The following is a 67,865-nucleotide window of genomic DNA, read 5'->3' on the forward strand; positions in this document are numbered from 1 at the left end:
ACATTTATCACAAAACCAAACATCTTCAGGTTGTATAACTTAATTTTATTAAATAGCAATGCATTAGTATGATACAGAAATACATCTTGGAGGTGATGGTGTCTGTTTTCCATTAGCATGGACTAATCCTTACCAAATTGTTGCTAACAGTGACCTTTAGAATGGAAGGAGCAGATGTTAATGTACAAGGCAAGGTGCACTTAAAAGAAAACTGCCATTTGTTAACAATCTGAAAGTACTATTTAAACACTAAGTCATAACACAGTATCTGATGACCTGCTGAAATCTGGAAAAAGAAAATACCAAAGAGAATTAACTTTCAATAAAGTAAGTGCTACCATACAGCTTAGCTGTCAAAACAATAAATTCTCTCACTCACAACTGTAAAGACTATTTATTTAGTTGTCCCTTTTTTAATATTTCCTTTTCCAAAAGACTGAATTTGTGGTTTACAAGTTCATTAGACCCTCTGGAAACCACATCACCCAGTTTGCTTTGGGTCTACATCATAGTGACAACACACCAAGCTGACTCTTCCTCCAGGAGTCCTTACAGCCTATGGCTAAAACTTCTTTAGGCTTTTGTGCTCCTCGGGGTGTCCAGCTGCATGTTCTGCTGCACTAAAATAGTGATAATATTACATCACTAAATGTTTTTTATTATGGTTGTTAACTTTTTATCTATTATGCTGCTCTATTTGTACCTCTTAATTTATTTTTTAAAGCTCTCTCTCTGCTATGAAGCCAACAGATTACCATTGCCTCGTCATTTTTCATTCAGCTACCTGGCAAAATTATTTTTGTATATTAACTTCTAAACCAAAAGTATTCTTTCCCAGCTCTGTACTGTGTTTTGCATTCCAAAGCCTGTCTTTGAGAGCAGAGCACATTTGTTCTGTAGATGCATGGGATGTCCTAATGCTGCAGAGAGACTGGAAAAAGTGGTTTTACACTCTTTACAGCATTGTTCTGGGAATTCTGTTAGTTCAGCATCATTTACTGCTGTACACAGTACTACTAATTAATTAATTAATTAATTAATCTATCTCATAATTTTTTAATTTATTACTACTGTTTATTTTTTTAACATGTCTCTATCAAAATACTATTTTTTGCTCCACAATTGACACTCACTCAGTTTACACTTGTTGCTAGTGCTGGCTTTGCCAACCTTTAAGTTTACAACATGCAGGCTTTTCGCTTTTAAAGAGAAATGTAAAATTAATTTATATCTCTCAATATGTGCAGAGGCTTTCCTTACCAAGGGTTACTTTTGGGAAATCAGGCAAAAGGTGCCAGATAGGTCTGCTAAAAAATGAGTTCACAGTTCATTTGACAGTATTATTTTGAGGAGATCCTGAGCTGATGACCTCTTAAGAGAACAGGCAGTATTTTACAGTTCTTACTGACAGCAGTCAAAACATTAAAGTATTTCAATTAAAATAAATAACATGATTTTGGGGGTGGGGGTGATGATAACTCATGGCAACGGGTGTTATTTTGCTACAGCATCCCTAGAAAGCATCTCATATCAATCAACAGAAATTTAAATCTTGCAGGTTGTCAGCATTGGTGATGCACAGCCTCACCTTCAGCCTGCAGGGAGTAAATAAATTGCTGACAAGAAAAGTGTATCAACTTCATGTGTTTGCATTTACCCTTCAATGCACCAGCAGATACAAGTGTATGTGAATGTCATAATCTCATGGTTCATTACCCAATGCAACTTAAACTGGTTCTCCCCAGTCTCTAAGGGAAAGCTGAACTCAGCTTTTAGGTTGAGGAGGGGATAAATTTTTGAGGCCACACATGACCAACTCCCACTAAATATTTATCACTCATGGAATCACAAAATTGCCATCAATGTTCCCAAATACAGGAGCATGTTAGCACTATTCTACACATACAGTAATTTCTATTTCAGTGTAAAACATGCATAAAATTTAATGCACTTGCTTCCTACTTAGCATGTAATCCAAGTCAGTAGACTGACTTTAAAAGTTCTTGCTGGTTAATATCAAGAATATGCTTAGTGATGTGGTGGGAGAGAATCTTTAAGTGAAATGGTCCCCATCCATCCATCATCTACACTCACCTATTTCAGTGCTACAGTGAGGGTGCTTGGAAGGAGCTGAAAATGCAGTGGGCATTGCTCTCCTGAACAGCTTGCTCTTCATCCACTTTCATTGGTCTCAAACATGGTATTTACACTTAAACAGAATTTCATTCACTCTGTCTCTTCTTTTGCTGAGATATATCACCTGGTCTAGCTTGCACTACCTGCAGAGTTTTTAACACTTGGAATCTGAGCAGCTTGAAAAGGGAGTAAATATTTAGTACACTGGATTGGGTTCCCAACTCTAAACATTTATTTAGAATTTAATTTCTTTAAAGGTAGGAATTAGCCTGTGAAGAACAGAGCAAGAGAAATACTATCTGCAAATTCAAAAGTGTACTTCTTAAAGATTTGGGTTAAGGAAGGGTACTTTGGTTTAGGTTGAAATGACAGATGTCATCCAGACTTGTTTCTGGATGCCCTGTTCGGCATTTATCAGCTTTTGCTTGAAGTAAAAACAGCAACATGACTCATTCTTGTCTGCTAGCAGAAAATGTGAAGTTCCTTAAATATAACAGATGCTACGAACCTTTACTTAGCACTCTGCAGCAATACATTCTAAAAATTAAACTTTGTAGTATTTTGCATACTAAAGCAAAGGTTGCAAAATCTCAGGCTGCTTCTGCATATAGAAAACCACATTTTTTCAAACATAAGCTCCACTTTATGTCCCAGGAAAAATCCAACATTGAAAGAGTATAAATTCATCTTAAGGAAGGACAATTAAAAAAATCACTAACTAGCACTAAACAAATTCAGAACCACTTACACTGCCACTGTCAGAAAACTATGACACCAAGAAAATGAGGAGACAGGTCTGAAATCAGCAGCTACAGGTTTTCAGCCACTACCTTACTCATTTCATAGAGACAACCATGGTAGCAAAACAGTGGTTGGATCTTATTGAACCAATAAAATGGTTAGAAACAACCTTCATGAAATCACCAAAGTCATCTCCAGGAAATGGTAACATTCCATAGACTGACTCTCTTTAGTGCCTGATATCACTGTTTCTCTGAGGTGACACTGCCTTTGGTAAAATCATCTTCAGCTGATGTTTCTCACAGGTGCAACCCAGAGCTATTACTCAATAAAGAAGAAGAAAATTTTTCTCTAAGTCATTGTTATGCCTTTGTGTTCCTGGATGGTTCAGTAGCTGAGCTGGTTTCCAGCAGTTTAATAATGTGTGATGGATCATCAAGAATGCAACAGCGTCCTTAAGCTGCTCTATGGATATCAGAGCTACTTGGAATTCCTGCTGTGCCATGTAATTGTAAAGCTTCAGATCCTGGCTAACCTAAACAGCACAGGCTGTAATTTGTAGTAGTCCAGATAGTCTTCTCAAGTCATCTGGCATAGCCCCTTCTATAAGGTGAGCTCAGATACTGTTGGGTATCATCAGTTCCTGTCATTTGGTCTTTTGGATACATTCCCATTTTCTGGACACTGACCACAGTTCTGGCTTAGAGCTTATGGCTCCTAACTTGAGGATCATGTGTCTTTTCCCAAGTGTTGACTGAGTGAAGAGAAAGTATAGATGCACTAGGCATGAATTGCCCATGAGCAATACCAGATGGACACTGCCATCTCAGGGTAGTTGTGATGGTTTTGGTCTAGGCCTTCCTGGTAACCAGCTCATAACCAAGGAAGTGGCCATGTACCCAGTATTCCATATGATTTTTATGTAAACCAGGGTATAAATAAGTTGGAGATCAGAGACCTCGCTCTCTTCTCTCCCAGTGAGGTCCAGGAGCAGTGGGTCCTTGCATTGGTCTCACTTATCTAAGGCTGAGGCTGCAGCGACCGCTCATCTGCCATGCGGAGATCGGAGAGTGCTGGCCGTGTCTGGTGATCTTGCTTTTCTGAGGGATGTGGGGAGATTTCATTTTGATAGTTCTTTATTTTGCTAGTTCTTGGGTTTGATTGTACACATCTATCCTGGTTTTGTCCCTTTTTTTTCCCCTTTCCCTTCGGAGGTGTTTGGATCCTCTTCACTGTGTACATAGTATTTTAATTATATATAACTGTAATATATGTAAATATATATATTTTTATATAATTAAATTGATTTCAGGTTCTTCACTTTTTATAGTTTTTTTTTTCCTTTGCCCTAAGAAAATAAGGGAGGGGGAAGGAGTTGTTACTGTGAGTTCAGGCATTTGGCAGGGAGCCAAGTCCAAACCATCACAGTGTTGGAAACAGGACACAGTCTCAGCCCAAACCTCCCTAGTCTGAACAAGTACAACTCTTCCTGTCTTTTTAAGAGCTTGTCTTTAACCTATACAGGTAAAAAAAAAAAAATAATGGAAGTCAAAATCCTGCAACAGATGGGCATTTGGAATGCTGTCTGAATGCTGTGGGTTGTCAGGTGTGGATTTTCATCCCAAGTAATATCCATGTGAACAGCTCGGGATAACTGAGAAACTCTGTGATATAATGTCCGATAATAATGGGTGAGAACAGTTTTAGCAGAACTGAAAATAAAAAATTCTGGATATAAGTAAGTGATGTTCCTCCTCTAACTCAGACAAAGTATGTGCAACCCCACTTTGACTTCTCAGGAAAACCTTTCACTTTCTAGAAGAAACAAATGGACTATGGCAGTGTGTTCCCTGCTGTGGGTCACACAACTCTCCTGTTTTTCCTCCGTTTCTCTGCTGCAAAAGCCAGCACACGTGTGGCCACTCCCAGGGTGTGTTTGGCAAGCGCAACAGCAGGGATGCCAGGCTCTAGAATCTGTATTTTCCAGCACTGCTGTGCAGGACTGTAGCTGTTGTTTGCCAAAACTATGAAGGAGTTGCCAGCAGAGCTGCTGTGAGGATTAGTCGGTTTTAGCTGTGCTAACCTTCCAGATGCTGTGATCTTTCGATTTCCCTTTCACAAAACCAAATTCTTCTTTTTTGTGTTTCAGAACACGATTACAGACGTGTGGTTTTGGCGGGGAGGGGGGTGGTTCTTAGAGAGCCTTTTTCAAGTGATTTTTGTGGTGGCAGAAGACGAAGTGCCATGTTCATCTGCACTGTTAGAACACATACAGCAAACAACCCTCTGTGCAAATTCTGCCCATATTTTTTGAGCAGGACACGGATTTATCAAGTTCCTTCCCTGACTTGCTCATAGCTAAGTAGGAAAACCATATTTCTTCCTGCGTTTCTTCAAGACTGAGCATCTTGAATATTTTTTAAGTTGTCAATAGGCCAAACAGCTTCTCTGTGTGTCTAAAAACAGCCTGGAAGGACAAGTTACATGTTTCCTTTTTGTATTCATCTTCTAAGATGTGTTTTCAAGAAAGCAAAACCAAAAATGATTGTTGCAACTAAATTTGTATACTGACAATTATATTTCAGTGATTGTAAGAGCTTTCAGTTGGAGCTGCACACAACTCAGTGTGTTTACACAGCAGGTAGCACATTTAAAAATTACTACCAAAAAGAGCCTTCCAAACCTTGCAATATTAAAATCAAGAATGCAGGCAAAAATAATTTCAAAAAGCCCAAATTTCCTCAGTGATTTTCAGCCTCATTCCAAGACATATCTGCCTCCAGAATGAGCAAAGTGTAAAGCTATCTGTGTATTTGTTCTAATTCTTTTTTTGCATCTCTACATTCATTACAGCTTAACTGAGCGAAATACCTCTCCTTCATGGCTAGGTTTTATTGGCAAATTAGGATAAACATCCCTGTAACGATGGGAGAAAAAAGTGGTTACTTATTTTTTTGCCAAAACTTAGACTCTAATATCAAATCCATGCATTATTCAAACCAAAACAATAAAACCAATGCTGCAATTCCTCTTTGAAATAAAATCTATGAAGAAGAAAAAATATACCATGTGAAAGATCTCCTTTTTTTTTTTTTTTAAAGAAAGTCATATTTGCTTATTCATGTACTGACTACCAATCATGATGTGATTGCAGGATTGTTTTCTGTATCCATTCCCAAGATCTTTCTTACAGCATTTTAATGTGCTTAATGTACATGTGCATACATTGTATAAAAATTAGCAATATGCTGCCAGGGCCTGTTAGTCTCTCTGTTTATTTTACATGTGTGTATTTATATGAGAACTATTTTAGTTATTACAATTCAAGTCAATGAAAAATTTACTTCCCAGTACTTTTTTTATACAGTAGAGTTTATATTATTGTTACAGTCAGAAAAGAGACTGTAAAAATGGTTTTACGAGCCTACAAGTTCTTGAGTGTCTTCAAGACGGTGGGAAGATACAGTAATGGCTCTGTATTTAATTCTAAAATTCTAAAATGAAAGAATTCCATCTTAGCATAAACCCATGTTTCAATTTATTAGGAGCATCCTTGTCACCAGTAAAGACAGTTCAGGCTCTGGACATCTTTGATTCAAAGACAGTGAGATTCACTACATCTATTAACTGGCCCAAGGGTTGTAAATAGCCTAGAAGCTTATTTCTCTTCCTATGGAGTAGTCAACAAGGCTCATGTGAAATACACTGGCATTACAGCACACAGAGGGAGAATTTTCCCATTTGCAGACTTCGGTTTGAGGCAAAGAAATTGATAAAGAATTTAAATTAAACCAAACAAACTCGGGTATAAGGAAAAAACGAAAGCCGGTTGGGTGCTCACTGATTGCCAAAGTCTAGCTCCTTCTTGGGTGCAGAGTTTCCAAGGAGTGGATTCTTGTTGCACTCTGGACTAAGCTATAAACTACCCAGAGCAGGTACATTTTTATTTAAGACTTTTTAAAAGCCTTTTGGTTCATTAGAACCTCTAATTAGCATCTGGAGAAAGAGTCACACACTCTTCTCTAAGAGAAATTCTTTTTAATTGAGAAAAATATTTTGGGCAAAGGATTTTAGAGGAGTAAAATACAACTAAGAAAAAAACATTTCATTAAAACATTCAGCAGAAAGATCCATTCCACAGGAAACGCCCACTGAAACAACCCATATACCAGCTTTAGTAAAACGCAGTCCATGGGTTTTAAGTTACCCAGAAGAGAAGAAAAACAAAAGAGATTAAAAGGAATAGAGAAAGAAAGAAGAAAGAGGGAAGGAGAGGAGAACAGTTACCGACAAGATTCAACGATTCACATGGTGCTGGCTGGAGAGGGAGAAGAGAGAGAAGGGAGAGCACATGGAGTCTCATGTATTTATAGAGTTCAGTTTTCCCTCCCAGGCAGGATATCCGGTCAGTGCCTTCCAGGCCAGAGCAACGTGCTCTAACCACTGTGCTATAACCACTCCCAGGCTGCAGGGCTGTGGTGTGGGTGGGCTACCAGGCAGCTCAGCCCTGACTGACAGCCCTGCAGGGCCTGCAGCTCTGCCCTGTGCTCTGCATGGGCAGCAGCCCTTGCCTTCAGCTCTGCCCTGTGCCCTCAGCACAGCCCTGGTGTGCAGCCCTTACCATGGACTGCAGGGACAGGCCCAGCCCTTCCCACATGCACACACACACTCACACACACAGAGTGAGTTGGTTCTGACCCATATCAAAAATTCAGTGTGATTTGGATCCAGAATCTCACAGTTCTGAAGACTGTTATATTTTCTCACATAAATGTCTTTTTCTACCATAGCAGATAAGCAGTCTGGGCACCTGCCTGACTTAAATTGTCTGTTCCCTACAATGGAGCATCTATTGTAGATGTCTCACCCTTTTGCAATTTTTTATTATGGGTTTTGTATTGTCTTTTTTACTGCTCACTTTGGACCCCTTAAGAATGACACAGATTGTTGGGTTTTTTTCTTGTTTAGCTCTTTAATCTTTGCACATTAATTTACTTCTTTTAGAAGTAAAAGAACTAGCATTACATAACTGTTGGACATTGTAAGCAAAAACTTTACATACACCCTTTGTTTGAAGGTGTGGCAGTTTTTGTCCATGTAACAGGAGATGCAGTGTCTTGAAAATGATCACGAGGCACAAGTGACATTTTTTTAATGTACAGATACAGACATACATCTATACAAATATATATGTGCAGCTCTTGCAAAATACTGTATCAGAAATCACAGATAAAGATCTTTTAAGAGATTCTCAGCATCCCGTCCTTTTTTTTGGACTCACCTACTCAAGGACAGATGGGGTCAGTAATCTGATCAGCTCATTGTGTTTCCTGGAGATCACAGTGTGGGCTGAAGTGAAATAGTTGTCTCTGTACCTCATTGTGCCTTTTGTAGCTCTACCTCACTGTCTGTTTCTCATCATGACCCTCGGGGTGAAATAATTTCCTCAGATTTCCCTGAATACCCTTTCAGTCTGTAGAACAGAGATACAAACAGGCTGAAATAGATGCTGAAAAAAAATCAACAGTGGCAAAATTAGAAGTGGCTGATGTTAGTGAGCAGAGAGACTACATAATTAAAAGGAAAAAAAATAAAAAGCCAGTGTGGAGAGATGCTCTTTTGATAAAGGAAAAGATAATGGCTTAATGACTTTGCTTCAGAGAGAGAACTATTGTCTATTAGAAAGGCAGCAGACAGTGTGTACTCCAAATACAGGGGATGAAAAACCTGCTTCAGCACATTTAGAGCCAGCCCACATGTTCTCTGCAGACCAGCCAAGCCGCTGCCTGTGCTTCCACTCCACTGGATGCCAGCCAGCTCTGTTGGAAAGAGCACAGAGCAGTGCCCAGGCTTGTGAGTCTTGCTGAGAGACTGACTTCAGGCTCAGAGCTGTCTGCAAAAGACTGAGCAGACAGAGCTTTCGGGTAAGAGAAATCTGAGATTATATAAAGTCTGTGGATTAGGATTTAGCACAGCACATCTCCCTTTCCATATGTTTTGGGTTTTGGAGAAGGTTCTAATGAAACAAATGGAGATTCCCCAGCTATTGATTAGACTGTGATTAGGTTGTGCTTATTATTAGAAAAGTTACAAGGATAAACACATCTCTTTATCCCATCGCTCTAACTCTCTCAACATCTTATTTATAAAATTCAAACCTCTCCACCACAACACCAGAAACACATCAGCCCTCAGACCTTTTCAGGAGAGACTCTTGTCAACTACAGTCTCTTCTCCTCCCTATGCATCACCAACTCCCTTTCTCCTCGGGGCAGGACTGTGTTCTTCAGTATTTTGAGTTCCTGTAAAAAGCAGAAGCCACTATACTCAATATGGAATTTCCCTTCCATAGATCTTGTTAATCAGTATTTTGATGGCAAAGTAGAAAAGCCTTGTAGAGAATGCTCCCAAATGATCTGATAAGTGACAGAACACTTCCCTGGATACTCTTACCCAGTCAAAGATGCTTATTGTTCTCTGAGTATTTGTGATACCACTTCTCTAGCTGCCTAGTTCATTTCTAGCATGAAATATTTACTACCCTTGGGATACTCTGAGTAGTGTGCTTCTGGGAGGTAGAGAGTGTCCCAATGCCCAGGTTTACAGGTTCCCTGTGCTACTGTCTAAAGAATGTCTTGCTAGACAGTTTACTGTGAAATCATTCTTAACTCAAGCCAAGTCAATGTAAAAATGTAAGTAAAATCATTCACAATATCCAAAATATCAAACATAGTTACAGAGACCCAAGTGAAGAAATGAGGGGAAAAAGCACTTTTTATCCCTTTGCAGTTGAATTACATCAGAAGTGTCCACCCTGTCCTGTCACCAGGACAACTTTAATTTTTCCTGACTAACATATAGTTTTTCAGGGAATCTCTGTTTGACTCTTTAGGAAGAATCTTCAAATGTTAGGGAGTATTAAAATGAAACTCTGTTTGGCACCTTTCATTTGTATCTCCTGTCCCCTGTGCACAACCACAGAATTACTTGGTTCTGTGTTATTTTTATTCTCATGAAAGATCTGAATCTCAGGTGCAATAGAAAACAGTGTTTCTTTGGAAATAAGACACTAGGAAAATTTTCTCCACTGAAAGGGTTGGAACAAGCTCTCCAGGTGGAGTCCCAGTCCCTGGAGGTATTTAAAACATATTGGTGTGGCACTTGGGGACATGGTTTAGTGGTGGACTTGGCAGTGCTGGGTTAACAGTTGGACTTGATTATCTTAAGGGTCTTTTCCAACCTGAACATTTCTGTGATTCTATGATTCTAATTTTAGCTGTAAGAGGAGAAGTGCATTTATCTTGAAAAATTTGTCATCTTTAATGTCCTCAGGGCTTTAGTGTGGCTCAGAGCTTTCTTTCTGTGCCTTTTCCCATATCCCACATCCCATTTTTGAAGAGGATCAGGCTTCCCAGCGCACTCTTTATGACGAAACAGAGGATTGCTAGAGAGGTGATTTGAAGGACTCCAGCATGCTCTTTATAAAGCCCTGCAGTGTAACTGGCATCTTTGTACTCTCACAGCTGCTGTTCAGAACATCGTGATCTACAAGGGGCTTTTGAGAATTCTGGCATAGGTAATTTGAAAAGGGAAAAGTTGAAAACTGAAATTAAAGACTACGAGGAAAAATATATATTTCCAATCCTTAAATTCTGAAGGACTTTTTATCTACTTACATGGTATTGTAAGGTCCCTTATCTACTTACATGGTATTGTCCCCAGACATGATTGAAGTGTGTTCCATCCAGATACAGACCCTAATTCACTCCAGCTCCATGGCCTAACTCCAGATGTGTAAGGAAGGGATTCTTCTAAAGGCACAGCAGTCATGGAAGAGTGAGCTGGAAACAGCTTTTGTTTCTGTCCTGACTTAGCACTTGGAGTTTTGATTTTTTGACAAAGTAAATGGCAAGTCACACTTGTCTGCATTTAAAGAGCATTTGGCCTTTTGGGTGAGCTCACTGTGGGACAAGACCTAGGCATATCTGTCTCAAAGCTGTAGCCAACCTGAAATACCACCACAGATTTTTTTAATCAAATCCTGTTCATCCAGATACCCAAAGCAGAGAAGGAACTGCAGCAAGTTCCTTACAGCGTTTCATCGGTTCTGCTGTTGGCATGTTCAGGGAAATGTTGAAGCAAACATTAATATCCTTTTCTTGGCCTTTGTTTTCAAAAACTGGGTTTCCTCATCTAAATGAAAGCAATGCTATTTACTACTAATACAGGATTTAAAGTGCTCTAGAGGGAGGAAAAGTGGAAATTTCAGTTTTCTGCAAGCTTCTGTGTTGTGGTTTGACATGGCCACTGCTCTCTGGGCAGTCTTTGCCTGCATTTTCCACCAAAAATGTCTTGGGTTTGCTCTGGGTCAATTTTTTCTCACCCGCCACCCCCAGTTGCTATAAGTTGAGAGAAGGTTTATGTAGACAAAAGAGATCTGATTTGGGAGAATAATATTAAGATTTATTACTAGCAAGAGAAAATGAAAGAACTATATCTACAACAATTCTAATTAGTTGAAAATATTATGTATTTACAAAAATACCCCTCCCCCCTTTGTATCAGTTCAGGAGGAGAAGCAGTCTCTTTCTCCATTTCCGGAGCTTCAGGTCTTTTCAGTAACTTTGCAGCACTCTAAAGTTCTTCTATTATTTCTAGGATGACAACTACAATTCATCGCAGCTCGAACTGCTTCTTTTTCTCTCTCTCTTCTATGTTGGCCTCAGGGCTGGGCCTAACCCCTCCCCCCCCCGCCCCTTCCTGGGCTAAGACCGGAGGCTCGGGGGTTACCCAGACCCTGAAGGGTCTTCCATGGACTGCAAGGGGACACTTGCCTACCATGGATCTTCACCACAGAGTCACAGGGGATAATGGCTTTTGAATCCACCCCTGTTTCCTGTAGGGTCCCTTCCCGCAGGAGAACAGTCTTTGATAGACCTCTCTGATATGGGTTCATCAGCTGGGCAACAGGTCTTCCATTCTCTATTGGCCCTCAGTGTTGGAGATGGTCAAGACCGTGAAGGAGGCGAGGATTCATTTGAGGAATGGAAAAGTCGCTTTGAGGATGATTGTGCAACCATTTGAGACTGTTTTTGGTAGCCATGAAGCCTTAAAACCTATTCGTAAGTTGAATTCTCCATTTTGTGTTTTTGCAGTTACCATATGGACATAGCCTGTTAGGCATGGTGACAGTGTTCTATTGGCTGGTTTACCCTGAGGTACCAGCCAATCATTGTTTTCCCCAGTTGAGTTATGGATTGTTCACACCTACCTATGTTTATGCATTTCCCCTAAGCCAACCCTGTGAGGAGGATTTGCATGCTCCTCCCACGTACCATCCTCTTTCTAGATCATTCCTTCCTTATCCTATAAAACCCACCATTTTGTTCAATAAAGTTAGATCAGCCTTGGCTGTTCTTGTACTCACATCGTTGGCTCGTCTCTCCTTTTTTTGGGGTGTGTGGCGTGTGTGAGCCAGGACAGCTGGTGACTTCAGCTGCCTTTAAGATCTACAAGCTTGTCACCGAACCCCAAGCTGGTCCGGCCCTTGTCCCAGCATATCAAAACTGTGACACCTCAGGGTCACAAATTCAGCTGCACTAGAATGGATCCTTCACTCAGGTCCCAAGCCCACCTGAGCTGTCTCCCTCCAGCGTTGGTCTCTCTCAGGGTCACAAATCTCCAGCAGGACTCTGTTTCATTTCAGTCCTTTCATGAAGTCTTAGCTTCCTTGTGCATCTGCTTACTTCAGTGTAATGTAATCTCCTCTGTGAGCTGCGTGGGGGTCTCCTCACCCCAATAATCTTCCCTGAGTGGCAGGGATTTATTTTTCAGTCTTTTCCCTGCTGAAAGGAGAGAAAGCGAGAGTGAGAGAAGGGGGAGAAGCAGTTCCCCCCTTCGAACTTCTCTCTCCTGCTGCTGCCAGCTTTGACTTTGGAGGTCCCTTATCTCTCTGCCGGAATTCCTTCTGCAGTGTTTCTCTTCCGAGCAGTCAGTCCTTCTCTAAAGATTTTTTTCCTACTCTCTCACAGGAAGGAGGGGGGCTTCAGTGCCACACCTGCCCCTGGCCCAGGTCTTGGGGAGGAGGGGGCCCTGGCCCTCCTTGGCTAGCCACCGCTCCTACATGGCTACAGCTACCAATTTCATCTGCGCAACAGGCTTCTCTTCCATTTTCTTAAATGTGTAATTGGCATCTCTTCTCAATCTGAGTTGTGTCCCTACCATGCTGAGGTTAGCTAGGGAAACAGTGAATATCAGCATAATACCCCAATCTATCTCCTACTTTGAGGAATTCAAAAGTTGACTCTACCTTGTACCCTATTTGAGATATTCAAATATCATTGTGTTCCAAAACACAGGGAAGAGAGAACTGAAGGGCACTCATCTGAGCCACCAATTCCAGCTGTTCTTGGTCTGTGCTGATGCAGAAGGTCTCATGGAACAGTATCTACCAAACATGTGGCTGGCAGCAAACTTAGGCTTGTGGAACGTTACCATGGTGAAGGGCCAAGCTCTCACCCAGGATGGTGCAGGACACAGGATGAGAAAGCTTTTGGGATGAGATAATGGCAGGGAGGTTGATTACCTGCTACTGTTGTGGGCCAGACAGACTCCACTTGGGAAAAATTAATTTAATTTACTGCCAAATAAAACAGATGTGGTTGGTAAGAATCCAAGGTGAATATTCCATCACTACTTTAAGAAATTTCCTTTTTCTACCAGGATACCCTTCCCTTCTACAGATTAGCTTCATGATCAACTGCCTTCTGTGGTCATCTTACCTCTCTACATCAGTGTTCATATAAGCTTTGATCCCATGAATACAGATACACTGTGCGTATGCATGTTTCCAGTTTAGAGCTGAAAACTTCAAAGGTTAGCAAAAATATCCATCCAAGCAAACATGTTTCTTGGAGTGACAAATTCCAGGTGTGTAGTTTGATATAAAAATAGAATGACAATGACAAGAAAACCCATGAAAGAAAATCCCACTACTTCACCCAACATCCAAGTGAGGCTTTCAGAAACTGAATCTTTTTCCCTGCAAGCAGACATGGGTATGTCACTGATTGATCGTTTGAACCTGTGTAGCTCCAAATGGACACAGGGCTGTATACACATTTTCAGAGATGTATGCATAAAACAGATATGCATTATTTGGGGTCCAGTCTCGAATGCCATTTTCACACATAGTGGAAGAGACAGCTCCAGGATATGACAATATTTTGCATTTCCCTATGCCTACCTTTGCTGAACTAAAGCTCCTCTTCTTGCAAGTAACTTTTTGCCAAGTAGATCATCAGCTGAGATATTTGACAACCCTAAAAACTGAAGGTTTATAAATAAGGTGTATTTCTGTGAAATTGCAATTGCATAAAATTATGCCATTTCAGGCAATTTTAACTGCATACAGAAAGTGATCTTGTAAAATTCACCTTGGACCAAGTAAAAATCTTCCAGGATATTATTAAATTTGAAGCGATGTGGTTGACATTATTATTTTTAATTAGGTTAAGGGAAAATGTGTTCATTACCTGTAAAACTGCTTGTACCATGCTCTGGAGGTTAAACAGTGAGAAGAGCTGAAAGGCAAATCCTCATCAGAATTTTTTCTCAGGGCCCCACAAGCTGTACCCTCATTTTTGAGTGTGAAATGGTGCAAAACAATTTGTCAAAGTAAGTGAAATGCTGCCCTCTTCTGATTAAATTTGATCTAGCAGTACCTGCACTGCTTGCAGTGAAAGAAGAGATCTGAGAAAAAGATTAAATGGACTAAAAATGGGGGTCCACAAGTGGATGAATGAACCCTCTACTATGTGGCAAATATAGCATCCCACATAAAAGCAAGAGATATGGAGAGCCTGAATAAAAGCAACTTGAATGGTACCTGTGTATTTTAAGGTAATAGTGAAAAAAAGAGTGGCATATAATGCAAGTAGCAGATTTAAAGCATACAGGACATGTTTCTCCTGCAGTTAAGCCATGAAACTTTTTGCTGCCCAGTTTTGTGCCACACTGAGCTTTTCAAACATTGAAAAACAATCTAAGCCCCAGAAAGACAGGTACCTTGGAGAGCTATCAAAACACAAACAAATATTCAGGAATTGTCTCAACTGCAAACTGCTCAGTGAGTGTGCTGCATAAGTATCACATATATGCCTTTGTCTGATGCCCTCTCCTAGGTATTTTTCACTGACAACTACCACTGACTAACTTGTGGCATCTTCAGTGCTCACCTTAGTGAAGGATTTCTCCCCTAAGTGCAAAATAGGAGTGGCACACTAGGTACTGGGTGTTTCTCAGACCGACAAGCAGAAAAAGGTTCAAAAATAAGATTTGGTCATACAGAAATATGTACAGGTTGAGCCATTTGTCTGATTAGTTTGACTATTTTGATCATAACTTTCTTACTGATTATTTCACACCAAACTGACATTAAATGTTGTTCCAGCTGTACATCACCTGTAAATCAGCTGAAAATCTGACTGCTTTTCCGAACTGTCACAAAAAGACCCAACCAACAAACCACTAAGTAAAAAACCCCCCCAAAACAACTAACATCCTTTGCATCCTTTAAAATGTAATTTTTTCAAATGCATTGTAAAATACCCCTGGTGTAGAACATTTTTAAATGCAGTCAGTTTATGAAGACCACATTTGTATTCCTTTAAACACTCATGAATTATACTGAAATTTAAAATTACACAACTTTCATGCCTGTCAAATCAGTGCACTTTTGTACATAATGTATGAAACAAGATGATCTACTATTGATGTTTGTATGCAAACTTCTTCATACCAAAAACAAAAAAAAAGGAAGATTTTTGGCAAGTAATGTTGTGAGCCCAAAGATGGATTTTGATATGCAATATCAAAATTAATGGGAGTTTAGCGGTAAAAGATTTTGAATATTCATGTTAAACACATAATGAAGACTTGACCATTTTTATATAGCTGGCAGTTTTCATTTTAAGCCTGAATTTTTAATACTGTTCTACTGGTCCCATATGACCATTTCTAAACAGCTCCTGTGATGCAATATTTTCCATAACACAGACTACTGTGATGGATTAGGTAACTTAATAATACCCTAAAAAGGAATTGGAGGGCAGCTCTAAATGAAAGAGGAAAGAAGCTATGTTTAATGTGGGCTCAGTAGCTTTTAGCAAAATTCCACTCTCCACCAGTACTGCTGTCCATTATAAGCATATTCTCATTTTCCTCTGGCTGGAACAGCAGAAGCAGCTCTTTTCCAAAAACAGGACTCCAAGGTTTGCACCCACACGTTTTAATATAATTGATATTACATCACTTATAAGCAGATAAAATATTTCTATAGTATTGCTATGGTATTATCTGGAGATCCTAAAGCTCTTTTTTCTAATACAAAAAGAAGATAATATCTAATTTTACAACCCTTCTCTAATAGAGAAATTATCCCTTATGTTACACGTTTGTATGTTTATATTTTGTATGTTTATACATTTGCATGTTTATATATCACTGTATACGTATGTATGCAATGTTTACTTATGTTTCGCTTTACTGGACGCGGCACTCAGTGCCCCGGTCTGGCTGACAGGGTGGTGTAAGATGACAGGCTGGGCTGAATGCCCTCAGAGCTCTTTTCCACCGCAATTGACACCGATTCCCTGGAATCCCACATTTTTCCAGGCTGTCACGTGATGGCGGAGCAGCGGCCATTCCTGGGGCAGGTCCTGGCAGATGCGTGCGCGCCGCACAAACAACTTCCCCCCCGCAGCAGAGAGGGATGGAAGGGAGGAGACGCCGATTTAGGAGCGGCGTCTGGCTCCGTTTCGGCTCCTGGTCGATCCCGGCTCGGTGAGGAGGGAAGAGCACAAAGATCTTGAGCTGATCTGAGCGTGGAGCGCCCACGCAGCTGCCAGGACCCACACGGGGGTCGCTGTGCGCACGCGTCCCGCTCCCTGCCCTCCTGCTCCGCTTCCTCCTCCCTGTTTTCCCTCTTTCTCTTTATTCCTGTTTCTCTTTATTCCTGTTTTTCCTCCTCCTCGCCCCCCGCGCCGTGGCTATGGGGAAGCTGAACGTGGTGATGCTGCGGTATCTGTCCCGGGAGCACTTCAGGGTGCTGACGGCGGTGAGCGAGGCGGGGCCGGGCCGGGCCGGGTGGGACCCGCGCTGTGGTGTCCGCGCAACCCCCCTCTCCCCTCCCCCGGGGCTCCACTCTGGGAATTCCTGAGGGGCAGGGACCTGGTCGGGCCGAAATCTCCTTCGGCCGCCCCGATGGGAGGGAGCGGTGAGGGCAGGGGGGTGCTGGGTGTGCTGAGGGGGTCGCTGGCAGTGCCCAGAGGGTGCCGGGGGATGCTCAGAGGGTCACCGGGGCTGCCCAGGGGGTCCCGCCTGGTCGCTGGGGGTGCCCAGGCGTTGCTGGGGATGCCCAGGGGATGTTCAGGTGGTCACTCGGGATGTCTGAGGGGTCCCTAGTGGTCCCTGGGGATGCCTGGTGGGCCCTGGGTAGTCCGTGGGAATTCTTAGGGAATTCTTACTGGGGATACCCAGGTGATCATGGAAGATGCCCAAGGGGTGGTTGCTGGGGATGCTCAGCGGGTCACTGGGGATGCTCAAGGGGTCACACAGCCCCGGCAAGGTTACATCATCAGCATCTCCATGTCTCTGCTCATGGTGGCTGGGACTAAAATCTAATCAGCCACTCTCATCTTCTGGCTGTAACTGAAGAATTCCCCAGGCTGGATTGGCTGACAGATTATTTTTGTTTATCTCTTTTTAGGTGGAAATGGGCATGAAGAACCATGAAATAGTTCCTGCCAGCTTGATTGCTTCCATTGCCAACCTCAAACACGGAGGCTGCAATAAAATTCTGAGGGAGCTGGTGAAGCACAAACTTCTGGCTTATGAACGAACCAAAAGTGAGTTTGAGTTTTGTGTTGGGACTCCCTCTCTCAGTTCCAAGTGCCTCGCAGTTGTACCTGCACAACAGGTTGGGATATGTGAGCAGTTGTGTTGCCTTCTCTTGGACTTGCCCTGGGAATGCGGGTTTGTGCAGCACCAAGTGCTGTGTCTGCTGAGCTGTGTGTACCTACAGAGATGACAGGCAGGAAAGAGATGGACAGTTCACTTGCTTTTTTGCTCAGAATAAAATAAAAAGAATCATCAGTTAAAGCAATGTTCAAATGCATGTAGGAATCAACCCAAATGAGTTTCATCCTTACAGTTCTTGAACAGACTGCAGAGTCCTTGGACATTTCACCCCCAGGAACAGCTACTGAAGCAGTTTTTATTCCTTGCCATGTGGCAAGTTGTGCAGGCCTTTCCCCATTCCCTTCAGCCTTCTAGTTGCATCTGGCCCTGCAAACATATTGGGGGAGTCTGCAGGAAATACCTGTTCCTTTTGTCCCAGTTCTTCAGAGGATTAAGGGTCTCTGTAGTTTATCACAACAATCCCAGGTCCCTGCTGTGTCTCCTGTATGTGCATCTTCACAAATGCTGACTTTTCTCAGGCTGTTTAAGGTACTGCTATTGCCTCTTTTAGAGAGAGGCAGCACTTCTGTCTATTGCACAGCTGTCATTTTTCACAAGTTGTGGAAATTCAAACATCTTTACCTTTCAGTCAAATTGGACTGATGAGCCAAGGGGTGAAACATTACTTGGGTGTAAGCTGAAGCAAGACTAAAATGAGGCTTATTTTAAATGTGATGTATGCATAATAAGGAATGAACTATTTTGTGGTTTATTTCTACCCAGCTGTCCAGGGTTACCGGTTAACTAATGCAGGATATGATTACCTGGCTCTGAAAACGCTCTCTTCGAGACAAGTCATCACTTCTGTAGGAAACCAGATGGGTGTTGGCAAAGAATCAGGTAAATAAAATAACATTTTTAATAATTTTTTCTTAAGCAGACACAGCTTTAATATTGCAAATATTTTGCTAGAAATTAGGTGAGCTTTCCTCTGGATGGTTGCATCAGTTAATCTGTGAAACACCGAGGTCAGTTGTTGAAATGGTACGTGAGGCTTTTGGCTACATTTGAATATTTCTTAACAAGAACGTTTTTGTTGTTTGCCCATTTTGTCTGGTTCTTAGTTCATAACTTAAAAAGGTGCTTTGCAGGCAGATGCTGCTTGTTTTTTGCTTTGTGAAGAGTTTCAAATCATTTTAGCAAAAACAAAGTTTCAGCTTTTTCATCCCACTTAAAAATAGGGCAGTAAAGTAAAATAGGCTCAAAACCTTTGGAATACTGTCTTGGTTCCTCCTATGTTCGTGTAATTTGACACAGGATGTAACTTCTGTAATTAGAGAAGGGGGTTATTGGGGGACAAATACTTGAAATGAAACATGGGCCATTTGTTAACAGTGTTTAAATTAGGAGTCTGCCCCCTTGGATAGGTTGTCCACTTAGCAGAAAGGAGTGGCTCCTCCAGAGTGTGATTAAGAAGAGCATCTGCCCTGGATTCCCCTCAAGAAGAGCCCTTTGCTATGCAGATATCCAGGAGTGTTACACCTCAATGTAGGAATCTTAAGCTGAAAGATTTTCTCTGAAAAGGTGAACTCTGAAACATGTTCCACATCACATCAGTATTTCTTCTAGTGGAATAACATGAACTCTTCAACAGTAACTTCTTCATGTTCAGATATGTGAGCTGTAAATTCAGCTGCCTTTACTGTAGTAGAACTTGCCATGCCAGAAATGGTGAGAAGTAACAAAGTTGCCGTGGCTTGTTAGATATCACTTGTTCCCTAGATTTGTGCCCTTGTGTGTCTTCTAGACATTTATATTGTTGCAAACGAAGAGGAGCAACAGTTTGCGCTGAAATTACACCGCCTTGGAAGAACCTCCTTCCGCAGTTTGAAGAATAAACGAGACTACCACAAACACAGACACAAAATGTCGTGGCTGTATCTATCTAGGATAGCGGCAATGAAGGAGTTTGCCTACATGAAGGTAGGTGGCTACTCACAGCGTCAGCAGTGGTGTAACAGACTGGAAGGTGCCTTTCAGACTGCCGTTTGATCGGTCTGTGTTTTCAGGACTGGTAGGATTTAGGTTTTATTTTTTTCATGCCCCTGATGGACTTAAAATAAACATTTCAAAGACTTTCAGTACTGTATGTTCAGTATGATTTCCATAAGTTTGCCATGGAAATCACATGGAACAGAACCACAATGTCAGTGAATTTGAGTTTGACATTGTTATTTATGGGTAGATAGTCTATGTTTCACCAGCTCTGCAGTTTTTCATTTAAAATTCATTGCAGAAGCTTGCAAACAGCTGAAGTTTCTTAAAATTCTTTTATCTTTTAATTTACTGTGTTTTCAGCTGTTGCTGTGCTGTTGAGGGAAATCTTTTAGTCCAGACAAGTGTTTTGATCTGAAAAGGCACACTTTGTCCTGCACTGTGGGGAAAGATTTAATTTCCAAGAATATATTGCCACTGTCAGGGTTATGGGTTTTTTGACCTGCTGAAAAAAACACAGTGTACAGGGATTGAAATATGATAGTGGAAACTACTTATTAAAAACTAGTTTTCCTTTCTCTTTTTGTGCTGTTCAAGAATAGTATATATATGAAATATGATTTTCTTTTTTCTCCAAAGAAACCCCTGTGATGGGCCCTACCAGTGGCCTCCACAGAGAGAGAAAGGACTAATACCCTTATTAGGACCTCTTTTTTGGTTTAGATGGTTCAACTGGTAAGGCACTATGTGGTCAGAACTTGTGGGAATATAACTGGGGGGGTCACGTTTCTCTGAACAGAAGGTTGAGGGTGGATTAATGGTGTGCTGAAAAGCAGTAGTAGTATAATACTTAAATAACAAAAAGTGTAATATTATTATTATTTTGACTTGAGACTCTGTCTTAGAAAAAAATTCACTGGTAACAACAGAATGAGTAAAAAGAGAATGAACCCATAAAAAAGTTGAGTGGATCGAGTGAATGGATAAATGTGCATTAGAAAAGGCAAACAGAAGAGCTTCAAAATATTATGACCTACCTTTTGTTAATCTTCAGTGTGGTGTAATGCTGATTATTAATACTTAAAAATGAACTTAGATGTCAATATTTGTGATGTTTCCTTAACTATTTAGTTATTTATTTAATATTTATTTAATATTTCATTGTGTTGCCTCTCTCCAGGCTTTGCATGACAGAAATTTTCCTGTTCCAAGACCCATAGACTACAACAGGCACGCAGTTGTTATGGAACTTGTTGATGGCTATCCTTTGTAAGTAGTGAAGGTTTAATTCGCTGTGTTACAGAGACCCTAACAATGCTAAGTTAAGAAAGGTAACAGGGCTAGGGTTTTTCCTTGTCTTGTGAATGAATTCTGATTTCACCATGCTGAATAATGCCCTCCAGCCCATGCTCACTAGTATTCTATTTGATACGGTTTTGCTTCTCTTAGATTTTTATTCAGGGAAATGCTTTTTTTCTTAGTCCAAGAAAGGAATTTATTCCTTAATTACTTTATTTCTACTGAGACCATAAGATTACCTAGAACAGCAGAGACATAAAAGTTTACTGATCCAATATTTAAACAGTGCATTATGACGGTGGTGCTTGATGGGAGGCAGTGAGTGTGAGTATAAATGAGATTTACCTGAGTATAAGGAGACATTTTTCCCTGTTGAGGACAGAGAGGCAGTGGTTGCTTGGAGAGGTTGCACAGTCTCTCTCCATCCCTCTAATTTTTCTATCCCAACTAGACACAGATCTAAACAATTTGGTCTGGTCTCAGGGCTGACTCAGCTTTGAGGAGGGTATTGGACCTGAGACTTGAGGGCCTTTTTAACTTGAATTACCCTGGCATTCTGTCAGATATATTTCATATAACTTGTCTGTATTTTTAAGTTAAGTCTTCCAAATTTCAGAATATTTTATTTACTTTTCAGGTGCCAGGTGCACCACATGGAAGATCCTGCTGCTGTCTACAGTGAATTAATGGATCTGATTGTAAAACTTGCCAATCATGGTCTGATTCATGGGGACTTCAATGAATTTAATCTCATCTTGGATAATGAGGATCATGCCACTTTGATTGATTTCCCTCAGATGATGTCAACATCACATGCAAATGCCGAGTGGTGGGTTCCAATTTAAAGGTGTTTTCTGAGTAAATGCTGATGACAGCAAACAGTCAACCATGGCTTGTTTCCAAAAGTCTGTTTCTTTTTCTATCACTGTTGTCTTGCAGCACAAGTAACATTCCAAAGAATAGGTAGAAATGTCTCTGTAGAATAAATACATAATTAATTGTTTTTCAGAAATAATAATGTTGTTCAGTTAGGAAACAAATTTAAACTGCATACAGTTTCTTTTCCTAGATTGTTGTCTTGGGGTCACTGATAGAAATAATTAAAGAAAAAAAAAAGCAGTAAAAGACAAGAAATGTAGGGTAAAAGTTTCTCATTGCAGTAGACTTCATTGATTTTTTTGTTTGTTTGTAAATTCTGTGCTTTTTACAGGTATTTTGACAGAGATGTTAACTGTATTAAGGAATTCTTTAAGAAACGTTTCAACTATGAGAGTGAGCTATTCCCAACATTCAAAGACATCAGGTAGAAACAACCAGATGAATTTGAGTTCTGTTATTTATGGCATTAGTGTTGGTTTTGTGGAAAACGAATGGGTGCCTTGAGAGATGCATGTACAAGGATTAAAAAAAAATAGGCCTAACTATGCAATTTTAAAAGTATATTTTTGTCATTCCTATTGTATTTTCTTCAAGCAAAATTACTGTAAGTAGTCTTCAGAAGCTAAAGTGTGCTTTGAAATGCTGTGCTGCCTCCTTTGTCTGTCTTCTTGCAACTAAGGAAGAGAGATCAATCTGAAAGCTTAATCCAAATGATAAATGTCCAACAAATGTTAACAGTGATGCAGAATCAGCCTATTCGACAGTTTTGGTATACTGAGGATTAATCTGGGTTTCAGTTTTAATTCTGTTTTTAAAATGCTCATAAATATGGTGACTGCCTCTTCAAGCATTACATTCAAACTTTTCTTCGTAATATCTTTTTTCCCTTTGGAGAAGTTAAGCAGTGTTTCACTCATTTTAAGATCGAAGCTGTTGCACTGAAAATGGCTTCATTTCATTCTGAGCACTTTTCCAAAGCGGTCCCACACTTGAGTCGCTCTCTGTGCGACTCTTTATTACTCTGTGTGCTTCAGCATACTTTGAACTTAAAATGGTTTTTCTGCTAAAATAAAATAATTTCCTGTAAATAAACATAAATGCAGGTTGTGGAGATGGAATCATCTTCTGTAGAAGTTTTCTTCTCTCATTGTGTTTATACTTTGCGTAAAGTGCAGCGCTATCCTGTGTGTTTCAGCAGAGTATGTGCTCTTTGTTAACAGTATAGGTAATTACAGTCTAACTTGATTAGCATTTTTATCCAAAATGTAGCACTTTGGTAGCTTGATAATTTAGCCTATTAAAAACAAACATTCCTCTTTTACAGGAGAGAGTGTTCTCTTGATAAAGAGATTGCTGCCAGTGGCTACACAAAAGAAATGCAGGAAGATGATGACGACCTGCTTTATCCACCAGATTCTGACAAGGATGACAACACAACAGAGGTACTAGAGCTTGGAGAAGATGCTGAGAATGAGCTCAACTTCTTCAGCAAAGATGGAGAAAATAATGAAGACTTCACGTATGAAGTGGGTGATTTCTCTGAAAGCAGGACCTCTGACAATGCCGTGTGTAGCAGTGAGGAAGAGGCTGATACAGCTGAAAGTAGAGAAAATACACAAAGGCTGAGTATGGCAGAATTGAGTTCAGCCTTGGAGAAAGCTGGAGGGCAAGCTGTGCTTTGGAAGTGCAGTGAAGATGCAGAGAGTTCTGCGTTTACTTCTTTTAAAGGCAAAAGCATAAACAAAAATGCTGCGGAAATGGAAGATCAGAGGGGTCAGAGAGGGTCCTGTAAGGACAAGGAGAACGAATATGAGTGCCCAGAGCTGGTTGACTCGTCAACTTTAAATCAGGAGTTCAGGCATTACAGGTAAAGATTCATAATTACTATCTAGGAGTGGATGTGGTTCCTCCCCTCCTCCCGGTAAACGTGAATTTATCAAGCAGCTCAAGAAGGACTGCTCTTCAGCTGCCCTTGTTTGAACTGAAGACTAAAAATGCAGTTTATTTTGAAAACATTTATGTGAATATCTTTCCTGTTGGTCTCATGATTGTCTAGCTCTGTAATAGTTTCTAATGAGAAAACAGGTGTTACACTTCATAGACCAACTTAATTTTTTATATATATATATACAACATATATATATAACATATATATAAATTTTTCCCCCTTTTTATTTCAGTTAATATTGCTAGTGGAGGAGTTCTTTATGTTAAAATACTACTACTTAATAACTTTTATGAGTAAGTGTATAATTCAGATACTCTGTGTCAAAGTGTTCTGCTGCTTACTCAGCTGAAGTTAGCCAAAACAAGTGGCTTGGACTGTAGTATTAAAATACATTGCACCATGTGTTGTTCTAGCTTTTAATTCCTCTCTCAACATACTTAGAAATTCCTGCTTACCTTCTGACTAGCCTCTTGTATGTGAAATTTAATTCCTGAGTTTGCCAGCCTGCCATGTATCTGGATGCATAGATCAAGCTAACACTCCTCATCTGTTTTTTTGCTTTTCAGTTAAATGACTTGTCAAAACATTGTGCACAATCTAAAACTTTTTTTTTAGTGCTCTGAGGCTTCTCTTTGTTTACTTGATACACATGTGACTGTTGTGCAACAAATTTCTTCCTTTCATGAAGTGCCTGTTTTGGAAAACTAGTGTTAATAATTTAAAATAGAAACGTTTTGTAGCACTAGGCATGTTCTGTTGTGAGTTTTCAGGTTATATGCCAGAAGGTTAAGACTCAAACATAGTGCTCAAAAAGGCAAAGGTCTTGCTAGTGGAATAATACATTGATTTATGTGTTCTGTTAGTGAGGAGTGTGTCGCTCCTGTTGCTGGGCACAGAACAAGGACTAAAAGTATCTCATCAGTGAGAAGTGTTGGGAGCTGCTCCACCATTCCTCCGGTAAATATTGTTGTTTTTCTGCTCTTATTACTCTCAGACCCTGTTACATTGCACACAGCTGCCAGCACCTATTTGTTAAACTGTCCTCTGGCATTTATCATGTTTACAAACACTGTTACCATGTCATCCATAGCAGAATGAAGCACAGGTGCACCTAACATGAAATTTCATAAAACTACTGCAGTTTTGTGTAAATGGCAGTCAGTGTTTTTCAGTGTTTATACTGTGGAGGCAGGAGACAGTCTTGACCTTGTGAATATTTACAGGAAAGAGCCTCACAATGGGAAAACTGGAGCAGGAATTGCAAATCACTCCTGACTGCCCATCTGTCTTAGGAACACTTGTGGCAAGTTGTTGTTTTCCATTAGAAGCACTCAGATCTTTGTAATCTAAACTTTAGAAAAATCAAGGTGCTAAAAAAAATAGGCACAAACTAAATAATTACTGTTGGACCTGAAGTGTTCTAGAATATTATCACCTCTTACATTTTTGTGGAAGTAATGTGTTTTGCATCGAGAGGTGCTGGTCCTTTATCATTTCTGTAACAAAAGACACTTAAAACTCTGTAAGGCAGGACTTAAAGTGCTATTTTTTAGACCTAAGACTGGGAGAAGACCATAGCATAGATAACCCCTTTAGATGCTAGGAGTCCTTGGGGTGTGGCATTTAACACGCAGGCAGCATTCCTTGCAGACTTTGTCCACAGCAGAGAATCTTCCTTTTCTGTCAGCTGATTTGTTTTATGATTTTCTTACAAGGAAGCACCTCTACCCATCCTTTTTGCAGTCCACATCATGTTCATGTTGGTTATGAGAAAGGGCTGTTGTTGTGTTGTGGTGCTAAATGGTCTAAAGAAAGTTCTGATGCTGAATTGTTTGCTTGTAGGAACTGGTGAAGCAGAAGATAAAACGTCAGCTGACCAAGCAGCAAAAGGCTGCTCTGAAGCAACGACTGCAAAAGGGAGAAGCAAATGTTTATACCAAACAACGCAGGGAAAATATGCACAACATCAAGTCAAGCTTGGAAGCAGCCAATTTCTGGGGATAATTTATTAAAGGTCCTGTGGAACATGAGAAATGTATACAGAAAGAATAAAGCTAATTTACCAATTATCGTCTTTAATAATTGAGCAGTCTCTTCTATGCAAACCCAGTGTTTTTCTGGAAATTAATAAACCTCATTCTGGTTCCTGAGATTTTGACTTGGGAGGGATTGTGTTTTGTGTTTCTGGTCAAAACTGTTGACTGTAATTTACATTGTATTAGTGGTACTGGTTAAGATCATGGCAGTGATTTCCAGAAGCATCTCGTTGTAAATCAGTTGTACTTTGTAGTGCAGAGGATTTCTCTTAAAAGGGAAAGAAGGTAAATTTTTAAAACCAATTTCTGCAATTACACAAGATTTAAGTACATGCATATGATGAAGATGCCTTCTTTGAAGCCAACAATTCTCATATTTTCCTTCACTCTGATATCTTACATAAGGATTTCAATAGAGCCTGACCATGGGTTCTCCACTCTGCTTCACCCTCCATTTCACCCCCTTAGAATGTGCTAAAGGCTGCAGATTGTGCATGTGGGGAGTCATCGTGGAATCGGTTCCAGACATGCTCTGCATACCGTCTGACTCCTATCACATTACAATCCATGGAAAAGGATTCAATTCTTGTTCTCATTTGGAATCTGATTATTCAGATACATCTGTTAAGTGAAGGCCACTACACTTTCTGAACACAGAATATGTATATAATGATTTGAAGGAAGTGGCTAGTGAAAATAAACATGCCAAACCTTCCCATCAGAAAACATTTTTCTGTGAGTGTGATTGAAGCATTTGGATGAGATTCTTTTCTCACTTATAGTACCATAAGTCAGTGGCAACTTCACTAAACTCATCAGAGTAAAAAAGTCCAAAATTTAGTTTACTTGTTCATCCCTTACTGTCCACCTTGCAATCAGAAATTATGTAAGGTTTCAGGAAAACTAAGCTCTTTGTTAGTACCAGTCTTGACCTATGACTCAGTTGTCACAGATACTTCCATTTCTTTTGGCTTTACAGTTCTGCGTTTTTATAGTAAGGCTAAAAAGGAATTTAAAAAATTATCCTTAGTACCTATGCAAAGCTTCAGGAAAAGATTAAAGTGGAAAAATGTAACTCCCTCATGATCAGGATATTTCACAATGCTTACATGCTGTATAGAATTGGAGTATTACATTTTTATAGTATTTCAATACCTTTTAGTCTCTGAAAGGCCATCAGATACACTTTTATTCCCAAGGAAAAGCCTTAAACATTTAGTTTGGCTTATAAAGTGAAGTTACTGACATTAAATAATATGAACTTTATCGTGTGTCTTGTTAAACAAGCCCTGTTATTGCTGCCCTAATTGTAGGATGCTCAACCTTTACATTCTATGAAAAGTGTTGTGAACAAATCCTAAAGCTGTGGTGCAGACGTATATGTTGAAATGGAATATATTTAGCATAAGTTAGTAAATGGTAAAGTTGTTCTGTGTTGCTCCCTGCAATGTGGGGAGACCAGATGGCCCAGCCTCCAGCAGCATTTTAAACCCTTATGCAGGCTACTGTGTCCCAAAATTCGATGGCCAACATCTCAGCTCAGGTAAGATGTAACGAAAATAACTTTGGTGGCTTGTAAGGTAAGCAGTTTTTTTTCAGTAGTGAATACTTCAGAAAATAGGCTTTTCTATTTCAGTCTTAAAACCTTTATTGCATTTGCAACTGGCTATTTAAAATGCAGCAGGAGCTGTAAAGATGGATTTTTTTAATTATTATTTTATTGAAGAATCATTGAAGTATAGCCTTTTTCCCTTTTCACCCACAAAATAGGAGTCTCTTGAGTTACATCTCTGGCAGTCTGGTAGTGGTGACCCTCTGAAGAGATGAGAGTTTACACAATTAGCTAGCAGTATGAAAAAAAGAAAAAAGGTAGTAACAGGAAAAAAATCCTTTTAGCAAGCACTGATTTAATGACATAATTAAAACCTAAAGGCTGAATAGTATCAAGAAGTTCAAAGGGCACCATGTTGAAAGTAACAGACACTAATTCTTGAATCCCCCTGACTGAAGGCTGACTCAGTTTAAGCCTGTTCATGGGGCTTTTGTAGTCCAGAGCCTCTAAAACATCATTTCATGAATCTTACCTGCATATAATACCTAGTTCCCACTGACAGTAGTGAAGAATACAATGTAGGCACAATTATCTTAGTTCTGTTCAGGAATACAAATTTTGCAAAAAGTTTTCCATACGTTTTATAAAGGATTTGACAAACAGTTCTTATTTGAAGTCATGTGTTCCAAAAGTCCTTTAACAGCCTGGGGAATGCTTGCACTTTCAACAGCAGTCTGAGGACCTTCAGAATTATTACAAAGCAATATTAGTCTTTCAGAAAATATTACTGATACATTATCTGATCCAATACATCTTTTAGCCAGTTTTATTTCATACAACCCTTTGCCTTTTGTTGGCCACAATACTAAATACATCCAGTATATATATTGGATATATCTGGACAATGGTCAATCCATAGTTGTAGCTTTGAGAAGATTTTAAGCCTTTGACTATGATTAACTTGAAATCATAATTGTTATTTTGTTTTGGGAGCTGTTAAGTTGGTAAATAGTTAACTGGTTACTGAGCTAGTTAGATATGAAAAAAACTAAATGGCATGCAAGAACTATTTAGTTGGAGACACTGGAAGCTGTAGACCGGAGGAGAATAATTGAAATCTCAGTAGTAGAAACAAGCTACTTCACTTTCCTTTAGTTTGCTTTTCTTTCAGCTCCCTGTGAGCAAAAAACTTAAGATCAAGATGTGTGTGTGAAGGCACAAGGGAATGCAGGGATGGACGTCCCATTGTGACACCACTGGTTGGTGGATACATCACTGGGTGGTGGATTATGACATCACCAGGGAATGGATTGTGACCTTGTGTTCCTTGCTATTCATGTTCAGGTGCAAGACTGAGTGGCAGATTGTGACCACTGATCAGCAGATTGTGACATCACGAGGGGACAGATTGTGATGTCATGTCATGTCCCTCGTTTGGGTGCTGCCAGAGCCTGGGTCAGACTGGCTCCAGCTCTACAGTGCCTGTGAGTGGGAGCAGCTCCTGGACCTCTGCTCCCCCCAGCCTGCTGGGACCAGACATGGCCACGGAGACACAGTGGAGCTGCCCCATCTGCCACAGCACTCGGAATGACGTGGCTTCCACTCTGCCCTGCCACCATCAGTTCTGCCTGGGGTGCATCCTGCGGTGGGCAAAGACAAACCCAGCGTGCCCACTTTGCAGCAAGCCAGTGGAAACTGTCAGGTTCTCTGAGCGGGGCGAGCAGGACTACATCCAGTTTGAAATCACAGCCCCCGAGGAGCGATTGGAGACCAACTGCCGGGCAGGGAGATCTCACTTCTGCCTGGCCGAGAACAGCCCCCAGCGCCCTGTGGTGCCCACTCCACCTTCTCCACAGGGAACACTGTCCCCAGCTGGGCAGGAGGATGCAGGGCCAGAGCCCGTGGGTGGCATCCCGCCCGAGGCGTGGGCAGCACTTTTCCGTTGCCAACAGCACCTCCTGGACCCTGCACGATCCTGGCTGCGCCAGAGGCTGGCTGCACTCTACGGGGAGCAGTGGTGGAGGGTAGAGGCTGCAGAGGGATCCATCCTGCATGGTCTCTGCGCCTGTGGGCTGCATGCTGAGGTCCTGGTGGAGGTCCTGGAGCCCCTTCTCAGCAGGCACACAGCACCACTGATCCATGACATCATCAGTGTCATTGTGGGCCAGTGCAGCGAGGAGGCACAGAGACTGCAGGGCTTCCACCAGGCCAGAGATGAGGACAACAGGCCTGCAGCCAGACCCAGCTCCAGCAGCTCCCAGGAGAGAACTCCTACCACCAGCCCTGCAGGCTCCAAGGTAGAGGAGGGAGCTGATACATCACAGACTGGCTTCCAAGGGAGTCCCAGCTGCCCTGGAGCTGTGCCTGACCCTGCAGAGCAGGACCAGCCCCGGGAGGGGCCAGAGCAGCCAGAGGGTCCCTGTGCCCAGGGCAGCAGCCGCAGCCCCTCCGCTCCTTGACTACTCACCCAGGGGATCCCAGCAACCCTCAAAGAGGAGGGTCCCCAGCCCCCAGGATTCTCCTTAGCCCAGCAAGAGGTGGCCTCGCAGGTTGGCAGCAGCAGGGCTCCAGAAATTCTTTAGCTGAGCAGAAGCAAATAAATGACTATTTCCCTGACAAAGTCTTGAGGTGCTGCTTTCTCCCTCTTATGGTGCCTTTCCCTGTCCCTCAGGCCCAACAGTCATCTGAGGGCCCCCAGAGCTCCCAGGGCCATTCCAGAAGCACCTCCTCACACAGGAAATCCCGCTGCAGCTGCTGTGGGGGAAGGGCTTCTAAAACAGTGGTCATCCTGTCAGATGTTTGGGGCTGCCTGCAGACAGGACTCACCCCACAGGAATCTGGGTGGCAAGAACATGCTCCTAGGAGGAGGCCACCTCACCTGGTGGCCTTCTATGATGGCCTGACCCTGTCCCAGTGGACAAGGTTGCAAATGCCACTGGTCTGGAATTCTGTAAGGCTTTTGACACAGCTCCTACAACATCCCTCCCTTCAGTGGAGGAGAGATAGATTAGGACAAAGCATAAAAACCGAGTGTGGGTCAACAGATGTGTAAGCATAAATCCTGCTTAGAATAAGGAATCAGAATGTATCCTGAAAAGAAGGACCAGCACCAGGATGAGCCATCTCTACCCAGCCTGCTAATCATGGAGACACGGACATAGAAAAGAACTAAGGGTTGCCAGAGGCCAGCAGCCAGGCAGAGGCAGATGCCAGCACCCTGAAAACAGTTTTAGATATCAGTGTCTTCAGCTTCTCTGTCTGGGGTTTCTTTGTTTGGTCAGTTTGTTATTTGGTTTTGTCTTGATTGGTTCATTCCAGATGATCTTCATTTTCATTAGGGCTCATTAGATGCTGACACGCTGCTTCAGATAAGGCTAGAATAAACATTTTCATGCATATTTTCCTATCATTTTTATCTTCTTTCTGACAAGAATGTCTAAACATTCTTTTAAAAAGATTTAATCTTGCAACTGCTGTGGGTCAGAGAAGGGGTTTTTCTGCATTAGAAAACCATTGCTTAAATAGTACTAGATGACTAACTAGTTTCCAAATTTTATATACACTCACAGCAGAGAAACCTGTTATTGTAGGGTAACTGGAGAATATTCTTATCATTATTACAGATACTCAGAAATTGAAAAGAAGAACCCAAATTTAATTCTCAGTGACCAACTGGTAACTACAGTTCCCAACATTTAGTGAAGTGTGAGCTAAATGTCGATGGACTGGAAGATACTGTTACTGTAAAATGCTAAAAAGTTGCTGTCACTTCATAAAAAAAATCCAAAAAAACCCCACAGAAACAAACAAACAAGCAAAACCCCCCTTTTTTTTTTTTTTTTTAAATTTAAATCTTGCCTATGGTAATGTATTTTGATTTTTTCTCAATGCCTTCTACCCAGCCAGTGTCCACCACATCCCCACCAAGCTAAGTGTAATCAACTGTAGCAATCAAAGATCAAAGAGTAGACAAGTTTGTCACAAAACTGAGCCTTCTGAAAGAATGATTTCTGTTAGAGACTCCATCAGCTCTTTCTGATTAAATCTCTTTCCTCCATTAATTCCCAGTTCTCATAAATACTACACAAATTCATCCTTAATTAAGGGCCTTTTTTCACGGTGAATGTATTTCTTTATATTTTGATTGATTGAGTTGATTCTGAATTTGACCTATTCTTTTGTTCTACTTTTTTCTTCATTTTCAGATTTCTCAGTCACAACTACAATGCCACAATCAAAAGCTTAGCAGTTCTTAGGGGCTGAGGGCCCATGCTGGAGAGTCATAAGCCATAATAAAAATAAAGGAGCAGTCACTAGGATTTCAGCAGAAAATGTTTTTTGTTCCTAAAGCAGCTGACAAAGGACTGAACTTTCACTGAGTTCATTATGATCCATTGTGGAAGGCATTTTTTTCACTAAATACATGCTTGATTTTATATTTGAAAAACAGTATAAAAAGGAAAGATTACTACAAAATCTGTTTTCAAAAACATGGATACTTGTATAAATAAATACACATACATAAAAGCTGTTGTTCCTTGTATTTCAAAAAATGCTACATACAAATTTATTCCAATTTTGTATTAACGCTTGTCGAGTAGAAAATTAAATACAAGAAATACATGTATTAGTTGTATATATGAACAAGATAGAGATCCAATGGCTCGATCTAAAAGCATGAAGTATAAAAATTGCACAGTAACATCTCAATTACACATTATCATGAAGCAAAGTAATCAGTATTTCAGGAAAGCAGTAAAAAAAGCAGTGATTAGACTCTGGGCAAACAAACATTTGTGCTAATATGTAGATATACTACAGGAAAAATTTACAGATGGTAGAAGTCCGCATTATTTAAACACTTAAATCCCCTTTGTTTTCCCACCTCATAGGTTCACATCCAGAGCCTCCCAAAAATTCCTGAAAACACTAAAGGCAACAGAGTTCAGCTGAACTTTATGTGGGGAGAACTTGTCATTAAGGACTGACCCAACATACAACTCAGAATTATTTCTCATTTAATTTTGTTTATTCAGCCATCTACTCCTCTAATAGATTTTCTTTAACTGATCTGGATTCTATTTGCAAATAATTTTCACGCTCCCTAAACTGTATTGGCTGATCAGTAATGCTGTTATTTTACTGAAAAGGTTATTGCAACAAAAAAGCACAAACAAACTTTAACTAACTTACCATTTAAATTAAAACATTACGTGTGCAAGTTTAAAATCTGACAAGTAAAAAAAGTCCAGAGCCACCCCAGGGCGCACCGCCGGCCGAGTCCCTCCCTCCGGGACGAGGAGCCGCCGCCCAGCTCCGGCCGGGCCGAGCAGCGGCTTCAGCCCCGGCTCCCGGCAGGGTGAAGGAACGTGGGAGCCGCTGAGGAGACGGTGAGGCTGAGGGGGCCCGGGGCGGCTGCGAAGTCGGTGGGGCTGTGAGGGCTGAGAGGGGGAGCGGCGGGGCTGAGAGAGCTGAGGGGGACTGAGAGATGGAGGGAGGTGGTTTAGGCTAAGGGGACTGGGGGACTGGGAGGGGTGTGGCGGCATCGCGGGCACTGAGGGCACCGGAGAGCTGAGAGCTATGGGGGTGGCTCGGGGGTCCGAGGGCGATGGCTCTGGGGTCCGAGGGTGATGGCTCTGGGGGTCCGAGGGCGATGGCTCTGGGGTCCGAGGGCGATGGCTCTGGGGTCCGAGGGCGATGGCTCTGGGGGTCCGAGGGTAGTGGGGGCCTGGGGGCCTGAGGGCAATGGCGGCACTGGGGGTATGAGGGTGATGTTGGTGACGGGGACTGACGGCTATGGCTCTGGGGGTCTGAGGACGATTGGGGGCTCTGTGGGCCTGAGGGCAATGGCAGCACTGGCACACCGGTGGCCGGTGGTGACCATGGTGCCAGTGGAGACCTTGCTGCCATCAGCCTGAGATCAGCAGCTGTTGAAGTTGTGTTGCAGGTGTGTGAGGAGACGCTTTCATCATCCTGCCCTGAAATGGCTGCCTTTTTGGAGGTAACTCTACTTGATAGCAATGCTGGGGTCTGGACTGAAGAGTTTTTTTAGTGTTGTTTTTAATGCTAAGCTTTTTTAATGTTAAGCTTTTAATGGACAGTGAAGCATTTGCTTGGTAAAGCAAGATTTTGAAAGGAAGAGGGAATCAAAAATATCCCACATTAATGAGCATAAGACATGTTAGCCTGCGTTGGCCAAGTTCAGGTGCTCATTTTCATGGGAAAAATACATAGTGCAGGTGTATCTGTGAGGATGAAGTGGAAACCTTTTAGGTTATAACTTAACCAAATCCAAGTCTATTTCTTTTGGTTTTGAACACAAAGGAAAAGCAAGATCTGGACTGCACTTGCTGCTGCTGTGTAAGACCTACCTTTCCTATAGCCACGAACAAAAAGCTGTTTGTGTATGTGCTAGAGGTGCAGTTTTATTGTCCTCTCAGTATCTTGATGCCTTCAGTAAAGTTTCTAGCTGGGAAATCCTTAGCTGATGGCAACTGGCCACTATTGCTCTCAGTGTTCCAATGATTAGTTCATGTTCCTCTTGGATATCTCCCTAGAAAGAGATGTGTATTCTGATCAAGTCCCTGCAAAGCTCTAGGCTGGATAAGATTGTTTTGCTCAGGGCAGTGTGGGGAGGAGCAGGTCACTGTGCCAGCACGGAGTTGGCAGGACTCCTTCCTTAGCGCCCTCTCAGTGTATTGTCTCCTGTTCCTTAAACACTGTCAGCTGTTGAACTGCATTTGGGAAGCTTATCTTTTCCACTGTTGAAGGTTCAGACTTTGGGGCCCAGACTTCCTCGTTAGGAATCAGGGATTAAGTGTGTGAGTCATGGAGTTGGGGTGCAGGTGTTTTGAAGCCTTCTGACCTGTGTGACTAGTGAGAAGGCAGATGTTGATCCCGGATATGAAGTGGTTAAAGAGGTCAAGGTTTTACTCTGTGCTGAAGAACAATTCAGGGACTATTAGGCCTTTTGCTTGACAGATTCCCTCTTTTGATTAGACGTCTGCTTTCTCTTAACTCTTGCCTCTTCCCAGACTCCCCTGGAGTGTTCAGTTCCAGTATTGGCACAAGTCTTTTTTTGCATATTATTATACAACTTTGCCAAAGTTTCTGTATTTCTGTACTTCTATTTGAAGCACACATACTACTTTTCAAAAACTTGTCTTTCCTTACCTGGAGGAAATGTTACAGGCTCTGAACAGCCATTCTTCTTTATCATACTGATGGCTATTCACAGAAGAGATGAATAATCTAGAACAGGTGATAGTGAGAATATCTTTCTGTCTAAAGGTAATTTCCAGGTGCTTAACTTGGGCCTTCACTTCCTCAGTGGAACAGAAACCTAACATGGTTGTCCAGCTTTTGGGTTTGTTTTACCCAACAGATTTTGCTACGTGATCCTGGAAATACATCAGTTTGGTAGATACTTTCCTCCAAAATACATATGGAGGGGCAGCAGAGGACTCCAAAGAGCATGCAACACATTAGGATTTAATGTCTTAGCAAGTGGATGGGGTGTAGGGTGATATTCCCAGCCATAAATCTGTGGTTTGTGTGCAGTTTTGCACCATACAGCCCTGTACAGTGGCTTGAGTGAGGGCTGCCCTTCCTGACACACATGTTGGTGACAAAGAGGGCACTTGGATTTCTGCTGGCTGGTTTCTTACAGTCCATGCGATAAGCAAGGGCAAAGTTCAGACTGTGAGGACACACAACCTTACTTGGTGTATTCTTGTTTTCTGATTTCATGTTTTGCTTAATAGGCCTTTTGTAAGAGCCTGAGTTTCAGTTTTGCAACCTTAATTCTGAGTTTAAAACACTTGTCATGTAAACCATGTGGGTGATGTTCACCTTGTGTTACATATCCTTTTGGAGTGGAGAAGAACAGTTATTATTTTGCCCTTTGAGTGATTACAAGAAAATACTGAGTGATCTTTGATTTTTTTGAGGTTTTTTTGTGTTTGTCTTGTTTTATTTTGTTTTGTTTTTCTTTTGAGGAGAATATTAGTATCCTCTCTGAGTCTTCAGGAAAGGAGTCTGGGAACAAGGCTGCAGCAGAGAGAGCTTCTCCTGGCAATGTGAGCTGTGGGAACAGTTCCCCGGAAGCAGAGGACACTGGTAAGAAGAGAGTCCTGGTGTTCAGACATGTCTGAGCCTGACTGTGACAGAAAGAGAGGTCACAGCAGTTTAGATACTATTCAGTGTCTGTGCTTCCTTGTTCCTTCAGTTCAAATACTGTACTTGTACAGCCTCACAGAACACTCACCAATGCACTTCTCAAGATGTGCTTATACTCAGTGCTCTTCTGTGCAAAAGGGTGTGAATTAGAGCAGTGAATAAAACCTGACAGTCTGGGATTTGTCACCAACCCAGATGTCACCACTTCGAGCTGATGTCCATCAGTGTTTGCTGCAGAGTGATAGTGCTACAGAGGCAACACTGAGTAATGAGGGGACTGTTCGAGCAACAGGGAAAAACCCCACCAAACTGATGAAGTCAGTGCAGAAGTCCAAACTTTCTGTTTCAAATCACTAACTAAATTAAGTTCCAGTCTGATGATACTTATTCTGAGACACATGAGAAAAGAAAGCAACAGAACACCTGAGGTCAAACAATGGACAAATCCAGTAACTAAAGGAAAAACCTAAATGTCCACAAATTAGCGAGACCTAAGAGCACTTTGGATCCATTCTAGAGAAAAGCTGGTACAGCCTGCAGTCCTTGTAGGGAGCTTTTCCCTCCCAGCTGTTCACCCAAGAACTGATGGCAGAGTTGAAGAAGCTGTTGCTCACTTCAGAGGGTAGTGAGCCAGATAATGGTGCAAGATAGTAACTCATATTGCCCATCAGTTTCCATCATTTTAGCAAGGACTGAGGTCTCTCTGCCAGCACAGAGAAAGAACAAGGCCAGGGTGGTGGTTGTGAATGTGACTGTCTCAGTTTAAAGCCCTCGTGGGTGCCATTTGCAGTGCAAGTGCAGAGACTTTATCAGGTACTTCAAAACTTCCCAGTTTTGAAAACTTGGATTCCTATTCTTTAAACAGCAGGACCCGAATTCTCAAGTGAGAGCCTGCCTTCCGGTGATGTTTTATAGTCCCTGACGGAAGTACAACTGCTCCATGGGCTGCCAGGACCCATGTGGACTCAGTATTTCCTTTTTTTGCTTCCCAGATATCCACCTGCTGTACCTCTCCAAAAGGGCTGCTCTGCGTGGGAGGAAGAGGCCGAAGCCCAAGTCAGGGCTGGCCCCATCAGGTGGCGATAGCTGCGGCTCTGCGGGGCCAGGGCACGCTCCCCAGAGCCCTGAGCTCCCTGTGGACACCAAGAGGCTGAAGGAAGCCAACAAGGAGAACCTCGGGACCGGCCTGAAGGTGCCTGAGCGTCCCCCCAGCCGCTCCCAGCAGCGCTTGGATACACTCCCGAGCAGAGATCCGCCCTCGGCCAACAGGAACGGTGAGATGGGGCCGTGGAGAGGGCGGGTCTGACAGGCATGTGGGATTTGGAAACCTCTGGGAGAATGGGTCAGGCATGAGCACTCCGTGGGTTGTGTGCAGAGGGGAAAGACCTGGCACTGAGGTTTCTGGCAGTTGTCTCCTGCCAAAGAAACTGCAAGTGAAGCAGTTTTTCAAGAGGATTGAATGGATAGGTAAGAGCTAAAGACAAGGTATTTGTTGCTGGAAAGCCCCAGAACTTGGTGTTTTGTTTTTTTTTTTTCTGCTTGAGAGGATCAGAGATTTTAGAGTCCCTGATAGAAGTACAATTGCTGCCAAGGGAATCGTACACATGACCAATATTTACTCAATATCCGTTTTTTTGGATCTGCCTCTAGATGCTTCCAGGACAAGTGAAGCTTCTCCTGGGTTGCTTCCAGGGCATGAGGCATCTCCAGCTCTTCCAGAGAAAGTCGTTGCCACTCCAAGAATTTAATTAAGGTCACAGTCCCATCCATGTCCACAGTCCTAGTTGAAACTTATATATTGTCAGGAGTGTTGTAACAATCTGTAGTAAGTTTTTAAACTGAAATTGATATTTGCTTGTATTGGCAGTACAGTTGTAGCCCTTTGCAATAAAATTTTTAAATTGAAATGGGTGTTGATTTGTGTTATTCACAGCAATTAGCAGATGTAAATGTTATGATGCTGGAAGATTTTGGGAATGAGTGAGGGGGACTGGGGCAAAATATCCAGGCATGCCCAGCAGATCTCCCAGTTCCAGTCAAGCTGGGAGTGAAATCACAGATTTTCGATAAGCAGCCCAATCCACTGTGTAAATAATTCTGAAATCCAAAGAAAACTCTCTATAGGAGAGGTAAAAAGGGGAATAACTCCAGAGAAATACTGGCAAATAGATTTCTCTGAACACCCTAAATATGGGTGTTCCAGGTATCTGCTGATATTAGTGGATACATATTCAGGACACCAAATGTGCAAACAGGTCTGCATAGAACCTTATGTACTTCTGTAACACCAACAGAGGTGCAAACCTGGTATAAAATCCTCCACACATCACACAGATTGAGACTGACAAATTTACACTATTTCAGCATGGAGCTTCCTTTACCTGCTACTTCAAATCCCCCTGGATTACCCAAACTGAAAGACATTTCCTCAATGGAAGTGAAATTCATGCTTTACCAATGTTTTACACTTATCTTGCCAGATAAACGAGTAGCAAATTTGTTCATAATCACTACTGCAGTTCAATCTTTGGTTTGACACGAAAAGACAAAAAAGCTCAGCAGGATATAGAACAGATGTAAAGCTAATTAGAAAGAAATACTTCACCAGTGAAGGTTGCAGATCACAGGACAATAGGTTTCTGGTGAGGGAACGCTGGCTCTAAAGGGAAGAGAAGCTAAGCTCTTCAGGTTTGATTTGTTCACTCTTTCAGAGTGCAAAGAAGATACGGTGTTCCAGAGTGGAATCTGGTGCCAGAAGTTTGAGAATAGGGTGCGATAAGAGCACCAGAGAATTATCTCTGTTTATAAGCAGCAGCCCTGCAGAGCTTTGACTTAAACTGAAAATCTTGTTTGACTAAGGAGAACTTTGATCTATTGCTGTTTTGGAGAAAGAAAAAGAAAATAACAAAGCACCTGATGTCTGTATTGAGATCAAGTGTATCACAGAGGGCTAACAGTGCACCAAGGCAAGAGACCTTCCCATAATTTAAGCTGTTGTTTTCCTAATAATAATAATGATTTCCCAGTACACGTTGATTTAAACAACCATCATCACAGTAAGTCAGATCTTTCCTTGCTCTGGCCTTTCACATATCACTAAGGAAAGGTTAGGCCAATTTATTCCCAGCAAGATTTTGAATTCTTCAGAAGTCAGAACTGAATTCAAGTCAGGTTATAAACACTGTGACATCCAGACTTCTAAAACCTTGTATTCTCTTTTATTTGACTGGAGACCAGCTTGTTCCTCTGTCAGAAGAAAAAGCTAGATGTGGGACTAATCCTTTCTTTGATAGGAAACAGTTTTTAACAGTAAAGTGGAAAAAAGGTCTTTGAACAAAGGTTTACTTACAAAAATGCTACTGCTGCAACAACCAGCAGGACACAAAAGCATAGACTGTGTTATTAAGTGTGAAGTAGTGCTACTGAGCCTGTGTTTTCCATACTATGAAAACCCACAGTACTTTGAGAATCCCTGACTGAATATTGTTACTTAACCTCCTTAACTGTGCAAATTATGGTGGGTTCGAAGAACTCAGTTTAATTACTGCAGTGCTTTGATCACTCCTGTGCACATATGTGGTGGTTTTAATCTAGGCCTTCCTTGGTTACCAGTTTGTAACCAAGGAAGAGCTAGTGTTCCCAGTATTCCATATGATTTTTACGTAAATCAGGGTATAAATAAGAAGGGAGGAGAGGCCTTCACTCTCTTCTCTTCCGGCGAGGTTCGGGAACAGTGGGTCCTTGCGTTGGTCTTGCTTATCTAAGGCTGAGGCCTGCAGCGACCGCTGGCCTGCCACATGGAGGATAGCAGAGTGCTGGCCATGTGTGCCAATCCTGCTTTTTTCTAAGGGACGTGGTGAGATTTGTTTTACTAGTTATTTTACTAATTCTCGGGTTTGATTGCATATATCTGCTCCGTGTCCCTTTTTGTTCCCTTTTGTTCCCCTTTCCCTATCCCTTCTGGGGGTGTTTCGATTCCTTTTTGCTGTGTATGTAGCATCTTAACTGTAATATACATCAAATATATATTTTTTTATATAACTAGCTGGATTTTCGGGTTCTTCAATTTACATAGTTTTTTTCCTTTGCTCTGGGGGAAGAAGGAAGGGGGAAGGGGGGGAGGTTGCTACTGGGGTTTGGGCATTTGGCAGGGAGCCAAGTCCAAACCATCACAACATACAACACTCAAAACCCATTAAACAACAATATTTAGTTTTTTGGCAGGTATTTGGTCTTGAAGGAAAACTTTTTGCTAATTTTTCCCTCTCTTTAAAACTCACTGTTGTTGGTTGATATCAGAACCTAGAATGCTAAAGCATGCGGGAAAGGGCTGCAAATGTATTTGCCACCCTTTTATCCAACATCAGCAACAGTGTGGTTTGCATACGGACTTGTAAAACAGCACTGCTGCTGTAGTCAAACTAGTGTTGATTAGTTGAGTTAGATATACTCTGGAGAAGGTGGTTATCTTTAGCCAGTGTAGGAAAGGGGGGTTTGGTTGAGGTTTTTTTCAATAAAACTCAAGGTGAGAAAGACCCACAGTCCTTCACCCTGCCAACACTCATGTTTCCTTGGACATAATCTTTTCAGCAGCTTACTAAGAAAATTATGAGAATATTTAATGTGCTGCTGGATCTCTTAGAATGTTCCTGCAGATGCTTGATTGGATTTACCTAAATCCTCCAATGCATAATTGTGGCAATTGTGATAGGATAAGCAAGTTGAAAGAGTGAACAATAAACAGGATCTTGTCACTTTATAATAAAAGAGTGTTTTGGGGTGAGGGCATGGTTTGGTTTTGTGAGGGCTTGTTTTTTATGGCAAATATGAGAAAGTTTGTAGGTTCTCTCTGATCCACAGTAAAAGAGCTATAAGGAAAAGGTGGTATCTTGAAATCCAGATAAGGAAAGCTGGTTAGAAAGAACTCATAACACTTCTCTCCTTTAGCTGACTACTCACAGACACTTCGGACTGTGAGCAGTATCATCTGACTACTCACAGAGGCTTTGCTGAAATCCTTCTGCTGTAATACAAAACAGACATCAAAGGAAGGTGCCTTGATAAGAGGCAGCATTTCACTGTTTGCCTTGAACTGATTAAGGTATGAGCTCTTTGGAGTTTTTTTAGAGAGGAAAAAAAAAACCCCAAACCTGTTTGTTGAATTCTCTGGAAAATCTGACTTACTGAAGGAAGTAACATTTTGTGATACTTGTGCTTTCAGAATGTGCAAATTTTCTACTTATCATTCATTCAGACGCTTATTAAGTCAATAATGCTCTTATTAATGTTTTAACAAAGCTGATTGAAATAAAATTACTTGGCATTTCAGCTTCAATGTTCAGTGATGTTTTGGATATGAGAATATTCGTCTGGAGGAGGAAAAGAATGTATTTTCACAGATCCATTATGTTTTATTGTTCCAACACACAGATGCTCTCATTTCCTGGGACTGCAAGGAGAGGTGGATGCTGATGTACCAGCTTCCTCCTCCACCTTGGAGCCTGCAGGCCCGCTGGTGGACCAGGAGCTGCTGGAGCTGCCTATGGAGCTTCTGATGCTGCTGGAGCTGGAGCTGCTGGACCTGGATCTGGAGCTGGGCACTGGGCCATTGTTCTCATCCCTGGCAGCAGCAGAGCCCAGCAGCCTCTGTGCCTCCTCACTGCACCGGCCCACAATGACACTGCAGATGCTGTGGATCAGTGGTGCCGCCTGCTCGTTGAGCAGAGGCTCCATGATCTCCACCAAGACTTCTGCATTTGGTCCGTAGAGGCAGAGGCTGTACAGGATGATGCTCTGTACGTCCTCCACAAGCCACCACTGGTCCCAGTATATTCCCTCCAGCCTCTGGCGCAGGCAGGGCCACACTCGGTCCAGGAGATGCTGTTGTTGACGGAACAGTCCTGCCCACACCTCGGGCAGGATGGCACCCGTGGGCTGTGGTCCTGCAGCCCCGTGCCCGCCCGGGGACAGTGTTCCGGGTGGAGGAGGTGGAGTGGGCACCACAGGGCAATGGGGGCTGTTTCCAGGTAGGTGGGAGGGAGCTCTCCCTGCCCAACTGTTGATCTCCGGTGACTCCTCGGGGGCTCTGACGGCCCTTCCTTCTCGCTCCCTCCCGGCCATGGTGCTGTGCAGGGCGGGCGGACACCGCGGGGCGGGCACCTCAGGCCGGTTTTGCAGGGGAGCCGGGGGGAGCCTTTTGTGACGCCAGAGCTTTCTGAGTCACCGTCACCAGCGAGGTCACAGTGGCTGCACCCGATGCGTCACAAAGGGGATCCCCGGCTCCCCTATAAAAGCGGGTGATCCGCACGCCTCGCACACCACCATGGCCCGCTACCGCCGGCGCTCCCGCAGAGCCGCAGCCGCAGCCGGAGCCGCCGCCGCTCCCGCCGCCGGGGCGCGCGGAGGAGGCGCCGGGCTGGATCCCGCCGCTCCAGATATCGCCGGCGCCGCCGCGGCGGCAGGAGGCGCAGACGCCGCTGAGCGGGCAGCGGGCACCGCGGACTCGGCTCCGCACGGACACACGGCGGGCCTGACAATAAATTAGCACGGCAAAGCTCACGTGGGTGTGCGTGTCTCTGCTTCGCCCCGCCACGGCGCCTCATTCCGCGTTTCATCTGCTGCTGCTGCTCCTGTGTCTCCATCTCCGCTGTTCCACAACAGCGCTCCCAAACTCTGCCCGTCCCCGTTTTTCTTTGCCCTGTTCATGTCCATCCCAAAGCTGAATCAAGAAGGAATGTGAATGGCAGACCTTTTCAGAGGCCCCCTACCTGATATTGGTGATTTATAGGAATATATTTACATCAGTTCATCAAATTTATTTACATCAAATGGTGAACCTCTTACATAAACTATTCCTTATTTAAACAAATCCATCAAATGATGAATTTCTTACATAAATGATGCCCCTTATTTACATAAATTCACTTTCACAGCTGGCAAAGGTTCAGTCTGTCACCAGCAATTTTCTGCCGTGGACATGGCTCTGGGGCTCCCCGGCCCATGGCTGTGCCCCCCAGCCCGTGGGCCGATGAGGCAGCCTCTTGGTGGGTGGAGGACAACCCTGCAGGCTGGGGACCCTCCTCTGGGGGGTGCTGGGACACACCGGGCAAGCAGTTCCTGCCCCATCCGGGAGTGGAGGGGCTGTGGCTGCTGCCCTGGGCAGAGGGATCTGCGCCCTCTGCCTGCTGCTCCTGCTCTGCTGAGTTGGGCACAGCTCGTGGGCAGCCGGGACTGCCAGGAGGGGTGGCTGCCGATGTATTGGCTTCTTTCACCTTGGAGCCTGTGGAGCTGCTGTTGGGAGTCCCCTCCTATGAGCTGCTGGACTTGGGGCTGCTGAAGCTCCTGGTGCTGCTGGACCTGGATCTGGAGCTGGGCACTGGGCCATTGTTCTCATCCCTGGCAGCAGCAGAGCCCAGCAGCCTCTGTGCCTTCTCACTGCACAGGCCCACAATGACACTGCAGATGCCGTGGATCAGTGGTGCCGCCTGCTCGTTGAGCAGAGGCTCCATGATCTCCACCAAGACTTCTGCATTCAGTCCGTAGAGGCAGAGGCTGTACAGGATGATGCTCTGTACGTCCTCCACAAGCCACCACTGGTCCCAGTATATTCCCTCCAGCCTCTGGTGCAGGCAGGGCCACACTCGGTCCAGGAGATGCTGTTGTTGACGGAACAGTCCTGCCCACACCTCGGGCAGGATGGCACTCGTGGGCTGTGGCCCTGCAGCCCCCTACCCGCCCGGGGACAGTGTTCCGGGTGGAGGAGGTGGAGTGGGCACCACAGGGCAATGGGGGCTGTTTCCAGGTAGGTGGGAGGGAGCTCTCCCTGCCCAACTGTTGATCTCCGGTGACTCCTCGGGGGCTCTGACGGCCCTTCCTTCTCGCTCCCTCCCGGCCATGGTGCTGTGCAGGGCGGGCGGACACCGCGGGGCGGGCACCTCAGGCCGGTTTTGCAGGGGAGCCGGGGGGAGCCTTTTGTGACGCCAGAGCTTTCTGAGTCACCGTCACCAGCGAGGTCACAGCGGCTGCACCCGATGCGTCACAAAGGGGATCCCCGGCTCCCCTATAAAAGCGGGTGACCCGCACGCCTCGCACACCACCATGGCCCGCTACCGCCGGCGCTCCCGCAGGAGCCGCAGCCGCAGCCGGAGCCGCCGCCGCTCCCGCCGCCGGGCGCGCGGAGGAGGCGCCGGGCTGGATCCCGCCGCTCCAGATATCGCCGGCGCCGCCGCGGCGGCAGGAGGCGCAGACGCCGCTGAGCGGGCAGCGGGCACCGCGGACTCGGCTCCGCACGGACACACGGCGGGCCTGACAATAAATTAGCACGGCAAAGCTCACGTGGGTGTGCGTGTCTCTGCTTCGCCCCGCCACGGCGCCTCATTCCGCGTTTCATCTGCTGCTGCTGCTCCTGTGTCTCCATCTCCGCTGTTCCACAACAGCGCTCCCAAACTCTGCCCGTCCCCGTTTTTCTTTGCCCTGTTCATGTCCATCCCAAAGCTGAATCAAGAAGGAATGTGAATGGCAGACCTTTTCAGAGGCCCCCTACCTGATATTGGTGATTTATAGGAATATATTTACATCAGTTCATCAAATTTATTTACATCAAATGGTGAACCTCTTACATAAACTATTCCTTATTTAAACAAATCCATCAAATGATGAATTTCTTACATAAATGATGCCCCTTATTTACATAAATTCACTTTCACAGCTGGCAAAGGTTCAGTCTGTCACCAGCAATTTTCTGCCGTGGACATGGCTCTGGGGCTCCCCGGCCCATGGCTGTGCCCCCCAGCCCGTGGGCCGATGAGGCAGCCTCTTGGTGGGTGGAGGACAACCCTGCAGGCTGGGGACCCTCCTCTGGGGGGGTGCTGGGACACACCGGGCAAGCAGTTCCTGCCCCATCCGGGAGTGGAGGGGCTGTGGCTGCTGCCCTGGGCAGAGGGATCTGCGCCCTCTGCCTGCTGCTCCTGCTCTGCTGAGTTGGGCACAGCTCGTGGGCAGCCGGGACTGCCAGGAGGGGTGGCTGCCGATGTATTGGCTTCTTTCACCTTGGAGCCTGTGGAGCTGCTGTTGGGAGTCCCCTCCTATGAGCTGCTGGACTTGGGGCTGCTGAAGCTCCTGGTGCTGCTGGACCTGGATCTGGAGCTGGGCACTGGGCCATTGTTCTCATCCCTGGCAGCAGCAGAGCCCAGCAGCCTCTGTGCCTTCTCACTGCACAGGCCCACAATGACACTGCAGATGCCGTGGATCAGTGGTGCCGCCTGCTCGTTGAGCAGAGGCTCCATGATCTCCACCAAGACTTCTGCATTCAGTCCGTAGAGGCAGAGGCTGTACAGGATGATGCTCTGTACGTCCTCCACAAGCCACCACTGGTCCCAGTATATTCCCTCCAGCCTCTGGTGCAGGCAGGGCCACACTCGGTCCAGGAGATGCTGTTGTTGACGGAACAGTCCTGCCCACACCTCGGGCAGGATGGCACCCGTGGGCTGTGGCCCTGCAGCCCCCTACCCGCCCGGGGACAGTGTTCCGGGTGGAGGAGGTGGAGTGGGTACCACAGGGCAATGGGGGCTGTTTCCAGGTAGGTGGGAGGGAGCTCTCCCTGCCCAACTGTTGATCTCCGGTGACTCCTCGGGGGCTCTGACGGCCCTTCCTTCTCGCTCCCTCCCGGCCATGGTGCTGTGCAGGGCGGGCGGACACCGCGGGGCGGGCACCTCAGGCCGGTTTTGCAGGGGAGCCGGGGAGCCTTTTGTGACGCCAGAGCTTTCTGAGTCACCGTCACCAGCGAGGTCACAGCGGCTGCACCCGATGCGTCACAAAGGGGATCCCCGGCTCCCCTATAAAAGCGGGTGACCCGCAGGCCTCGCACACCACCATGGCCCGCTACCGCCGGCGCTCCCGCAGGAGCCGCAGCCGCAGCCGGAGCCGCCGCCGCTCCCGCCGCCGGGGCGCGCGGAGGGAGGCGCCGGGCTGGATCCCGCCGCTCCAGATATCGCCGGCGCCGCCGCGGCGGCAGGAGGCGCAGACGCCGCTGAGCCCAGCTCAGGATCTCGGCCTTACAGAGCCAGAGCGCCCAGAGCGCGGCGCTGACGCGGGCCTGGTCTACCAATAAAGTACAGCAAGCTTCCATCAGATGAGGGTGTCAGTGGTCCCTGGTGTTCCTGTGCGCCGGTAGCGACTCGCTCAGGGTGTGCCCGGGCCCGCATCTCTCTCCTCGCCCGGGCTTTCCTGACTCGGGAGAGCCCCCTGGCCCCCACTCGGCGTGCTCCGCTGAGGATCGGACCTCTCACAACCCGGGTCTTACTCCAGAAGCACGTCCCTTGGGACCCAGACCGCTCCAAAGCTTTGTCCTTGCGTCAGCTGTGCCAAGAGTGACACGCGGGACATGTTTCTGCCAGTTCAGCACGTGCAGAGCTGAACTTCCATCCCTTTCTGTTCAAAGCCTTCTGGAGGCAAAAAGGGGGCTGGGGGGACAGGGAATGTCAGTAAGTGGGAGCTTAAGTATTCAGGAAAAGAAAAGACCAGAAAAAACCAGCTTCAAACATGAGATAGTTAACAAGAAGAACAACAACAAAAGACATTACTGATTCTGGAACTTTTTCAGTGAAAACATGGAATACTAACCTGTAGAATGTTATAGAAAATAACCTCAAGTTTTAAATAAGCAACTGTTCAATACTAACATATATAGTCCTAGAGGAACTAATATTCAATTTTAAATAAATCTGCAGTCAAATCTGTCAATAGTGTTATAAGTAAAATGAAACTGAGTTGAAATATAGTAATAAAAATTTATTGAAGATTTATAGAAAATGCAAATAAGCAAAACAGCATGCTGGTCGTCCGGGGAGTCTCCTGCTCCATTCACGGCACGCAAACGCAGTGAACAAAACCAGTAACTTTTATTCCCTGCTTGGTTTCCCTCCCATTGTCACTTGTTGTTTTTCTATTGGATCTGAGCTTTTCAGGTCTGATTCTGGTAGTCCTCTTTGCATTTTCGCTTCGGTTGCCAGGCGCTTTCTCCTCCCATAGTTCCAGTCAGTCCCTAGACCTTGAGGCCTAGCGTACAGGCATCTCCAGATGTCCCTGACTCTTCAATCCTTGTCCTTTCTTTTGTTACTTTATGCGTGTTGTGAGACAATAAGCTTTTTAGAAAAATAAGATACAAAAATATTTTCTTAACAAGGCACAATGGTTTGTCTTTCTAGCTTTAGAACTGCAAACTTCATGCTTTTTCAGCTTACAATGCTGATAGATTAATGAACCATTCTACAACTTACAGTTTCTTACCCGTAACAGAACAGTGATTATAATGACATATATATATAAGAATATAACATGCAGTACAGTTTAATGAGTAAGCCACTATTACCAATTTGATGAGTAAATTAAACCACTACTACTCATTACAATAGACAACAAAAGGAGCACATGCTCGAAGGCTGTAGTTTGAAGCAGAAAAGGAGAGTGTGGGAACGAAAGGAGCTGAATGTGCTACTAGTTTTGCGTACTGTGTCCTCTTCCATAGTCTGCTATGCCCTCCAAGGGCTGCTTGGAGAAAGGAGCTGTAAAATAAGAAGCTTGGTGGCAACACTGTCCCTCACCCCTTACCTGCAGAGGAAGACAGAGCAGCGTGTGTGCAGAGAGGAGGCAGGGGGGTGTGTGGTAAAACCCAGCTGTGATTCCGAGGTGCGCGGTATGTGCATGTGTTGGAGATGGCTGCAACGGGGAGAAAACCTATGAACTGTGGAAAAGAGATTTTTGTGGAAGAAAAAAAGCACTGAATCCATACCTGTGTAAAAGACTGCTTTCCAGAGACATTAGGCTAAACCTATTGATAGGTTAATGCCTCCATTTAGAGTATTTACACCCTGTTGCTGTGGGCTTTGCTCCTTGGAGCTGCTTGCCGTTTCCCTATTGGGCAGCTTACAAAGCTGTATCTGCCCTACCCAATCCCTTTTCTCTTTGATTATGTCGTTTTGTAACCCTTCCCCTTAATGTTTATGCATGTTCTCCCTACCTATCAAACATCCCAGTTCTGCATAACCCTTCCCAGTTTCTAGAAGCCTCTCCAGCCTACCCTTTAAAAAGCCCTCCATTTTATAATAAACCAGATTAGCCTTAGCAGTGTTCTGGCAAGATGTGCAGTCCTGCTTTTGAATCTTGCTGGTCTCGTGCTCACCATTCCCGAACCGCGGCATGCATGTGTATGCTCACAAAGAGTACCAACAGCCAAAGAGAAATGGCGGGTAACAGCAGACTGTTTTCATTTCTTATATTGTCTTTCCTGTATTTCACTCCAGACTGAAATGAGCAAAATTACTCTGCTGCTTTCAAACCTGTTGCGCTTTCGTCTTCACGCATACACACATACACAATCAAAGAGTTGGTGTTAGAAATGACTGTCAGGCTCATGGGGTGTTGCCTTGCACACTGCTGTTGTCCGAGGTTTAGTTGACAGGGGTTGGGAATCAGGAAGTACTTGGCCTCTCAATGTATTTCAAGTGGCAAAGACTGAAACTTTTTGCACAGTTTGCCTTCACTTTCAAAGCTGCAGCAAAGACAGAAAAAATCTCCTGGACTCCTGGTGCAGAGAGAGGTTTTCATGGAGTCCGCTTCACACATGGTTGCACTAATCTGGCACATTCTTACTTCCAAATTCCTGTCTCCAACTAGGACTACACTTGTTTAAAATTTTGATAGTCATGAGAGAGCTAGTTTGATCTTCACATCCAAAAATGCCCTGGAAAATCCATCCATGACTTTTCAGCTTTGATTTAGCTTTGAAGTACCAATTTTTGATCTAAAGATTGCATTTAGGTGTAATGAACATTTACTTTCTTAACTGTTTGCCTGTAGGTAGCCAACCTGAATCCAAAGGGTATAATTCCTTCAGTCTGAAAGAATATTTCTTCAAAGGCATTCAGAAAGATTGGCCTGTCTACAGTGAAACAGACAGAAGGATTTTATAGGTAATACTTTCTAGGTAAGTTCAGGCTGTAGGAGAGGGACAAGAGCCATTTCAGAAAAATTCTGGGAAATGAAGGTCTCTCTTCTCTCTAAGGAAAGAACTAGGAGAAATAGATGTTTCTGGCTTCTAATAAGAAGTGCTGGGCCATCCTTACAGAAAATCAGCTTCCTCTCAGAATGCCCCCAGCACCAGCCATTTGCAATGTGGCTGATGCCAGTCACGGTTTTAACAGAGAGGGTTGATATTCTGACCCTGTGTGGGCTTGCTTTCAATTTTGCAAATCCCTGCCAAAAAAGTTGTTCAGGCTTCAGACTCCACCTGTTCGAGCTGTTTGGGAAAGCACAGCAGTGTGAGCGATGTCCCAAAGGGAGCCTTCGAGCGCATGGTCCTTTTGTTGCCTATTGACAGGTTTAATTTCAGATCCTGGATGATAGCAAGAGTTGGGGATTTATGTTTGCAAAGTTCCTACAGGAGCGGTGGCTCACAGAGTGGGAAATCTCTTGAGTCTAAGTGAGCATACTACAGAGTGGTGGTTGAATATTTTACGAAAGTTTGCGTTTTGTGATAGTTATCAAATATTCTTATTGTCTTCATGTTTCTTTTTTCTTGTCATCAAGTCGTAGCAGAGGACTGGGAGATACAACATATACGTGTAACACCAGATCTGCAGTAGTTGGTTGTTGGAAGTGGAAATTGTGAGTTTAGTGATAGATGAATTATTTCAGTGGTAGTGAACAGTGTTATTCTTAGTCTGTTTTATTATCTTTTTATGTCTTATTCCCTCTTTCTCATGTGTGTAGACCCTGTTTTCCTATTGGTCAGTATTTGGTGCATTGCAGCAGTTATCCATACATGGTTATGTTTTCCCTTACGCTCATAATTTACATACTCTGCCTTAACTCCTCCTTTTGTTCCAGCACCTTCCCTACTCTACCTTATATAAGGCGGAGGCCCTGTTAAGTGTGAGCTTTTTCCCTTTAAGCCTTTTGCTTGTTCAGTTCAGTTCCTTTGCATTTCACCAAAACAAAGCCTTCTTTCCTTTCTCACCCACGAAGTTGTGGACCAGTTCATTTCCTAATGATTTCTGTAGTTGGTAACTACTAAGTCTGGCTCAAGGCTATTTTAAAGCAAAGGACATGGAATTCGAAACTCTGCAGAAGGGTTTGCATGTCCTAATTTTTTTATTTTCCATTATACTGTAGCCCGTGTTACTCTGAATGGAAAACACATATCTGTATCTGTACAACAAGCTCTCTCATATTAGGAGACTAATCCAAGAACTTGATGAACAGCAAGAGGATTCCTGGCACTAGGTGTCTGCTTTGGCCAGAACACGTTTATGAGCTCTGGTTTATTAATTTTAAACCAAAGATTAGTTCCTCTAATGTCTTAGTATTTCAGTTTGCATTAAACAAGTGTCAGTATTATTAACTCCTTGTGGTGGTTTGCCGCGGTTCGGTTGGGGAAAGAAACACGACAGCACACAGAGGTTCGTACAGAGCAGAAGGTGAAATGCCGTCTCTTTATTGAGGGGAGACAATTGCTTATATAGAGTTAGGTGTAGAAGGTGCTAGAAACTGGGGAGGAGTATGAGATTGATAGGAGGGTTTAACAAATGGGGAGTTCAGGGGGAAACATGACATAACTAGGGGCCAATCATAGGAACAAGGGTCAATTGAAGGACTGCCCACACTGCGGCAATCCCTGACCAATCAGGGATAAGGGAGAACAGTGGGGAAAAGAACATGTTTAGGCTTCCTCAGACATACGAAAAACTGAGGTACAGAATCTCATATAACATGCATTAACAGTTCGTATAACTTTTATCAATAAAGTCCAGTACAACACATGTTGTAAAGCTGTGGCGTATCCACGCTGTCCAAGCTCTCCTTAGCTTGTAAGATGCCTTGTGCCTATTAAAGTCCTTTTATAATGTTCATAGAATGCTGTCCATCTTTTAAATCTCTCACATTCCTCAATATCAGCTGCTGCTGTGGTGGTGTCGGTTAGATCATATTTGAAGCAAGTTTTTCTGGTTTGTCCTTTTCTTCAAGACTCTGGTTGTGCATTGAAAGAATTCTGTCTGTAGATCCTGTACACCCAGAAGCTGTGCATATTTTAAGAAAATATTGTAGCACACTGAAATACTTTAGCATAAGTATAAGCTTTTTTGGCTTTTCTGATTAATGTAAACTCTTTGCCTTAAAGTATAGAAATTTGAGCAACCCCCCAAAAAATCACCTTGTATATATCTCTACGTGCACTGGACAGCAGCATCTTGCAGGACAGGACATCAGGGCAAGGGGAGGTACCACCACAGGTCCAGACCCCTAAAAAGTAGACCAGAGATAGAACAACACCCTACTTCAAAACGGGAAAAACCCCACAACCCTAAACCAGAAAAATCCTCTGAAAAACTCACCAATCTAGTAAGAGTTTCTGGAAAGCTGTTAACATCCTTGTTAACAATGATTGTATGAGCTCAGGAGCCTCTGCATTGGCTTGGATCTAACTGTGCATTGTCATAGCTGGAGAAGAAAGCAGGGGCATTCCTGAAGACTAGAAGGATGCTAGACAACAGGGCACAGTATCCCTGGAAGAGAAAGGTGATGGGGCTTGGCAACCTGCTGGCATTACCAGGAATCTGTCACCACTCCTCTGTTCCATGCCAGCCCACAGGTGGGATAACCTATCGCACGTTGTGATAAAACCCGGCTCACAAAGGGTTCGCTCAAGTGCTGGGTTCGCTGAGTTGAAGCAAAATGAGCCTTTATTGAAGGGAAAGCTTCCTCTTTTATAGAGGATGCTGTGGAACATTCAGGAAAAAGAAGAGGATTTTGCCTTATAAGGAAGAAAGTAGGAGGGGATTATGCAAACTTGGTTATGAGGAGGAGGGCTGAGTTAGGGAAGAAATGAGACCAGTGGGCTCATGACAGGATTGCAGTTGTTCTTCTAAAGGCAGGGCCTGCCAAGGGCTGAAATGCAGTGCACACGCTCTGCCCCACAGGGTCGTGTTAGGTCTCACCTTAAGGGTAAAACCCACTGTACCCAAAACGACACAAGAGTCAATGTAAACAGCGCATCAGCTGAAGCTGATCTGAGTTTATTAGACAAAATGGAGAGTTTTTAAGGGTCTGGCTAGGGAAGGATCTGGAACTTGGGAGGAGCATGCAAAAATAGGGAAGTGATAGGTAAGCAACAGGATGACATAACAAAGGGGTAGAACACGACCATGAGGTAACTGGGGAATAAACTGATTGGCAGCTACCCCACAGTAGACTAGCCAATAGGACAATTGTCACTGTGCCTTGGAAGGCAAAGTCCTTGAAATGAAGAAGAAGAAACACAACATGGTGGCTTCAACTTAACTGTAAGTTTAGCCACATGGTGATACGCAGAAAGTCCATCAAACAGACTGATTGGCAGTAGCAGGGTCCTCAGTGTCATTAAGAAAGTTGTCCCTCCAGAGACTGAACTCTGTCTCACTCTCCAGCTCATCCCCAACACTCTGTCCCATAGCAGCCCACAGGTGGGATAACCTATCGCACGTTGTGATAAAACCGGGCTCACAAAGGGTTCACTCACGTGCTGAGTTGAAGCAAAATGAGCATTTACTGAAGGAAAGCTCCCTCTTTTATAGAGGGAGCTGTGGAAAATTCAGGAAAAAGAAGAGGATTTTGCCTTAAAGGAAGAAAGTAGGAGGGGATTATGCAAACTTGGTTATGAGGAGGAGGGAACAAAACTATGAGGTAATTTGAAGAGATATAACTGGGTAGGACAAAATACATGACTGTAAGTTATCCAGTAGAAGAACGACAAGCAGTCCAAAGGAGAAAGTTCCTCAGCAACACAGGAGAACATGTCTATATATGTCCCCCAAACAAAGGCATCAACCTAGCCATAGGTTTTAGCCAAACAGTCTCTGTGATACAGTCCATAGCCTGGGTCTTGCTGTATTTTCTTGGCCTTAGTTGTTCTTGGGGTAATGACACGGCTTGATATGCTCAGGGAAGGAGTGGACCAGCGTGAGGGATTCTTGACCTAGCCAGGGAGCGACGGTTCAGCAGGTGGAGCGGCGCTGGCTATAGTCTTAGCTGACCTATGCTAAGAGTATCCCAAGCCCTTAAATAAAGAGACAAGAGACACGGATAGTGCAAGCAAAGGAGCAGCTAGGAGTGAGGTGCAGAGCCCTCAGGGTGGTAAGCTGATCCACTTTATTGAGGGGTAACAGGGTTTATATATTCCGGAAAGGGGGAGGAACATGCAAATCCTCTGAACACTATTGGACAGAGGGTAATGCATATGCATAACTGGGTGTTAACATTACAAAACTTCCCGCCAACAGACCAAGGAAAAACCGTTAGACAATTCTATTGGTTGGTACAGCACTGTAGCCAACCTATCACAGGCTGTTGCTGTTCCTCTGGGGCAGCAGCCAAGTCCATGAGGGAGAAGAAGAAGAAAATATGGAGGATTAACCTACTAATAGGTTTACCCCACAAAAGTAAAAACACATATGAAAGCAGTTCATCACACAGTGATTTCCACAACAGGTATTCCTTCCATGCTGCTACCATCCACGTAGCATGCTTTCCACTGTTCAAATGATGTCTCATCTTCCTCATAGTCCTGCTCACTCCCAACATCTCCTCCTTTCTTATCTTTTTAAAATTAAATTTGCTGAAACAGTTTTGATTAGTAATTTCGAGAGCAAAGTAAAAGACATGGAATCATAACTACGAATACAAAAATGGCAACTCCAAGGATAATTAAAAAACCAATTAACTTTCGCAGCCAACCAGGAAGATCAGGCAAATGTATCCAATCGAAAATACTTCCTAGGTTAGGACCATCACTCTTTGAAGGGGGTGCACACATATCATTAACTAAGTTCCTCGATTGATGGATACTTTTATAAATGGATTGGGAATGATCAGAAAAGTTCATGCAACACATCCCTTGAAACTCTTGGCAACCATGTCCATGGGCCAAGAGTAGAAAATCGATGGCTGCTCGGTTTTGAAGAGTGACTGTCTTAAGCTGTTGGGTGTCTAATAATAAGCCTTCAGGTGCTAGGGAGGTGGCATTAGCTTCTTTCGTGAGCCAACATCCTAAGTGCGTAAGGAGAGAAAGTGCATGGTTGGCTCCTATGGCAGGAATAAAGGTTGCTGCGAAAAAATTCCTAATATTGGACCAGACCTCAACTTTGGAATTACAATCTTCTGGGAATGGTAGAGGAGGGGGCATAGTTTGAAAGTGCATGGCCGGTGGTGGAGGGGCATGCCATGTGGGAAGTGGATAACTAACAGGTAGTGGCCAAGGAGCAGGCTGGATGGGAATTTGACTTTTTTGTTTGCTTGCTTTTTGTTTTTGATCTAATGTCCAAAACCAGGGAGGGATACTTTTCGCAGATTTTGAGACATACTCTTGGGGAAGTGATCTTTTTCCACGAATTAATGTCTGATCTAAAATAAAACTACTAGAATTTAGAACTTGTGAGTATTTGGCCAGATTAAAAAATAAAAGTTTACCTACGGTACAGGGCCCACCTATGGGAAAAGGAGGGATACTTTTCCATGCACGGTCCCCACATAGCAGAAAATAGCCAGAAGGCAAGATTTTGACTTGGGGAAAATATTCTGAGACTCCTGCCAACACATGTGTGGAATTGCACCAATCTTTGTAGAGGGGATTACTGGAGGATACACTAAAATAATGCTGGCTAGTATGAAACTTTATAGGATGCCATTTAAAAACATAAAACTGGGGTAATTGAACCTACTAAATCTATCTCTGGAGGAGGTGTGATGTCATACGTGGAATTAAGGTGGTCTTTGAGCATGAGATATAAATTATCGGGATTGAAACTCATATACCTTGATGCAGCTTTCATAATAAAATCAACCCATTCTGTACCCGTTGTTATTGGAATACCAACCAGGCAGGACTTGAGAGGATCATTAGCACTAGCTGTAGAGAGGCAAAGCGAATCAGTGCCAGTTGCTTCTGCCAAGGTGACCCAGATGTTCTTTTTAGGTTGGGTCATCCAGGTGGGGACTGGAAAAGCAGCAGTAACTGTAGTGTGGAAGGTTATCATCCAGATGACTATGACGACGATAAGCATGGCTTGAGCGACGATGGTAGTGGGTCCTGGTGAATTCTGACCCTTCGAGCTGGGACCCATAGTGGACCTGAGTCTGTGGAGAGACAAGCGTGTCCCTTCCCCCATGTTATGACGGGGAAAGGACCCTTCCATTTGTCGGTTAGCAGGTCCTTGTATATGACTTTGGCCTTATTAGCTTGAGAGGAGGAATGTGATGCAAAATGTCTCTGTACAGGAGGATTGTCTTGGTCATCCTGTCTGTTTAAAAAATTTAGGACATACATCGCTTTTGCGAGTTTCTCTTGGGGAGTGAGATCTGTCCCCCCTTCTTCTATTTTATAAGCATATTTTTTAGACTTTGATGGGCCTGTTCCACAATTCCTTGTCCAGTGGGATTGTGAGGAATGCCCGTGATATGTTTGATGCCCCACTGAGATAAAAAGTTTTGGGTGCCTGAGGACACATATGCAGGCCCATTGTCGGTTTTAATTTGGTGTGGCACTCCCATTTGTGCAAATGCCAGTAGCCAGTGTTTTCTGGCGTCTCGACTTTTCTCCCCAGAATGCGCAGTTGCCACTAAATATTTGGAGAAAGTGTCAATTGAAACATGTACAAATTTGAATCTGCCAAATTGTGGCACATGCGTTACATCTGTCTGCCAAATCTGTAGGGGTTCCAATCCTCTAGGGTTCACCCCAACAGGTTGGAGGGGAATAACCTTTTGACAGTCAGGGCAAGCCCTGACAATATCTTCTGCCTGATTTTGGGTCAATTGAAATTGTTTCTGTAACGCTTTGGCATTCTGATGAAAAAAATCATGGGAGATGTGTGCCTGCTCCAATTTCCTTGGGACAACACACATACCTGCAAGAAGGTCAGCTTGGCGATTCCCTTCTGCTACCGGTCCAGGAAGGGTGGAATGAGAACGAAGGTGCGTGATGAAAAAAGGGTGTTCACGCCTATGGATTAGAAATAACAAAGATTTGAATAAGAGAAACAAAGTCTGATTGTTTAAGTGTTTTAAGTAGGAGTTCTCAGCATGCTGCACCACGCCCACGACATAGGCCGAATCACTGACCAAATTAAGAGGTTCCTGATTGAAAATTGTGAAAGCTCTAACAACTGCTGATAACTCTACCAGCTGGGAAGATCCCTGCACTTGATGGATGTCTTGTTCCCATCTTCCGTCAGCATGCCAGACTATCACTGCATTTCCAGTACTGCCTGAGCCATCAGTGAAGACTGTGCGTGCTCCTGGAAGTGGTACAGAAGACTGTATGAATTTAGGTTCCAATGGAATTAATTTGAGTTTTTGCAGAATTTTTGAATTGGGCGGATGGAATTTAATGCTCCCTATGAAGTTTGCAATTGCCAATTGAAAGTCTAGGCAGGTTATCAGCATTTGTTGGAGTTGATCAGATGTTAAGGGAAGGTAGATGACACTTGGCTCTTCACCTGACATCTCCCAACATCTAATTCGTCCTTTGTAACACACCTTAGAAATGAGTTCTGGCAATGTTACAAGGGTTTTTCCAAATTGATGGGGGAGAAATACCCACTCCCACAAGAGAAAGTCGTCCTTTGAAGATGGCAGTTGTCCAATCAACCCAAAGGGTTGGCATGGTCCTAAAAGAATAATTAGAACAGGAGAAAGGTTAGGAAGTCTGCGGTAGGTCTGCATAGTATCGATTTTACGCTCTACCAGTTGTAATGCTTCCAGGGCTTCTGGTGTGAGCTCCCTGAGGGACCTCAAGTCAGGATCTCCAGTTAGCAGTGAAAACAGAGGATAGAGTTCGTCCATGGAAATACCTAACTGAGGTCTCACCCAGTTGATATTGCCCAGGAGTTTTTGAAGGTCACTTGAGTGTATGAATATTACGAGAAATTTGGACTTTTTGTGGCATGATTTCTTTCAGACTCACCTTCCATCCTAGATAGTACCAGAGAGAGGTCCACTGGATCTTCTCATCAGAGATTCGTAACTGGAAGGTTTTAAATTGAGTAACAATTGCTTCAAGTGTTTGTTTGACTGCCAATTTTGATTCTGCACAGATTAAAACATCATCTGTATAGTGGTAAATTATAGAATTTGGATTTTGGAGTCTAATTGGTGCCAATGCTCTGGAGACATAAAGCTGGCACAGAGTGGGGGAATTTTTCATCCCCTGTGGAAGGACCTTCCAGGTGAAGGAACTGTAAAGGCAAATTTATCAACATCCTGAGGATGGAGATGAATCTGAAAAAAGCAATCTTTTATGTCAATTACGGCGATGGGCCACCCCTCTGGCAACATAGACAGTGATAGCATGCCAGGCTGGAGTGAACCCATAGGTTCAATGACATCAGTTGATTTTCCGTAAATCGTGAAGCAACCGCCACTTGCCTGATGTTTTTCGTATGACAAATACAGGGGAATTCCATGGGCTTACAGTGGGGACTATGTGGCCTAACTCTAATTGCTCTTGGACCAGATCTTTTTAAGATGAGCAGCTTTTTTGCTGGCAGCGGCCACTGGTCTACCCACACTGGAGTGGACGATTTCCACCTCAGTGGAGGTAGCAGCTGCTCTCCAGTGGCCGGTTAAAAATTTGTTTGAATTTGGGTCCCCCACTGCGCCATGACATCTCTTCCCCAAAGAGTTGTAGGCAAGGGCAGCACAAGTGGCTTACAGGCAGCAGTCTGTCCTTCGGGGTCTGTAAAACAAACAAGTAGTTTACTTTTTTGAGGTCTGAGCGAACCTCCCACTCCTGAGACACTAAGCATAGTATTTTCAACAGGCCAAGCTAGCGGCCAGTCCCGCTGAGCTATTATAGTCACATCCGCGCCCGTATCCAACAAGCCAGAGATGGTGGTTTCTCCTACTGGAGAGGTGACTGTGACTGTTAAAGTCGGCTGTGAGGTGGTGACGGTGTGGGCCCAGTTGGCAGAGACATCCTTCTCCTTTTCAGGTGATAGACAAAGTTGACTGAGGGGTATGAGAGTAACCAGAGGGTCTTCAGGCAGTACCTCAGTAGGTGGAAAAGGTACACGCACAAAAATATTTAAAGTATTAACATTAGAGTCTATTTCAGTTATAATCTCAGTTCCCACTATGATTCCCTTTTGAACCGCTTCATCATGAGGCAGAAGTAGATACTGTTCATCGTGACATAGAGGTGTAGAAGGTTTGACTGAAACGACTGTCTCCTCAGCATTGAAGTATTGAGGTGCATTACATGCAAACACTTGTATTTGGGGAATGTCTTTTAGCTGAGGTGCAGGTTGGGATCCAATTGCACTCGATGGAGATGGGGCTGGCAGTGGCAAAGGTGCTGGGGGGAGGCATTTGATGTCAGAGCGCCCCTCATGGGGCTCGCATTGGAGTTTCCCTGAGAAGTGCTGTTAAAATTTCCACATTGTTGTGGGGGAGGCAAAGGTCACTCGCTTTTTATTAAAATTTGGGGATTTGGGTGGCAAAGGTTCATTATTAATATCTGTTAATTAACGACACTGGGAAGTCCAATGTCGCCCTTTGCCACAGCGCTGGCAATTAAACTTGGGCAATTTAGGTTTTGGTTTTGGTGATTTAGGACAGTTGTCCTGAAAATGTCCAGACTGACCACATTGGAAACATTTGCCCTGCGCAGCACACATCATTAATCGAATTTTTTCTTTTGTTGATCCCACATTCCGACATACCTCAATTATCTCGAGTAATGTGGGATTACGAAGGGGTCTGAGGAGTTTTCGGCATTCCTCATTTGCATGTTCCACAACTAGAGATTTAAAGAGCACTTCTTGAGATTGTGTATCAGCAATTTGTTTTTGTATCGCTTCTTTTAGTCTAGTTGCAAAATCTAAGAACGGTTCTTTGACACCTTGGAATATGAGTGCATAAGAAGGAGTTGAGGTTGTTACATTAGCCACCTTCTTTATTGCCTTAAAAGCCAAATCAGCATTTGCCTTTAATACATCTCTGGGAATGCGAGCCTGATCAGTGTTGGATGTGTATCGGCCTTCCCCAAACATCCTGTCCACTGCCTCAGCTGGTGACAGCCCTCTTAACAGCCCTCTTTCTTTAACATATTTCCTGATCCGCGCACGCCATTTGGATTCAAAAGCAGAATATTGAATTACAGGTAACCATGCGCGCGCAATGAGTTTTATGTCGTTTGGAGTGAGGGTGAAGGCTTGGAAAAAAGAATCCATTAAGCCCATCGTGAAAGGTGAATTAAGTCCATAGTCCACAATAGCTTTTTTGACGTCCTTCATGACAGGATAACTGAAAGGTTGCCATTCAGGGGGTCTCGAGTTAGAAGCATATACAGGAAATGCTTGTAGCATTTCGAGGTCATCAGCAAGTATCGCTTGATCTCGAAATGAACACCATGCCTTCTCATGGGATTCAACTATGTGATCTGTGATATCAATCCAGGGACCAGGGGTGAACTGGTCCTGGACTTGTGGGGAGACAGTGGTGGTAGCTATGTCATCAGCAGCATTAACAGGTGGTGAAATAACTGCTGCTGAGGCATTATCAGCTTGGGATTTGACTGGGATAAATGCTGAACTCTGTGTTGATGTTTGCAGTTTTTTATTGGGTACATGTGTTAAAGTCTGTATTCCTGAATCACACGTTTGTGTTAATGCTTGCATGTCTGCATTAGAAATCTGTATTGCTGTCTGTACGCTTGCATCAGATGTTTGTGTTAATGCTTGCATATCTGCATTAGAAATCTGTGTTGCTGTCTGTATGCCTGCATCAGATGTTTGTGTTATTGTTTGTATCTGTGTATTAGATGTCTGCGATGCTGTTTGTATTTTATCATTAAATGTTTTGTGATAACTAAGTGATCTAGTGGGTGAAAGAAGCCTCCCCTTGTGAGCCCCAGCAATAATATCAGTCATTGGAGGAGGACGAGGCTCATTAATTATAGCCTCATCTTGATCAGACTGTTCATCATTATCAGAAGTCTGAGTTTGAGTGGAGGTATGTATAGCTTTAAAGGAAGGCTTAGGGGCTAACGGTTTAAATGCAGCGAAGCTATGTGCTGGATGTGAGGAGGTAGATGCTAGATGCAAGGGAACAAGGGCCTCGCCTCTGGTCTCCCCTCCCGCGCGGGCAGCTGTCTGCGCGATGCGGTGGTCGAGGAGAGAGAGGACGCGCTGAAAGGGCGGCAGCGGCGGCGCTGGTGTGAGGGGCGTGGGTAAACTGCTGAAAAGCAGCTGGAGGTATGAGGCCTAGAGGTGAGGGTGACACAGCAGGCTTTAATGTTGGGATAGCAGAGGGATTGAGAGTTGCAGCCTCCGGTATCTGCAGGCCAGGGCCTGCAGCCGGTGGCACCGGTAGGCCAGGACCGGCCACGGACCTCGGCCCATGGGCACTGCCATACTGGCGGATGTTTATATCCGGCAGGCCGGAAAGGCCAGGGGCGACTTCCGGCATGAGGTCATGCTGAGGGGAGGGGTATAGTGATGTCATGCTAAGGGGAGTGTATGTGGGTGGAGACACCAACTCGCGCGCAGTAAAGTGCCCACCCTCATTACTGCCCCCGGCTCCTCCCTCATTACCGCCCCTCTTCACCGAAGGGGAAGAATGGAGATTCCCGCCGGTTACAGAATCGATGCAAGATGCATGGTGTGAGGGGGTCCTGCCGCCATTACGCGCACCGCTTTCTCCCACTCCCTCCCCTGCCATCTCAGATGCTGACAAGGAGGGGGGGGAAGTGTCCCTCACGACTCCATCTTGGGGTTTTTGCTGTGGCGCAGTTTGAGGTGTTGTAAAAGCCGCAGCTTGTGGCGCTGCAAAAGCTGTAGCTCTATCTTTTTGTTGCAGTAAGAGCAGTACGAGTCTCCAGGCAATAAGTGCTTTTCCAGCGTCCTTGTCCCCTTTCTTTTCAGCCCTCCAAAGCTTCTCGCCAATACGGTCCCACTCCACAGCCGTTAGGTTTTGCGGGATGGTTGCTTTATGCTTATGGAGCCACGCGGCGAGCAGTTTAAGTGAAATCTTATCATATTTGTGGCCTTGGAGTTCAATAACAGCCCGAAGACGGATGTAAATGTCTCTTTCAGGCTTTTTTAAAGCGGCTCCCATGTTTGTAATGAAATTAATAAAGCTGTTATGGCCAGATGTAAAAAAAGAGTAGGGGTGGAGACGGGTAAGGGGGGGGAGGGAATCCCCTGGGCGCTCACCTCTCCCGTAGATCATCCAGCGATAACGGTGAGGGGACACAGCGGACAGTCTCGCCCAGGGAAGCCGCCGGTGCCGAGGGGTCTCCTATACACCCCCTCGGTTGTTGCTCGTTGAGGACTAGGTGAAGTCCTGCTGGAACGCAGAACTCCCTCGCTAGTCTCAGACGTTGGGCGCCATTTCACACGGCTTGGCTGCACTCGGGGAAGGAGCGGACCAGTCATGCTGTTTGGGGAAAGCCATCAGAAGGAGGATTAAACAGCAAAAAGACCAGTTTTCAAATGATCAGTAGAAGGCTGGTGCTTAAGATCACTTCAACTGTCACATCTATTCTGTCTTGTGCAGCATTCAGCAAGTGCACGAGGAGCACCAGCTGTACTTCCAGTTCTGCTTTGTGCCTTTTGACAATTTGAGTAGTTCTTCACAAAAATCGAACATATTTACTACCAGAAGATACTACATTTATTTTTTTTACTTCGTCTCAGATGACCCATGCCAGTGAACTTCTCCTCATAAAATCCTGTAATTATCCTTTACCTCCTCCATTCTTCTTGCAAATTCTGATTAGAGCACTCTTTTAATTTTGAATGGGATTAGGATGAGATAGTGAGTGATTTACATCAATTGATGTGGTATTTCCTGCACTTACCATGATGTTTTTGTATAAATTAGGTAATTCTTTGTCAAGGTAAAGGAAGTTTGCACCTGGCTCACCTCTTTGCACCAGTTGTTCTTCCTGTAGATTTACTTACTAAGGTGTGGATATTTGGGACTGAACTGTGAAACTCAGTTTCTCTTCTAAGGATACTCCTATTGGATCAGGAGGCATGCTTGAATAGGGGTTCATGAGTGCAGCTTGGTTTAATTTATGTTTGCTTGCACTAAACATCCAGAGCAGCATGAGCAATATTTCATGATATCGATACCTGGTCATGTCACGTGAACACGCATATTTAAAAGAGCATAGGAAAGAGAGTCAAGCATAAGCTTTTTTTTCATGCCGATTTTCTTAACTGTTCCAGCCTTGACTTTGTCACCTTCACTTTCTGCTTAGGATTTCTTGGATATAGAGTTAGCGTGATTAAAAAAGAAAAAAAAGTGAAAGAGAAACCAAACTCCCCAAACGGAACCATTTCTGCATTTGTGTTATGTGAAGGACCTTCCTGAGTCCCAGGCTGGTTGATCAGCTGGTTTCCCAGAACACGTTTCCTAAGGCATCAGGGGCCTGTTTCTCTTGGCTACCCTCTCTCTGGAGAGATCCCTTGGAGGAAGCCAACACTCTGGTAGGTTTTGCTGTCAGTGGAGATGAGACTCAGGGAACCAGATCTCATTCCAGAGGGTTGCTAACACTTAAGGAATAGTCGCGGTGCTTCTGTTTCCTTGTGGCATTTGTTGACGTGACTGTTAATGGCAGATATGCTGTGCAACGCTTGACAAAAGCAGAGGCTAAGAATGGGAGCAGGAAGGAGGTTAGCTGGAATTTCTTCTCTAGCTGTTACTGGTTGGCAGCAACTGACCTTTTGTGAGACAGAAGATTTTGGAGAGCCCGGAGCTTGGGAAGGCAGTGCCCTCACAGTTAGTCCATCATTTCCCTCCATCCCCTGATTCAAATGAGACACCTTCCTTCTTTCTGTCATGGTCCAGGCTCATGGATGAAGGACACATGTAGAGTTTTCAAATCCTAAAAAGTCTCCCCTCAGCCTGCACATACTGAGGTTTCTGGGCAGCTTATAATGTGGCTGATTTGGAGAAAATCATGTGGGCAGCAGGATGTCTGGTACTGATGGCACAAATGCAATATTCCTTTTCCAGTGTGCAGACCATTACAGAATCCCCCAAGCTTCTCTTTTCATATGTAAAGTCTGTTACAGAGTCAAAATGTGTTTTTTTTCCTAGCCTTGTGCTTAGAAGCAACTAAACCATTTTGCTGAAGCTTTCCCAAAAACCACTTAGCCTGAGGCAGACAGCATGCATGGAAAAAATCCAACCCAAACAGCTGAAATCTGGCAAACTGAAACACATTTTTCTCATGGAAAAGCGTTGGGTGACCTCTGATACCCAGAGTTCCCCCTTCCACCTAACTGAGATGCCCAAAGTCTGCATCTTAATGTCTGCATTCAGCAGCTCGGGTGTAGGTACTCTGAACAGCAAATTTTACATATAAAAACATACACCCTTCTCCATACCCGCTACATGGCTCTCTGCTCCACAAGATTCCTGGCTACAGATCAGTTGCATCACTGCCCTGATGTCATCCTGGCATATACCACCTCCAGCATTCTTCTCTGCCTGGAGGAAAAGTATAGTCCACACTTGTGGGTTTGGGATTTTTTTAAAAAAAAATTTTTTTTCTCTACTTTTCCTCCCCACCCCCCAGTTGGTTGCTGCACCTGCAGAAAATCAAAGGCAGCCTCACACATTTGTCTCTGTTTTTCATTTTGTTTTGCTACAGAAGTTAAAAAGAAAAGCTTTGGAAGGACTTTCTTCAGCACAAGTGAGGAAGCAGCTGTTTAACATGAAAAAAAAAGACCATAAGTTTGTGCCTCCTGAGCTAGGAAATAGCTGCTGCCACCACCACTACTGTTTCTTTAGACATTTCTTGTGGCCTGGGAGATGACTTACTCTGACACTGTGGCACACAAGGTTGGAAGACAGCACTGGGGTGGGGATTGGAGACTGGGCAAAGTCATGTGGCTCTGACTCATGGCAAGTTATTTTTCAAAACCTTTACTGAGACCATGTGTCCAACAGCCCATGCCAAGCCCTGTAAGAAATCTCCCCTGTGTTATACTTTCCTTGAAAGAAGAGTGGAAGGAGCAAATGCTGTGGGAATGTTGGTCAGCAAAGGCTGTGAAACTGGTGGCTTGTGCCACAAGGATGGGACATTTTGCTGTTTCTGCAAATCTGAGAGCAGAATCACTGCCATCCACTATCAGTGTTGTCACAAATACAGTTTCAGGTTGCCATGCAAGCTGTTGGGCAGATTTTCATCAGTGCATGAATGAAACTGCACGTGGACCTTACTTTGCATTCACCCCTTGAGTTTACAAACTCCAGGGCAGGAGAGCAGCACCTTGCTTTAAATAAAATAGCTACACTGGCTGGAGTCCTGCTGAAAGGAGGTGAAAAAAATGCTCTATTTATTCAATGACCAAGGCTTATTTCCCTCTTTCCATGACTGTGTGGTTGGACTTCTAGGTCCTTCTGATGCATGACCCCAGCTAAAACTGCACCATATGGGCTTCAGTAGCTACGTTGTCCACTCAAAACATAAACTCTAGTCTCAAAACATAATGTGCTTCAAAGCAGTTTTCTCATGCAGTCTGTTTAATTTTGTACAAAGTTCTGTGGAGTCCAGCAGGATGAGAATTTTAACCTGGATCTCACAGTTCTTTTAGGAGATTTTTGAATACTCCTTTGCATTAATGCACTTGAAAAATGCTAAAGATAAAAAATTTGCAACTTTTGAAGCAGATCTACAAAGATGCATTTTTTTAGCTAATAATTGGGCAAAAATATTGAATCCTTAGACTTTCCTCATATCTGAAATGTGTACTGTGTGTTAAATTTTCCATTGTTGAGATTTTAAAAAAAGTATTGGGACAATCAAACACCACATAAATGTATAAATACCAAATAACTGTATAAATTATAATAGCCTACAACAACCTTGCCAACTACTGGTTCATTGAACCAAACATCATCTTACAGCTTTTGTGTGGTGGAGGTTCCTCTACTTGCTTTCCTTCCAGAATGCAGCTACAATAAAAAGGCATATGTGATTTTAATGTGAAACCATAATCTGCAAACCCTAAGAACCAGGGAGCAGGCCCATATAAGATAACTGGCTCAATCCAACAGTGTGCAACATATGAAGATACAAAAATCCATTCTTCCCTTACAAATGAGAGAAAGATGTCATGTAATTAGAGATGTCATACTATGTTGGGATGAGCAACATTCCCACAATTAATCATACCAAATATACATTATGTGGTAGTTGCTGCTTGAAGACAAAGGAGGAGTAAATACTCATGTAAACATGCCAAATGTGAGCTCTGCACAGATGTTGATTGCTGTTCCATATTTGGCTTGAAGCACATCAGTTTGGGGAAGAGATGCTCTGTGTACAAGCAGAAGGATAGCTCAGAAAAGGGTTTATGATGCTGCAGGCAGCGTGGCTGGGATCTTTTCTAGGGCCCTTAGGAGACTGGTTGTTAGGAACTCCCCCATGGACACCCAAGGAAAACTTGCCATTTTCTTGAATTAGGACTGCCCTGGGACCCTGGCTGAGCAAGAAGTGTTTGACTGACAGTGCAGCAGCTTAGAAACTGAAGGCGAGTTCAAAAGTTCCTAACAACACTTCCAAACAAGAACTCTGTGAACACAATGCAAAAGCCACCATCCATATTTGTTGGAATAAAAAACCCAAATTAGCTTCAAGCTGGGTTTGTGATTCCTCCATGACTTGTATGTTTACTTTTCCTTAATATTGATTCCTTTTGACCTTCAAGTGCCTCTTCTTCATTGTACTTGCTCCTGAGTGAATAGCTTGCTGGCAATAATATTAATAGCAAAAGAAAATGGTAACAATAGAGGCTACTTGCCTGGAGAATTTTCATCTTGTGAATAAAGATTTTTTTTTTTTTATCAGAAAACCTTGTTTGGAGACTTCAGATGACATACTGTGTGACCCTGCATATAGCAAAGCTGACTGGTACTGTATGAATTTTGGTATCATAACAAATGCCTGACAAGCAGTGCAGAGACATCTGATATATCCTGAAAACGGCTCAGATATGAGATGGATACATAAGATTAGGAAGCCATAACCTCTAGGTGACCCACATGGAAACAAGAGCAAGGTTGAATTCAGTGAGTAAAATGCTTGCTTAGGTCTAGCTGAAATGAAGAGGTTTTGCATTGAGTTGGGTTTTGCCCTTGCCTTTTTTTACTGCTTCTCTTTGATTTCCCTGTCAGCAATTACGTTTCCATTCCCAGGACCAACAGTAGTTTGTGAGTGTGGTTGAGGATTGCTACCAAAGACACTTCTCCCTTGGCATCTGCCAGGGTTTCTGGAGCTGTGTTGATCCCTCAATCTTTGGCTTGGATTTACTTCAGCTCTCTCCCTCTGTCCTCGTGAGACAGACAGCTAGGCAGTGGCACGGTTTCCCTGTGTTTCTGGAGCATGTGTTGGATGAAGGGATGCATTGCCCTGGGCACACCCAGGCCTTGATGTTTCTTTGCTAACTGATTTCTGCTCCACATCCTACCCTGTTCAGTAAGTGAAATTCTCCTTCAAGAAAAAACTGCTTTTTGTTCTGTTTTGCATGGGAAGCTCTTGTAGAATAAGGAGTGTGGAACAGCTTGCTCTCAAATAGCTGTTCCAGGAGTCCTTTGGCCTTTCTTCCAGGGTGAAATTTGGGATTTGTTTCCTTTATTTATTTATTTTTTTAATATTATGGAAAAAAATTCTCTTTCCTTAAGAAACAACTAAACACAGAAGTCTTTTACAGTCCCCTCCCCATACAGCTGTAATAAAATTTGCATGAGAGAAGAAATTGTGCTTATTTATGTGGTACCATTTATACCCCCTATGGCCTAGAGTGAGCACATCTGACATCAGTGATGAGCTGTGGATATGGGAATAACAGTGCTGTAAAATCTTCCCCAAAAGAACAGCACTCGTGGTCTGAATTCATAACTGCAAATGCCCTGGTGTGGTATCCATGGCATAGAAACCCACTCCAGGATTTAAGAAAAAAAAATGGTGGCTTAAGTTTAGAGTCATGTTGAACATGCAAATCCATATGAGGTGTGATCCTTGGAAAAGCATCAGGCCAGGAGACAAAGTGTGATGGATGCCCCACTTCTTCAGGCTTCTCGGAAGAGTCCTCACCCTCAGCTGCAACAGCAGCTACCGTGAGCTCCAAACATTTAAAAATCATATCGCTAAAGATGTGGATGGAGGCTTGAGATTTTCCAGAGCCTTTAGGAAGTGTTCTACAAGGTACTTAGATTCCTCTGTTATTAAGATGCTTTTGAAGCTTTTACCTGGGAGAGACTAATTTTAGGTGCCCACTTTTCAGAACCTTAGCCAGAAGGAAAACAAACCGCTGATAAAAAGTTTGACAGAGCCCATGTTTTGGAAATCTACCCACAGTTATTTACACATCTGTGTATTATCTTGTATTGGTCACTGTTTTTTCTATGTGTATGTGTGGTTTGCTTGGGATTTTGTTTGGTTTTGTTTTGTTTTGTTTTGTTTTACAATGCACCTACCACAAACCTCAACTCAAACCACCAGCTTCTTGAGCTCTGGCAGCCTTGGTGCTGTGACCACGTCCTAGAGTAGCCTCTTCCAGTCATCATCATGGCTGGGCTTTGCGAACGAAGATTTGAGAAGGGCTCTACCCACACTTGCTACAAGCGCACTGATGGCTAAAAGGCCAATGCCAGATAGACAAGTCCGGTTGCAGAAGGTACAGCAGAAAGACTCCCCAAGATGCAATTCTTTCTGCATTGTCCTTTCTCCTCGAGAGTGATTATGGGTGTGTTCTCAAAAGCAGCAGCAGAGTTATAGATGGTGTGTCTCCAGGCCTCCCGATTGGAGGCCAGGGTAGACCAATGGTGATGATCAATATGGCCAAGGCTGAGGGATTGTTTCAGGAAGTCCTTGTATCTCCTCTTCGGGGCTCCTCTCTTGCGGCAGCCAGTGGCAAGCTCCCCACAGAGCACGATCTTAGGGAGGCGGCAGTCCTGCATCCTGGAGACGTGCCCTGCCCAGCACAGCTGTGTTCTCAGCAGCATGACCTCAATGCTCGGGACTGCTGCCTGCTCAAGGACAGACGTGTTGGTCACATAATCCGTCCAGTGGATGTTTAGGATTGTACGGAGGCAGCGC

The 67,865-nt window shown here is 43.8% G+C and overlaps 3 protein-coding genes across 3 annotated transcripts; all 3 read left to right on the plus strand.

Annotated features, from left to right (window-relative positions):
- Positions 1-16,780: 16,780 nt before the first annotated feature.
- Positions 16,781-26,114, plus strand: RIOK2 (RIO kinase 2). Its single transcript, XM_050329113.1, has 10 exons — positions 16,781-16,993; positions 17,645-17,783; positions 18,619-18,735; positions 19,643-19,818; positions 21,011-21,099; positions 21,767-21,958; positions 22,340-22,432; positions 23,333-23,875; positions 24,820-24,913; positions 25,799-26,114. Exons 1-10 carry the CDS (start codon positions 16,928-16,930, stop codon positions 25,958-25,960), a joined length of 1,671 nt encoding a protein of 556 aa, XP_050185070.1. The 5' UTR covers positions 16,781-16,927; the 3' UTR covers positions 25,961-26,114.
- A 2,968-nt stretch (positions 26,115-29,082) lies between these two features.
- Positions 29,083-30,003, plus strand: LOC126647509 (E3 ubiquitin-protein ligase Topors-like). Its single transcript, XM_050329808.1, has one exon. It carries the CDS (start codon positions 29,083-29,085, stop codon positions 30,001-30,003), a length of 921 nt encoding a protein of 306 aa, XP_050185765.1.
- Positions 30,004-32,841: 2,838 nt separating this feature from the next.
- Positions 32,842-37,595, plus strand: LOC126647167 (heat shock factor protein 5-like). The gene is made up of 5 exons (XM_050329129.1): positions 32,842-32,934; positions 33,492-33,545; positions 35,542-35,662; positions 36,715-36,996; positions 37,373-37,595. The coding sequence occupies exons 2-5, from the start codon at positions 33,528-33,530 to the stop codon at positions 37,468-37,470; spliced, it is 519 nt and encodes a 172-aa protein (XP_050185086.1). The 5' UTR covers positions 32,842-32,934; positions 33,492-33,527; the 3' UTR covers positions 37,471-37,595.
- The last annotated feature ends 30,270 nt before the right edge of the window (positions 37,596-67,865 follow it).

Source organism: Myiozetetes cayanensis, unplaced genomic scaffold (assembly GCF_022539395.1).
Source record: "Myiozetetes cayanensis isolate MyiCay16 unplaced genomic scaffold, myiCay2020 scf4, whole genome shotgun sequence".
NCBI classification, from domain to species: Eukaryota; Metazoa; Chordata; class Aves; order Passeriformes; family Tyrannidae; genus Myiozetetes; species Myiozetetes cayanensis.

What these genes read in the sequence shown, in the direction of transcription:
- LOC126647167 (XM_050329129.1), top strand. An exon ending in CCCGGAAGCAGAGGACACTG is followed by an intron (nt 35,663 to 36,714) that starts GTAAGAAGAGAG and finishes TTTGCTTCCCAG; the next exon opens with ATATCCACCTGCTGTACCTC. An exon ending in GCCCTCGGCCAACAGGAACG is followed by an intron (nt 36,997 to 37,372) that starts GTGAGATGGGGC and finishes ATCTGCCTCTAG; the next exon opens with ATGCTTCCAGGACAAGTGAA.
- LOC126647509 (XM_050329808.1), top strand. Translation starts at nt 29,083, where the DNA reads ATGGCCACGGAGACACAGTGGAGCTGCCCCATCTGCCACAGCACTCGG.
- RIOK2 (XM_050329113.1), top strand. Translation starts at nt 16,928, where the DNA reads ATGGGGAAGCTGAACGTGGTGATGCTGCGGTATCTGTCCCGGGAGCAC. An exon ending in GGGTGTTGGCAAAGAATCAG is followed by an intron (nt 18,736 to 19,642) that starts GTAAATAAAATA and finishes TGTGTCTTCTAG; the next exon opens with ACATTTATATTGTTGCAAAC. An exon ending in CAGGAGTTCAGGCATTACAG is followed by an intron (nt 23,876 to 24,819) that starts GTAAAGATTCAT and finishes GTGTTCTGTTAG; the next exon opens with TGAGGAGTGTGTCGCTCCTG.